General features: G+C 48.6%; 2 protein-coding genes and 1 long non-coding RNA gene across 4 annotated transcripts; 2 read left to right on the plus strand and 1 right to left on the minus strand.

Moving 5' to 3' along the window:
- The first annotated feature begins 872 nt into the window (after positions 1 to 872).
- Positions 873 to 3,128, plus strand: LOC116970302 (G-protein coupled receptor family C group 5 member C-like). Of its 2 annotated transcripts, XM_033016974.1 has the most exons (4): positions 873 to 1,802; positions 2,081 to 2,169; positions 2,390 to 2,437; positions 3,094 to 3,128. In XM_033016974.1, exons 1-3 carry the CDS (start codon positions 881 to 883, stop codon positions 2,429 to 2,431), a joined length of 1,053 nt encoding a protein of 350 aa, XP_032872865.1. In that variant the 5' UTR covers positions 873 to 880; the 3' UTR covers positions 2,432 to 2,437; positions 3,094 to 3,128. The 2 variants fall into 2 exon arrangements, with proteins under 2 accessions (XP_032872865.1, XP_032872864.1); XM_033016973.1 differs by lacking the exon at positions 3,094 to 3,128 and having other exon boundaries at positions 2,390 to 2,711.
- A 915-nt stretch (positions 3,129 to 4,043) lies between these two features.
- Positions 4,044 to 25,609, minus strand: ercc1 (ERCC excision repair 1, endonuclease non-catalytic subunit; the record flags this gene model as incomplete). The annotated part of the gene is made up of 4 exons (XM_033016975.1): positions 4,044 to 4,189; positions 4,517 to 4,593; positions 4,919 to 5,020; positions 25,310 to 25,609. Coding segments are annotated over 4 exons (600 nt in total), but the record flags the coding sequence as incomplete, so codon positions are not given.
- A 10,618-nt stretch (positions 25,610 to 36,227) lies between these two features.
- LOC116970301 lies at positions 36,228 to 37,238 on the plus strand. Its single transcript, XR_004411097.1, has 2 exons — positions 36,228 to 36,411; positions 36,984 to 37,238. It is a non-coding gene; the product is annotated as an uncharacterized LOC116970301 (long non-coding RNA).
- The last annotated feature ends 29,001 nt before the right edge of the window (positions 37,239 to 66,239 follow it).

A 66,239-nucleotide genomic window follows, 5' to 3' on the forward strand; every position in this document is an offset into this window, starting at 1 on the left:
TCTCTCTCTCTATCTCTCTCTCTCTCTCTTTAAACTAAACTAAACGTTATCCTGTTTCTGTACACTGTGCGACGTTCTGTACGACGGCTCGGTTGTAAACATGTATAGTCTTTCCGCTGACTGATAGCATGCAACAAAAAAGCTTTTCACTGTACCTCGGTACACGTGAAAATAAACTAAACTCTCTTTCCCTCCCCCTCTCTCTCTCTCCCTCCCTCTCTCCCTCACTCCAATCCTAGTAGCATGAGGGAGGGTATCGGAGAGGCAGGTGGGGATGAAGGGAATGGAGGGATGTGGATCAAGTGCAGAGGAGATCAGTTTAACTTGGCATCGTGTACAGCACGATGGTGGGCCGAAGGGCCTTTTCCAGTGCAGTACTGTTCTCTGTTAAAGGAGAGGGATGGGGGGAGGGAGACAATTTAGCTTTGCAAAGGTTTATAAACCTGCCCCACCTTCTCCCTTCCTGATTAACCCTCCACTCTCTTCCCCTTCCTTATTTAATCCTTTACTCCCATTTATTTCCTTCCTCCCTCTTTCCCCTCTCTCCTCCTCCCTCATTTACACCCTATAATCCATTCCTTCCCTATCTCCCTCCTCCTTCTCTTCCCCCTCACCCTCTCTTTTTCCACCCTCTCTTTCCCCTCCCTCATTTATGCTTTTTAATCACTTCTTTCCTCCTCTCTCTCCCTCTCCCCTTCCTCGTTTACACACTTTGATCCTCTATCTTTCCCTCCTCCCCTCTCTCTCCCTCCCTTGCTCATGCCATTTAATCTATAATCCCTTCTTTTCCCTCTCCCCCCCTATCTCTCCCCCTTCCTCGTTTACGCCCTCTAATCCCCTCTCTCTTTCTATCCCTCCTCTCCACCAGACTCCATCCAAGATGGCCACCGCTCCAGTTGGTTGTCGGAGAGACCTGAACTGGATTTACTTCGGCCTGTGTGGCCTAAAGGAGGCCTGGGGCATTCTTGTGGAGTCCCTGGCCTCCTTCGGCCTACTATTTGGGGCCTGCCTGCTGCTTGCCCTGCTCATAATTGAAGTACGGGCCCGAAAAACAGACGGGAAGGGCCGGTTCGCTCTCCGGGCCTCGCTAGGCCTTGGAGCCTGGGGCCTAGTAGGCCTGAGCCTGGCTTTCGTGGTCAGGCCTCACCCCGACAACTGCTCGGCCCGCCGCATCCTCTTCGGGTGCCTCTGCGGCCTGTGTTTCAGCTGTCTTTCGGCCCTGGCTGGTAGTTTGGCCTGGAAATCTCGCTACGGCCGCCCGCCGAGAGATGGGGCTTGCCTGGCGGCGGCCCTGGGCCTGTTCTCAGTGGAGTGCGTCATAAAGGCCTCCTGGCTCCTAACATCCACCGTCAGGGCCAGACCTTTGGAACGGGAGGCTGGACAGAGCCCTTGCTCGATCGCCAAGGCTGATTTCACCGGAGCCTCGGCATATGTTATGGGCCTGCTGCTCCTTGGCCTAGTTCTGGCAGGCCTGGGCCTACGTTGCCCTGGGAAACGGGACCGCAGGCTTGCAGCCTACCTCCTCTCTTCGGCCTGTGCTTCCGTGGTGGTCTGGGCGGCCTGCTTTGGGGCCTATCTCGGCGGAGAGAGAAGGCCACGCCTGGGAGCAAGACCTGATGCTTGGGATGACCCCCCCCTCGCCTCCCTCCTCCTCGCCCAGGGATGGGTCTTCCTCTGCCTCTGTCTCGCCCCCTGGGTCATCGAGGGAGCCAGGGGGCAGAGGCGGAGGGAGAGGGAGAGGGAGGTAGGTCCGAACGAGGTCTACACCGTCAACAAGGCCTTCCGCACGGAGGTGGGAGATGGTGAGTGAGGGAGGGAGGGAGAGGGGGAGGAAGAGGGAGAAAGAGAAAGGGAGGCAGTGAGGCAGGGAGGCAGGGAGGGAGAGAGGGCGAGAGAGGGAGAGGGAGAGAGGGAGGAAGAGAGGGAGAGGGAGAAAGGGAGGAAGAGAGGGAGAAAGAGAAATGGAGGGAGAGGCAGGGTGGGAGGTGTTAGAGAGGGATAGATGGAGGGAGGGAAGGAGGGAGAGGGAGGCAGATGTGATACGCATTAAATATTCTCTCTCCCCTCTCTCTCCTACCAGAGAATCCGATAAACTCTACCCTCGACGATGTCTCTCTCAACTTAGAACCAAAATCGATCGATTCAGAGCAGAAATCTCTCGAACACTCTGTGAGTGTCCCCTCCCACCCCGTCTCCCTCCTCTCCTTCCTCCCTGCCCTCCTTTCTCCATCTGTCCTCTCCCTCTCTTCTTTCCTGCTCTCTCCCTCCCTCTATCCCCATCCTACCATCCCTCTCTCCTTCTCTCCTTCTCTCCCTCCCCCCTCTCCCTCCCTCCCTCTCTCCCCATCCCTCTCTCACACTAACTCTTTCTCCTCTCTTCCCCCAACAGATTCGAAAACAAGATCCACTTTATCGAACCCACTTTATCTGAGTCTCGGTAATGCTGTAGATTTTACCTCAGGACCCTGTTTCCTCCCTCCCTCCCCCTCTCCTCTCTTTCAGACTCTCAAACTTACTCATACACTCATTCCCTCTCTCCCTCCCTCTCTCACCGTCCCCCGTCCCATCACACACTCCTCCTGGGGGTCAGACACACACACGTCTTTCAATAGTCACAGTGTCAGAGTGATACAGCGTAGAAACAAGCCCTTTGGCCCAACTTGCACACACCGGCCAACATGTCCCATCTACACTAGTCCCACGTGCCTACGTTTGACCCATATCTTTACAAATCTGTCCTATCCATGTACCTGTCCAAGTGTCGTGATCGTCCCTCAACTGCCTCCTCTGGCAGCTCGTTCCATATTCTCACCACCCTATGTGTGGAAAAGTTACCCGTCAGGTTCCTATTAAATCTTTTCCCCTTCACCTTAAAACTAAGTCCTCTGATCTTCGATTCCCCTACTCTGGGCAAGAGACCCTGTGCGTCTACCCAATCTATTCCTCTCATAACTTTGTACATCTCGAAAAGATCACCCCTCATCCTCCTGCAGTCCAAGAATGGGATTCCTAGCCTGCTCCAACGTCTCCTTGTCGCAAAGACCCCTTGAGTCCTGGCAACAACCTCGTAAATCTTCTCCGCATCCTTTCCAGCTTGCCAACATCTTTCCAACCACACGGTGCCCAGAACTGAACACAATACTCTAAAGGTAGACAAAAATGCTGGAGAAACTCAGCGCGTGAGGCAGCATCTATGGAGCGAAGGAAATAGGCGACTTTTCGGGTCGAGACCCTTCAATACTCTAAATGCAGCCTCACCAACGTCTTGTACAACTGCAACATGACCTCCCAACTTCTGTCCTCAATACTCTGACTGAAGAAGGCCAATGTGCCAAAAGACCTTATCTATCTGTGACGTCACTTTCAGGCAACTGTGTACCTGCGCCTCGAGATCTTTGTTTTAAGAGCTTCAAAAGTAAAATTTATTCAAATCCACGCTGAATATAATCTTGTCGTTATTGTGGGAACTGAGATTATCAAACAGTATTGAACAGCCCTTCGGCCCACTGAGTCTGTGCTAAACACCACCAAGTTAAACTCATCTCCTGAGAGAAGGGGAGGGAGAGGGGGGAGAGTGAGGGGGGGGGGAGTAGTTTAGTTTAGAGATAGAGGGGGAGAGAGATAGGAGAGAGGGGCAGAGAGTGGGGGGAGAGGTGGGGGAGAAAGATAAGTTTTGTTTTGTTTATTGTATTAGTTTAGAAAGAGATGGGGAGAGAGAGAGAGGAGAGGGAGAGAGGTTTAGTTTTGGTTAGTTTAGAGAGCGGGGAGAGAAAGAGAGAGAGAGGGGGGAAGGAGAGGGGTTTAGTTTAGTTTTGGTTAGTTTAGAGAGCGGGGAGAGAGAGGGGTTTAGTTTAGTTAATTGTCACGTGTGTAACAAAAGTTCACTGTACCTTGGTACACATGACAATGAACTAAATTAAATTGAGAAAGAGAGGGGAGGGAGTGAGAGAAGGAGAGGGAGAGATGGAGCAAGGGAGGGAGTGGGGGAGAGAATGTATCTTCTTTTCGTTGACTGCATCGCACGCAACAAGAAAGCTTTTCACTGTAACTCTGTACACGTGACAATAATTAACCGAAACTATTAATTACCTTTGATATGTAATCCTGTTCCACTTTCTCCTTCAATATATCAGCTGGCTTATTCTCGTACATCTTGTAGGTTTCCAGGTACCGCGCTGTTTCTTCAACGCTGCAATGGGTAGAGCGAGAGTGTGTGATGAACCGGTGCAGAACGAGGGAGCGAGAGAATGAGTGTGAGAAAGTTTGAGAACGATTTGGTAAATTCAAGAAAGTTTGAGGGAGGGGGAGGGAAGGAGGGATAGAGGGAGGGTGGGAAGGAATGAATGTGAGAACGTTTTGGAACGTTTTTTGAGAGATGAGAGGGAAAGGGAGAGAGAGAGATGGAGATAGAGAGGGAGGGAGGGGGATAGAGAGGGGAGGGAGGGTGAGAGAGAGTGAGAGAGGGAGGGAGGGAGATACAGAGGGAGAGAGGGACGGAGGGAGAGAGGGAATGTACCTCCAAACTAGAATCAATGTGCAATCTGCTAGGATACAAATTCGAGCCAAATCGTTGAGGACGTCGTGAGGGTGTTTCTGGGGAAATAAACGTTGGGATTGGGTGTCATTTAAATCAAATCAGTTACACGCTCTCTCCCCTCACCTTTCTCCCCTAGTCTCTCCCCATCTCTCTCTCTCCCCTAACACTCTACCTCTCTCCCCCACTCTCTACTCTATCTCCTCATTCCCCCTCTCTCGCCTGTCGCTCTCTCCCCCTCCCTCCCTATTTTCTCAAACTTTCTAAAACTTACCACACTAATTCCCTCCCACCCTCCATCCCTCAAGCTTTCGAAAACTTTATCAACATTTCTCCTACTCACTCACTCCCTCCCCCCCCCCTCCATCCCCTTCCCCTCCTCACCGTATCCACTTGAACCAGAAGTATTCTTAGAGCAAAATCCTTTCCTCGATTTCCAAGGCTTCGATGAACGTAATCAGGGTGTAGACAATGATATCGGAGACTGTAGGAAGAGAGAGAGGGGGAGAGAGGAGGGAGAGAGGGGTAGAGGGGAGAGAGAGGGGGGGGGGTGACAGAGGGGGGGAGAGAGAGGGTGTTCAGTTTATTGTTACGTGTATCGAGGTACAGTGAAAAGATTTTTTGTTGCATGCTATCCAGTCAGCGGAAAGAATATCTATCTATACATAACTAAAGCTCTGATCTTGTTATCTTCCAGTTTGCGCGGTCTTTCTATTTGCGCGCACACGGTACACGATAACGCTAAGATTTTTCGTCAGCTTACTCACTATTCTCCTGTGCTGTGAGTGCTCCACATTTTGTTCCGATCGGTGGTCTAATGTGAAAGTTAGAGAGGTTTAAAAATCTTAAAAATCGCGTGTGCGCAGATCGGTCTCCTCTCCTGCCAGTCAGCGCCGTGTGGATTGGTGTTTTCTCCTGTCACTCTGCAGGACGGTCTGCTCCTTCCTGTGCCATCGCGTCTCTACTGGAGCTGAGGATGGCCAGCAGTGGTTTCCAACCGGACACAATTTTCGGAGGGGCCAGAAGATGTCGGCGTGGGAGAGTGGAGATTCTGATCCCGGCGGAGGAGAACGTCCAGTGACCAGCGCCCGCTGGGAGTCCTCATTGCACCGTCCACTCCAGCCCCTTCCCCTCTGGACCACCTCGCTGGCTCCTGCCTCCTTCCCCCGTGATACCCCCCCCAGGTGCGTGCTGTGAGTAATTACTTAGGGTAGGCACTAGGCAGTCAGTCCACTTTTAAATCATCTTAAAAATCGTTCATGCGCAGATTGGTGTCCTTTCCTATGGGCATGCGCAGCACCTTGCACCCAGGCCATGGTGCCAAGGCAGAATTTGAGCTACCTTTATTGCCCGTTGCTAGTGAAGGCTTGAAGCAGCGTCCACGGCAAGTGAGTTGAACATTGTACATTTTTTTTGTCTTGTTTGAATGTAGTTTTTATTTATTTTTTAAACTGGGTATGTGTGTGGGGGACGGGGGGTGGATAAACTTTAAAAATCTTTCCCCTGCATGGGGAACCCGACCTTTTCTCTGTCGGGTCTCCGTTGTCGTTGGGGCCGAGCACCGTGGAGCGGCATCCAACCGGAACGACCTGGGGCTCCAGTCGCATAGCCTGCGGACTTACTTACCATCGCGGAGCTGGCCGAGTTTGGAGCGGGAGGAGCTGTGGTGGCGAGCTGCTACAGCCCAACCCCAGAGATTCGGAGGCTCCAACGCAGGTCTGGTGGACAGTAACACCTGGAGCCCACGGGTCCTTGCTGGGAGACCGCTTTTTGGGGCTTCCGCAATGGCGCCTTCTCCCGCCCGAGTTGCGGGGTTGAGGATCACCTGCAGCGGGGCCTTATATCGCCCGGCGTGGCTTTAAATGACCGCGGGACTTGTTAGCGCCTGCCAGGGGCTCCAACACCAAGACCCGGAGCGCAGCCTTGCATCGCCCGGCACGGCTTTAAATGGCCGCGGGATTTATTAGTGCACGCCGGGGGCTTTGACTCTGACATCGGGAGGAGAATGAGGAGTGCAGGGGAGAGATAAGACTTTGCCTTCCATCACAGTGAGGAGGAGCCATCTTGGGGAACGGCTGCTAACCAGCAGCCGTCCGTTTAATTCACTTTTTTTTTGTAGTTCTAGTGAGTCATGTGTTTTGTTTGTGGGAGAAATAGACTTTTTAATGTGGGGGGAAGGGGGTAACTATATTTCTAGGTCCCTACCTGGTCGGTGAGGCAGCTTTTTCTCCGGGCTGCCCCGTCGACCCGTCCTCGTGGCCTACCAGCGGGCGTGGAGCGCCGTTTGCTGGCAGGGACCGCCCAGCACCTTGGCTTCGGTGGCAGCACAGCGCTGGAGCGCTATCGCGGAGCGGAGCGGGCGATGCCTTGCCTGGGTCGCCGCGCTGGATCGACGCGCTGGAGCTCCGGTGAGCTGTGACCGCCGAGTTCAACACCTCCGGGCTGCGGGTCTACGGAGCGGAGCGGGCGGCGCCGACTTCAACATCGGGAGCCTGGGAGCTCCAAACCGACGCGGCCTTGTCGGCTTCGGAAGCCGCGGTCTCCGGTAAGGAAGCGGCCGTTCCAGGAGGCCCAGCCGCTGAGAGGACTCTCCCGACGCCGGGACAACAGCACCCGGCGAGAACGGCCAGGAACATCGGGCCTCCGTAGAGGCTATAGCGGAGGCCTCAATAGGCCTGACTTTGGGAGAACTGGGGATGGGGACTGGACATTGTGCCTTCCCCCACAGTGGTAACCATTGAGGGGGGATGATTTTTGTGTGTAAGTGATTATTTTAGTTTGTGTCCAAGATGGCGGTCGGAAGGGAGAGTGTACGCTGGCGCGGTTTAGCTGCCGCTGCTCTCTCTCTTCACATTGTGTTTTTGATTTTTTTTGTCTTTGGATCGAATTCTGTCTTTAATTTGTGTATTGGTGATGTCTTTATTATTTATATTACTCCGATTATATGTTTTTTACTCTTGTTAAATTCTGTAAGGTGTCCTTGAGACTTTTGAAAGGCGCCCATAAATAAAATGTATTATTATTATTATTATTATTATTATTATTCACTGTGATGGATGTTTGTGTAAATTGTGTTGTGTCTTGGTACTTCTTCTTTTTTGTATGACTGCAGAAACCAAATTTTGTTTGAACCTCTTGGTTCAAATGACAACAAATAAATTGTATTATATTGTATTGAAAGGCACGGGAGAATTATGCCTACCTAAGATCGATTGTTAAAATAATAACCATTTAATAATAATGACTGAATTTAGGAAATGAATTGGGAATCTTTTCTATTTATATTTTAATAATTACCTTTTTATAATAGTAGTCAGGTAGGGAGGGAGAGGTGGGGGGGGAGAGAGGGGGGTTGTGAGAGGGGGCGTGAGAGGGGGGGGAGAGAGGGAGGGGGGAGGGGAGAGAGGGTGAGAGGGGAGAGAGATGGGGGGAGAGAGAGGGAGAGGGGGGGGTTGTGAGAGGGGGCGTGAGGAGAGGGGGGGGGGGAGAGAGGGAGAGGGGGGAGGGGAGAGGGGGGAGAGGGGGGGAGAGAGGGGGAGAGAGGGGGGGCTGAGAGGGGGGAGAGAGAGGGGGGGAGAGAGAGGGAGGGGGGGTTGTGAGAGGGGGCGTGAGAGGGGGGGGAGAGGGAGGGGGAGAGAGTGGGGGGAGGGGGGGAGAGAGAGATGGGGAGGGAGGGGGGGAGAGGGGTGAGAGAGGGGGGGGGGTAAGAGAGGGGTGGGTGTGAGAGGGAGGGGGAGATATTAGTCACAGCATACCCTGAAGGCACGTGCCTGTACCCCCTCTCCCCAACCGTCTTTTCTCTGAGCTCTCATACCCCTCCTCCCCCCATTCACATCCCACCCACGCATCCCCTCCCCCACAACCCACCCCGTCCACACCCACACCCCCCCCCCGGCCACACACCCTCTATCCGGCTCCACAAAGCTCGCTGCCCTCCCCCCCCACACCCCGCCAACACACACACTCTCCCCCACACACCCCCTCCCCCACACACACCCCGCCAACACACACCCCCTCCCCCACACACACTCTCCCCCACACACACCCCGCCAACACACACCCCCTCCCCCACACACACACTCTCCCCCACACACACCCTGCCAACACACACCCCCTCCCCCACACACACCCCCCTCCCCCACACACACCCCGCCCACACACACCCCCTGAGAGAGGAGAGGGAGAGGGTGTGGGTTGGGAGAGGAAGAGAGGGAGGGAAGGATTGAAGGAATGAGTGAGAGCATTTGAGAAAGCTTTGGAAAGTTTGAGAGGGAGGGGGAAATGGAGGGGAAGAGGGAGGGATCGAATGCGTGAGAAAGTTTCAAGAGGGAGGGAGGGATAGAGAGGGAGAGAGTGCAGAAACAGGCCCTTTGGCCCACCAAGTTCCTCTCTCCCTCCCTCTCTCCCTCTCTAGCCCTCACCCCCTCCCTCTTCAACGCGAGGGCTCTCGCTTAACTTTTTTTCCCTGTTGCCAGCCGGGCAACCTTGGCAGCTTTTTAGGTTGCCAAATGACAGTTTAGGTGGTCATTTAAGATGGCTTGCATGACGTGTGCGATAATGTGCTCGGACGAAGTGCGTAGTTACCAGTCGGAATTATACTCAATGAAGCATTCACATATTATTTCTGCTTCAAATAAAGTCACAAACTAAACATTCACCAATCAAGACATGATATATCCCACAATGACATGCAGCAAAATTATAAGACAGTATCTCAACTCTTTTTACACATTGCAATTAATGCATTAATTGCAATTAATGCAATTTCTATTAGTTCTTTCCACTTCCAAACAAAAATGTGGTTGAATTATTCAGCGTATGATCAACCTGTGTCAATAAATCCTGGACCATGGTAACATATATGCGTACGTATAGTTGTGAATGTTGCTCATTAAATAACCACAGTACTGATATTCCATATTAAGAGCATTGATTTGCCGTTAAAATGAATTCTGTAATAACGTGTCAACGGTAGCAGTGACAATCGAACACTGCGGTTTTAATGTTTCACGTGTTCACAATATAATTAATCCATCTTTATGGATTAAATCAAATAATAATATTGGGAATTAAAACATATTTGATTGCATTCCGTTATCAAACATAGTCAATGTTCGCTCTAAAGAAATTTCCAGGACAATAGGGTCAGGGAGGGGGGTGTGTGTGAATCAGTGCGGGGTGGATAGATGGCGGGGGGGTGGGGGGGATGGGGGGCGGTGGTTAGAAGGCAGTCGGTGCAGAATGGATGGATTGAGGCAGGTGAATTAGTACGTGTTGGTTGGAGTAGGTAAAATTGTGAGGGGAGAGCACGGGGGATGTCAGTGATGTTGAATGGGGGGGGGAGAGATCAGCGCAGGATGAATGGGGGAGGGTCAGTACAGTGTGGATCGGAGGGTCTGTGCAGGATGAATGGGAGATCACTACAGGATGAATGAGGGGAAGGTGCAGGGTAAATGGAGGGTGGGTCAGTACGGGATGGATGGAGAAGTGCAGGATGGATGGGAAAGGGGTAAGTACAGGGTGAATTGGGGGGGGGGTGGCAGGAGTCAATGCGAGGTGGATAGGGTGATCAGCGCAGGATGAATAGATTAGGGGGGGGGAGATGGGGAGGGGAGCACAGGGGATGTCAGTGAGGACTGAATAGAGGCGGGAATGGGGATCAGTGCGGGATGGAGATAAGGGGTACCAGGATAAGGGGGGAGGGGGGGTGGAGGGGGCGTACAAGAGAGAGAGAGAGAGAGAAAGGTGGGCGAGGTGGGGAGTAAGGAAGGTCAGCGCTCCTCGGACAACATTCCCCCGCTGCCTTGGCCGTTGGGAACTCGACGCCACCGCCTCCCTCCTCCGCCAGCCAACAGCAAGGTGCGGGGCCAAGCGGTGCAGCTCAAAGATCTATGGTGCAGCTGCTTCAGAAGTGTTGGAGCGAATGACGGGTCTCGCACAGGGACCGCGACCGCGGCTCCATCTCCTCCTCCTCCCTGATCGCGGCCGCTGCTTGCAAACCCGCTAACGGCGATAACCGCTTTCAAAACAAACCCTCCTGCACGCCGAGGTCTCCCCCTCCCTCCCTCCTCCCGGTCTCGGCGTGCGGGAGGGTTTGTTTTGAAAGTGGGCCGTTAGCGGATTTGCAAGCAGCGGCCCTTATCAGGGCGGGCGGGAGGCGGGAGGAGGAGGTAATGGAGCCGCTGTCGCTGTTCGGGGGCCGTCATTCGCTTCGACCCTTCGTCACCCCGCATCTAGTATCTTTCCCACACAATACAGCCGTCACCGCCAACACAAAATGGTGCGTTCCTTTTCTCCTGAGATGCTGCCTGACCCATGGAGTTACTCCAGTTTTTTTGTGTCTATCTTCGGTACAAACCAGTATCTGGTTGCCAAGCCGGGCAAAATGACTCGGTGTTTAGGCTGCCCGGCGGCGCTTTGAGTGGTCAATGGCACCCGGGCAACCGTTAATTTCGAGCCCTGCAACGCCCCATCCTCTCCTCCTCCCCCTCCCTGCCTCTGGGAGAGAGAGAGGGGGGGAGAAAGGGAGGGGGAGAGGGAGAAAAGGGGATGGAGAAAGGGAGAGGGGGGGAGAGAGAGAAAGGGAGGGGGAGGGGAGAGGGAAAGTGAGGGGGGGGGGCGAGCAGGAGGGAGAGGAAGGGAGAGAGATGGCGAGAGGTAGTGAGGGAGAGGCTTCATAAGATCATGGAATCATCAGTTTAACCATCATTGTGTGTTTCATCTCAGTGCAACAGAGTAACTATGAAGTAAACAAGGAGTGATTTATATCAGTTTAACCATCATTATCTGTGGGTGATCATTGATGATTCACCTCCCCTCACCATTATCTCGGTGTACCTGTGTGTAACTCTGTGAGTGTTTTATACTTGTTTATGCAACATTATCACAGTGTGACCATTGATGATTTCACCTCCCCTCACCATTATCTCAGTGTACCTGTGCAGCGTAGGTTCACCAGGTTAATTCCCGGGATGGCGGCACCGTCATACACTGAGAGAATGGAGCAGCTGGGTATGTATACCCCTGAGTTTAGAAGGATGAGAGGGTATCTTATTGAAACATAAAAGATTATTAAGGGTTTGGACATGCTAGAGGCAATAAACATGTTCCTGATGTTGGGGGAGTCTAGAACCAGGGGCCACAGTTTAAGAATAAGGGGTAAGCCATTTAGAACGGAGATGAGGAAATACTTTTTCACCCAGAGAGTTGTGAGTCTGTGGAATTCTCTGCCTCAGAAGGCAGTGGAGTCCGGTTCCCTGGATAATTTCAAAAGAGAGCAAGATAGGGCTTAAACATAGCGGAGTCAGGGGATATGGGTAGAAGGCAGGAACAGGGTACTGAATGGGGATGATCAGCTATGATCACATTGAATGGTGATGTTGCTCGAAGGGCCGAATGGCCTACTCCTGCACCTATTGTCTATTGTAACTCTGTGTGTTTTATATCAGTTTATCCATCATTAACACAGTGTGAACATTGATGAAATCATCTCCCCTCACAATGAGCTTGTCTAATCTTCTGGAATTGCTTGACTAATCTTCTGGAATATTTTGAGGATGTGACTGGTAAAATGGATGAAGGGGTGCCAGTGGATGTAGTGTATCTAGACTTTCAGAAAGCCTTTGATAAGGTCCCGCATGGGAGACTGGTGACTAAAATTAGAGCACACGTTATTGGGGGTAGGGTGTTGACAAGGATAGAAAATTGGTTGGCAGACCGGAAGCAAACAGTAGGAGTGAACGGGTCCTTTTCAGAATGGCAGGCAGTGGCGAGTGGAGTGCCGCAAGGCTCGGTGTTGGGGCCCCAACTGTTCACCATATATATTAATGATTTGGAAGAGGGAATTAGGAGCAACACTAGCAAGTTTGCGGATGACACAAAGCTGGGTGGCAGTGTGAACCGTGAAGAGGATGTTAGCAGGTTGCAGTGTGACCTGGACAGGTTGAGTGAGTGGGCAGATGCGTGGCAGATGCAGTATAACATAGATAAATGTGAGGTTATCCACTTTGGCAGCAAAAACAAGGGGGCAGATTATTATCTCAATGGGGTTATGTTAGGTAAGGGGGAGGTGCAGCGAGACCTGGGCGTCACTTAAAGTTGGCATGCAGGTGCAGCAGGCAGTGAAGAAAGCAAATGGAATGTTGGCCTTCATAACAAGAGGATTTCAGTATAGGAGTAAGGTTCTTCTGCAGTTGTATAGGGCTGGAGTATTGTGTTCAGTTTTGGTCTCCTAATTTGAGGAAGGACATCCTTGTGATTGAGTTCAAGTTCAAATTAGTTTATTGTCATGTGTCCCTGATAGGACAATGAAATTCTTGCTTTGCTTCGGCACACAGAACATAGTAGGCATTTACTACAAAACAGATCAATGTGTCCATATACTATAATATAAATATATTGTAGGTTTACGAGATTGATCCCTGGGATTGAAAAAGCTACTTTTCTTAACAACTAAACAGGTTCGCTTCTTAATAAACAGACACCACACAAACTGTTTGGTAGACCAGTTCAAAACTTTCCTTATTATCGGCCGATGGAAGGGAGGGAGAACTCCAGTCAAGTGACCAATACAGACACTTGACCGTCCTCCGTCCACTTCTCTGAACAACAGAATTACATTGCATTAAATAGGGTTTTTTTGTCCCCTTAGCACATTCCACAGACATTAGTCATGGTCAGAGGCCAATTTAATATCTTCTTATATTTTTAATTAAAATTCGGCTTCATCATTCCATCCTTTTATCAAAATTTTGATAACAACTACAGTCCTTGCTGAGTACATATGAAAGACCATAAGCATCTCATCAGACAAATTAATAGTACACTAGTAACACAATCAATTCATAGTGGACAATCGTTCCACAAGTCCCTCCAAACATTTTAAATGGCCACCAACCTCCCCCGGACGTGACACTAAGATACTACCATAGGACAGGAAAAGGATCATAAAAATTGCTCAGCCTTTATTCGGCTTCGCTTGGAATTCCCCGTGTGCTGGTGTAACTGGTTCATGCTTCTCTTGTGTGGCACTGCATTTGCAACATTTCAATGCCCTGTCACAAATATACTGTTTCCTAAAAATACACCAGTGCCTTGGTTGTGGCAAAAACAGGTAGATTTAACTGGCCTTTGCAGACCTCTTACTGTCTGTAGTCAGGTTATCTTTGCTGCGCTTGTCATGTTTGACTTCAATCTTGTTTAAAAGGAGGTGTGTACCATCCTTTAAATGTGGGTTAGTCCGCAAGTTTGCCATTCTGAAGAAAGTTCAGTCCATGTGGGCTGGGCCACCCCAGAATAAAGGGAGCGTCAAAGCCCATCGTCCTTGTTTCAACAAACTGTTCACAGTCAATCAAATGTATCCAACGACGATGATCTTCAATCTTTACAGCAGTTCATGTTGTTAGCAATACTTGGTTGTTCTTTTCAATACAGTCTCAATTTCTTCTTGTCCCAGCACCATTATCATATAGCTTTTATGGCCTTGGTCACTAGTTTCCAGCAAAAACTCCTCCAACCTGGGAATGTAGATCTGGCAAGACATGGGTTAATTGCCGTCCATACATAATTAGTTAATTGCCTAGGGCCTGTAAGTGGCTTCCCCCCACTCTCCAGGGGGTGGAAACAGCAGCTTTTCCTGTATCAATAAAAAGTTGTAAATCTTGTCCACCAGCTGAGTTTCTCCAGCACTTTTGTCTACCTTTGATCCTCCAGTATCTCCAGTTCCTTCTTAACACTTCCCTGTGAATTTATTATTTAATCCGATTATATCCGAAGAGGCTCTCCCCACCTAAATATTCAATTCTCCAAATATGTTCTCTTCCCCAATCTACTTTATCTTCTCACCTTTCATCCCTCATTGTGAGTTCCCACAAACCCCCTTTTGTAAGCCATAAGACAATTTTTCATCTACCTTCATTTCCCTCACACAGCCCATGCTACAGCAACATCTTTTTGTTTGCTTGCAAACAGTAATCTTGCTTCATTTGCATTTTAAAAGACAACCTCTGTTATCATATCAAAACAATCTTTCCCAAAAGAACTCACTCAGAATCAGTAATCAATAATACATTTTCTTTTTCTCTGTGGTTTTGACATTTCCAATCTCATTTAACACTTTAATCGGATGAGCCTCTTTTTTAACTTGGTTCAAAAGATTTATAATCAACCAACATTTTACCATTCGAGTATAGCCCCCCCCCCCCCCCCATTCATGACTGTTTCTTAACAGACCATAACCTGTCTGACCATTTGCATTTTAAAGGACAAACTGTTCTTAAAGCGACGCACAACTTTGCTCATTGTTTCTAATTTTACACATTCCATCTACAAAAAACATTGTTTTACCAGCAGTACATATACAAAAACATTGTTTTACCAGCAGTATATAATATTTCATCTTCAAATACGTCTCTTTGTAATTTACTTTCCCTTTTTCTGACAAGACTTCTGTTTACCAAAATCCTGGTTACCTAACCCTAATTGGACATTGATCCAGATCATGATTAGTCAGACTCCCCTTGACTTTTCAGTCTCCCTACCCTATCCTCATTTCTCCATTGAATTTTCCTTCATCCCCAATTTTTTATAACATAGTTGCTTGTCAGAAAAAGGATTTACCTCCGGGGTAATTCTGTTTTGCAATCCCCATTGGCTCTTTCCACCATCCCAGATGCCTGTGGGTGGTGTGTACAGTGAATTGCTGTCGGATATTAAAATGTGCACATTTTTCCTTATTAATAGTGGTTGGTAGAGCTTCACTCCACCTACTAAATAAATCTAAAATCACTAAGCAATATTTATAACACTGGGCCCTTGGCATTTCAATAAAATCAATCTGTATGCATTCAAACGATCGTGATGGCATTGGCGTCACCCCTGAGGGTATCTTAATTGATTTGCCTGGATTACTTCGTAAAAATGTATTGTATACACCAACTTGTCCAAGCGGGGTGTGCTGAATCAATGGCACAGCCCTCTTGTTTCCATAGTTATTTTTATATATAAGAGGCGTCCCTCTGTAATGTACATACCTCCTTCATGTTTGGCAGGACCGTTCTATTTGCTAGCATCTGTTCAGCTGCTGAAACTACGCATTTGGATGTACAGGCTGCCTGTTTGGATACACTATCAGCAACCTATTGCCTTTTGCTATAGGGTCCCCAGCACCAGTGTGTGCAGTACATTTAACAATGGCCAGCTGTTCTGGTAGCATCAATGCCTTAAACAAATTACGCACAGAAAGGCATTCTCGTGCTCCCAATCCTGGGGAGCTTTGTAAGGTCAGAGCTTCGAGGTATATGGATATTACTGACGGAGCTGCCAAAGGTAAGGATGCCATTGCTACTGGTAGGACGTAGGGAGGTGGACGTCTCCTAGGATTATCTAACTCCTCATCTTCACTACCAAACAGGGACGTCGTGCCAGACATGAAGTCTCCTCCAGAGGATTTACCAGTACTGGGTTTATTTTTACTAACCATCACCTGTTTCTCACCTCCTGTCTGTCTTTTAATTCTATTCTCTTGTTCCTCTGCCCACTGGCATTCTAGTTGCAATAATTTCCATCCTTTCCTAGTGCTATCCTTGTGTCTTAACTCTATCCCCTTCTTACATGCAGTATCCATCCAACTTCGAACTCTATACTCTCCTCATGCTTCTTTTCTCTGCTTCTGCTTTCCCTGTTTTAATTCCTTTCTTCCATTCCTTTCCTGCCTTCCTTTCCCATATAATTGTCTCTACATTCCATGCGCCCCCTACTGGCCAGGCTTCATCCTCCAACCGTTTGGTCAACTTGTAACTTAACATTCTAAATTTCTTATACTTAGTATTCAAATAACACATATGTTGGAAGGGACCGGGGTTCCCCCCTCACTGTTATCCAGAGCATTCCCCATAGATAGATAGAGAGAAAGAGAGAGAGAGAGAGAGAGAAAGCAGACTTCTTAATTCCAAATCGTTCAAAATATATCAACCAGGCCGACCCGCTAAATGAGACCCCAGTTTCTCAATTTGGCTGACTTTTTAATTCCGAATTGTTCCAAATATATCAACCAGGCCGACTCGCTACTCGAGACCCCAGTTTCTCAATTTGGCTGACTTTTGAACTCTTTAATATACAACCCAAGTGTCTCAACGAGGCCGACTCGCTAACCGTATACACCAACTTGTCCAAGCGGGGTGTGCTGAATCAATGGCACAGCCCTCTTGTTTCCATAGTTATTTTTATATATAAGAGGCGTCCCTCTGTAATGTACATACCTCCTTCATGTTTGGCAGGACCGTTCTATTTGCTAGCATCTGTTCAGCTGCTGAAACTACGCATTTGGATGTACAGGCTGCCTGTTTGGATACACTATCAGCAACCTATTGCCTTCTGCTATAGGGTCTCAACTTGGCAGACGTTTTAAACTTAATATACAACGCCACTTATTTCTCAACCCGACAACTCTTCGGATGTCTCAATAAGCCAGACGCACACCTCAACCCCCGTATCTCAACCCGACAAATCACGGATGTCTCAACGAGGCCGATGAGCCCTTAGTAGAGAGAGAAAAAAGAGAAAACAAAGAGAGATAGACAGAGAGAGAGAGGAACCGCTCAAGTCTTTCTGAAATATTTACACAAGCCCTGCTTAAAAATACATACACAATTCCTTCTTTAAAATACATAAAAAGCCCAACTGGTCTTACCCGTGTCTGTTTCTAAGAACCTCGGCGGGGAACCTGGATCAACCTCTGATGAAGGATCACAGACGTTCCCGGGAGTTTCTAGGGAGTCGGTCTTACAAGGGGGCCGATAGAGCTCAGTTATCTCCCTTCCAATCCCAGCAACCTCTTGCACAGTCAGCCGTTGATGTGGTCCCAGCGAGGCCTGCTAAAAAAAACGCCAATGAAAAAGCTACTTTTCTTAACAACTAAACAGGTTCGCTTCTTAATAAACAGACACCACACAAACTGTTTGGTAGACCAGTTCAAAACTTTACTTATTATCGGCCGATGGAAGGGAGGGAGAACTCCAGTCAAGTGACCAATACAGACACTTGACCGTCCTCCGTCCACTTCTCTGAACAACAGAATTACATGGCATTAAATAGGGTTTTTCTGTCCCCTTAGCACATTCCACAGACATTAGTCATGGTCAGAGGTACAGGAAAAGGTTTCCACAGAATGCATCACATCAAAGGCATTTTGTTTACATGGTACAAGATATACTAAAAACATTGGCCATTTGGTTTACGACATTTTATCTTTCTACTTCCCTGGTTCCTCTCTCATCACTTCGTCCCTCATAAACATTGGCCATTTGGTTTATGACATCTTACATCAAAGAGATCTCTCTAGCTTCTCCTCTCTGCTTGTCACTTGGGAGACAATGTTATAGGATTTATTATCTCACACACCGCATCCTGAGGCAAGCCTAATTTGAGACTAAATATAAGCTGTAAGCTAGCCCAGAAGCCAATTTAATATCTTCTTATATTTTTAACTAAAATTCGGCTTCATCAGGATGGCGGGACTGTCATATGAGGAAAGATTGAAAAGACAAGGCTTGTATTCACTGGCGTTTAGAAGGATGAGGGGATATCTTATAGAAACATATAAAATTATAAAAGGACTGGACAAGCTAGATGCAGGAAAAATGTTCCCAATGTTGGGCGAGTCCAGAACCAGGGCCACAGTCTTAGAATAAAGGGGAGATCATTTAAGACTGAGGTGAGAAAAATACGTTTTCACCCAGAGAGTAGTGAATTTATGGAATTCCCTGCCACAGAGGGCAGTGGAGGCCAAATCACTGGATGGATTTAAGAGAGAGTTAGATAGAGCTCTTGGGGCTAGTGGAGTCAAAGGATATGGGGAGAAGGCAGGCACGGGTTATTGATAGGGGACGATCAGCCATGATCACAATGAAGGGCCGAAGGGCCGAATGGCCTCCTCCTGCACCTATTTTCTATGTTTCTATCTCAGTGTATGTGTAAGCGATCTCTGTGTGATCTGTGAGTGTTTTATACACATCACAATGTATGATCATTGATGATGCTCACCCCCTCCTCACCATTATCTAAGTATAACTGTGTGTTTAACTAGTAAACTATGAGTGTTTTATACACATTGTAAGTGTGTTATCATTGATGATAAACTCACCTCCTCATTAACCATCTTTAAGTGTTTTATAGTGATTATCTAATAAATTGTGAGTGTTTTATACACAGTGTAAGCGTATGGTCAGTGATGATGATCTCATCACCTCCCCAGTTATCTCAGTGTATCTGTGTGTAGATTATAGAACACAGTGGAACTCTCTCTGTGATCACCATTGATGATGGGAGTGTAATAATCTTGGTGTGATCTACGAGTAATTATCCAGCACAGTGTAACTCAGTGATGAATTCACCTCCTCCCCTCTATTATCTCAGTGTGATCTGTGTGAGTAGGAGTGAACGGGTCCTTTTCAGAATGGCAGGCAGTGGCGAGTGGAGTGCCGCAAGTCTCGGTGTTGGGGCCGCAACTGTTTATCATATATATTAATGATTTGGAAGAGGGAATTAGGAGCAACACTAGCAAGTTTGCGGATGACACGAAGCTGGGTGGCAGTGTGAACTGTGAAGAGGATGTTAGGAGGTTGCAGGGTGACCTGGACAGGTTGAGTGAGTGGGCAGATGCGTGGCAGATACAGTATAATATAGATGATATATGATGTGAGGTTATCCACTTTGGTGGCAAAAACATGGGGGCAGATTATTATCTCAATGGGGTTAGGTTAGGTAAGGGGGAGGTACAGCGAGACCTGGGTGTCCTTGTACACCGGTCACTGAAGGTTGGCCTACAGGTACAGCAGGCAGTGAAGAAAGCTGATGGAATGCTGGCCTTCATAACAAGGATTTCAGTAAAGAAACATAGAAAATAGGTGCAGGAGGAGGCCATTCGGCCCTTCGAGCCAGCACCGCCATTCATTGTAATCATGGCTGATCGTCCCCTATTCCTATAGGAGTAGAGAAGTTCTTCTGCAGTTGTATAGGGCTCTGGTGAGACCACATCTGGAGTATTGTGTACAGTTTTGGTCTCCTAATTTGAGGAAGGACATCCTTGTGATTGAGGCTGTGCAGCGTAGGTTCACGAGATTGATCCCTGGGATGGTGGGACTGTCATAGAAAATAGAAACATAGAAAATAGGTGCAGGAGTAGGCCATTCGGCCCTTCGAGCCTGCACCGCCATTCAAAATGGTCATGGCTGATCATCCAACTCAGTATTCCGTACCTGCCTTCTCTCCATACCCACTAATCCCTTTAGCCACAAGGGCCACATCTAACTCCCTCTTAAATATAACCAATGAACTGGCCTCAACTACCTTCTGTGGCAGAGAGTTCCAGAGATTCACCACTCTCTGTGTGAAAAATGTTTTTCTCATCTCGGTCCTAAAGGATTTCCCCTCTATCCTTAAGCTGTGACCCCTTGACTTGGACTTCCCCAACATCGGGAACAATCTTCCTGCATCTAGCGTGTCCAACCCCTTAAGAATTTTGTAAGTTTCTATAAGATCCCCCCTCAATCTCCTAAATTCTAGCGAGTACAAGCCAAGTCTATCCAGTCTTTCTTCATATGAAAGTCCTGACATCCCAGGAATCAGTCTGGTGAACCTTCTCTGCACTCCCTCTATGGCAATAATGTCCTTCCTCAGATTTGGAGACCAAAACTGTACGCAAAAAAGGTGTGGTCTCACCAAGACCCCGTACAACTGCAGTAGAACCTCCCTGCTCCTATACTCAAATCCTTTTGTCATATGAGGAAAGATTGAAAAGACTAGGCTTGTATTCACTGGAGTTTAGAAGGATGAAGGGGTATCTTATAGAAACATATAAAATTAGAAAAGGACTGGACAGGCTAGATGCAGGTAAATGTTCCCAATGTTGGGCGAGTCCAGAACCGGGGGCCAGTCTTAGAATAAAGGGGAGGCCATTTAGGACTGAGGTGAGAGAAAAAAAAGTTTTCACCCAGAGAGTTGTGAATTTGTAGAATTCCCTGCCACATAGGGCAGTGGAGGCCAAATCACTGGATGGATTTAAGAGAGAGTTAGATAGAGCTCTAGGGGCTGGTGGAATCAAAGGATATGGGGAGAAGGAAGGCAAGGGTTATTGATTGGGGACGATCAGCCATGATCATAGCCATGATCAATAACCCCACTCTCACCATCGACGGTACCACTGTCTCCCCATCTCCCCAGGCCCGCAACCTTGGCGTGATCTTTGATTCCACCCTCTCCCTTGAGCCTCACATCCGCCATGTCATTAAAACCTCCTTCTTTCATCTCCGCAACATCGCCAAACTCAGACCCTCTCACACCTCCCGCTGGTGAAAGACTCATCCATGCCTTCATCTCCTGGACTATTGCAACTCACTTCTCCTTGGCATCAGCTCCACCTACATCAACCGACTCCAACTGGTCCAGAACGCAGCCGCCCGACTCATCACCCACACCAAATCCTGGCATCACATCACGCCAGTCCTCAAACAACTTCACTGGCTTCCCATCTCCCACCGGATCACCTACAAAATCCTGGTCCTCACCTACAAAGCCCTCCACCATCTGCCCCCCCCCCCCATATCTCACTGACCACATATCAATAACCCTTGCCTGCCTTCTCCCCATATCCTTTGATTCCACCAGCCCCTAGAGCTCTATCTAACTCTCTCTTAAATCCATCCAGTGATTTGGCCTCCACTGCCCTATGTGGCAGGGAATTCTACAAATTCACAACTCTCTGGGTGAAAACTTTTTTTGTCTCACCTCAGTCCTAAATGGCCTCCCCTTTATTCTAAGACTGGCCCCCGGTTCTGGACTCGCCCAACATTGGGAACATTTACCTGCATCTAGCCTGTCCAGTCCTCTCCCCCTACCAACCCTCACGGTCCCTCAGATCCACATCAGCCGGTCTCCTCTCCATCCACAAGTCCAACCTCTGCAGTTTTGGGGACAGAGCCTTCTCCAGGGCAGCTCCCAGGCTCTGGAACTCCCTCCCCCAACTGATCCGCAATTCCGTGTCCCTCACCATCTTCCAGTCCCGCCTCAAGACCCATTTCTTCACCTCTGCCTATCCTTAGCCCCACGTCCCCCTCCCTTTTCATCTGTGCATTAATTGCCTCATATTGTGTTTTGAATTGAATTCTGTCTTTACTTTGTGTACTAGTCATGTCTCTACTATTTATTTCATTCCCCTTACATGTTTTTCCTCTACCTGCTAATTTTTTGTAAGGTGTCCTTGAGACTCTTGAAAGGCGCCCATAAATACAATTTATTATTATTATTATTATAATGAATGGCGGTGCTGGGTCGAAGGGCCAAATGGACTCCTCCTGCACCTATTTTCTATGTTTCTATGATCATTGATGTCGTACAGTATCTCTGTGTATCTGTGATTGTTTTATCCACCATTATCAGTGATGCTGAACTCCCCTCCTCCCCGTCATGGTATCACCATGTGTAACTGTGATGATCTGTGTGTGTCTGACAGTGATTTATACACATTTTTACAGTAGTGTGGTAGAGTATATAACACAGTTTATATAACACAGTGATGATGAACTCCTCTCCTCCCCATTATCCCAGTGTGTGTATGTGAGTGATTATTGATGCTGTAATCAGTGTTTTATACACAGTTTATCCATCATTAACACATTATTGATGAACTCACCTCCTCCCCTCCCCTCCCCATTATCTCAGTGTAATGTGTGTGATCATTGACGCCGTACAGTATCTCTGTGTGTATCTGTGAGTGTTTTATACAGTGTAACCATCTTTAACCAGTATAACTGTGATTTGTGTGTGTCTGTGTGATTATATAACACCATGTAACGCTCTCTCTCTCACTCAGTGTAACCGTGTGTGTGTATCTGTGAGTGATTTACGCAGTGTAGCTGTGTGTGTGTGTGTGTTTATCTGTGAGTGATTTACGCAGTGTAGCTGTGTGTGTGTGTGTGTGTATCTGTGAGTGATTTACGCAGTGTACCTGCGTGTGTATCTGTGAGTGATTATATAACACAGAGTAACTCTCTCTCTCTCTCAGTGTAACTGGGTGTGTCTGTCTGTGAGTGATTTACACAGCGTAACTGTTTGTGATCCATGATTGATTTATCCACCATTATCTTTCTGTGTGATTATATAACACGGCTACATAGACACATAAATAATTGGTGCAGGAGCAGGCCATTCCCCCCATCAAGCCAGTACCACCATTCACTGCGATCATGACTGATCATCCACAATCAGTAACCCGTCCCTGCCTTCTCCCCATATCCCTTGATTCCCCTCGCCCTAAGAGCTCGATCTAACTTTCATATAATTGTATCCAGTGAATCGGCCTCCATTGCCTTCTGAGGCAGAGAATTGCACAGACTCACAACTCTCTGTGTGAAGTTTATCCTCATCTCAGTCCTAAATGGTCTATCCCTTATTCTTAAACTGTGGCCCCTGGTTCTGGACTCCCCGAACATCGGGAACATTCTTTCAGCATCTAGCATATCCAATCCCTTAATAATTTTATATGTTTCTTTCAGATATCCTCTCATCCTTCCAAATTCCAGTGAATACTAGCCCAGTTGCTCCATTTGTTCATCATATGACAGCCCTGCCATCCTGGGAATTAACCTTATGAACCTACGCTGCACTCCCCCAATAGCAAGAATGCCCTTCCTCAAAATAGAAGACCAAAGCTGCACACAATATTCCAGGTGTGGTCTATCCAGGGCCCCGTACAACTGCAGAAGGACCTCTTTGAACCTATACTCAACTCCTCTCGTTAAGAAGGCCAACATACCATTAGCTTTCTTCACTGCCTGCTGTACCTGCATGCGTACCTTCAGTGACTGATGTACAAGGACACCCAGGTCTCGTTGTACTGTCCCTTTTCTTAACCTGACACCATTCAGATAATAGGTACACAAAAATGCTGGAGAAACTCAGCGGGTGCAGCAGCATATATGGAGCGAAGGAAATAGGCAACGTTTCGGGCCGAAACCCTTTTTCAGACTGAAAAAGGGTTTCGGCCCGAAACGTTGCCTATTTCCTTCGCTCCATAGATGCTGCTGCACCCGCTGAGTTTCTCCAGCATTTTTGTGTACCTTCGATTTTCCAGCATCTGCAGTTCCTTCTTAAACACCATTCAGAGAATAAGCTGCCTTCCTGTTCTTGCCACCAAAGTGGATAACCTCACATTATTGATGAACTCCACCCGTCATGGTACCACCGTGTGTAACTGTGATAATCTGTGTGTATCTGTCAGTGATTGATATCAGTGTCACTGTGATTATATAACACAGTGATAATTGAATCACCTCCTCATTATCTCTGTGTGATATCATTGATATAGCAGAGTATTGGTGAGTGGTGAATCTCTGGAACTCTCTGCCACAGAAGGTAGTTGAGGCCAGTTCATTGGCTATAGGGGGGTTGCACGGAAGGTCACTGGGTCATAGGGCTCGACGCACGGAGCCGCTAAATCCAACTGGAAGACATCCGTCACTTGCGGTATATGTTATTAATGCTAGAAACGCGTACTTTCCTACCTGTTAAAAACCGCCAAAATGTTGAATTTTTGCGCTGAAAACAAGTGTGGGAGTCGGGGTAAGTGTGAGAGAAATGTACCTAACCAGAATTCCAAAAGTGATGCGAAATGAAGGTATAGAGAAGCGAGAACTGAAGGGACTACAGCAGCTAAAGTGCTTGGTAAACATTGAAAATATTGGGAATTATCGCGTTTGCTCACTGCATTTCATCAGGCATTATTTGTGTTTTTTCTTGATTCCTTTGGTATCTAAAAATTCTCAGAAGTGATAAATCTGGCTGTAAATTTTCTTCAGATGCGTTTTCATTTTGTATGTGAAAACCCATGAGAACCATGGGCGATTAAAAAAAATTACAGCCAGATTTATCACTTCTGAAACTTTTTAGATGCCAAAGGAATCAAGAAAAAAACACAAATAATGCCTTAGTTGATTAAATGCAGTGAGCAAACGGCCAATGTTCGCCAAGCACTCTGGCTGTTGTTGTCCCCTTCAGCTCTCATTTCTATCTACCGTCATTTCTCCTCACTTTTGGAATTCTGAAGTATGCTAAATGTCTCTCACGCTTATCCCGAATTCCATAATTATTTACAGCGCAAAAATTGACAATTTCAGCGGGTTTTAACGGGCCTGCTACGCTGGAAACAATGATAAGTGCCTACCTGCAGTACATCGCGTGTAATCCATTTGGAGTAGCGTAGCAACAGTACGGGTCATGGGTCGTGACCCGACTGCCGTGAAACCTCCCTATATTTAAGAGGGAGTTAGATGTGGCCCTTGTGGCTAAAGGGATCAGGGGGTATGGAGAGAAGGCAGGTACGGGATACTGAGTTGGACGATCAGCCATGATCATATTGAATGGCGGTGCAGGCTCGAAGGGCCGAATGGCCTACTCCTGCACCTATTTTCTATGTATCTGAGTATTTTATCCAGTTTAGTTGTAATTATTGATGAACTCAACTCCTCCCCTCTCCCAACATGATACCACCGTGTGTAACTGTGTGATGATCTCAGTCGTGTAACAAAGTAACTGTGAGTGATTATTGATGTAGTAATGTGTGAGTGTCTATATAACAGTTTATCACGTTATTGATGAAACCTCCTCCCCTCCCAATTATCTCATTGATGATACAACACTGTGTGATTATATCTGTGATGATATTACACTGTGTGTGATTATTTATACACCGTTTATCACATTATTGTTCAACTCACCTCCTTCCCTCCCCCCGTCATGGCGGCGCCGCCGTCTCACTGACGTCAGCGTCCGGGGTGGAGGGGGGTCACAAACGTCACCCCAGGGCGGGGACAAAGACGTCAACCCATGGAGGTGGAGGGTCACGGCCAAAGTTCCGCTCTTTAGGTTGAGGTGAGCGGCGATGGTCCTCCGGGCCGGTCCTCCAGACGGGGTGAGGCGAGCGCCGATGGTTCTCCGGGCCGGTCCTCCAGACGGGATGAGGCGAGCGCCGATGGTCCTCCAGCCTGGGCCTAAGCGCGAGAGCGGGCGGAGCGGCCGCGAGCGACAAGTCGAGGATCAACCGCCAGCGGGGACGTGGCCTGGGCCGAGGTGAAGGGGACCCGCACTGGCCGGCGGCCCGGGTGGGCGAGGCGGGGGGAGGCGGGGGGAGGCGGGGCCCGGGTGGGCGAGGCGGGGCCCGGGTGGGCGAGGGGAGGAGGGGGAGTGCAAGCGGGAGTGGGTTTGGTGCCGAGGGGGATGAATGGGAGCAGGGAACTGAGGCCTCAAGTGAGCCAAGGAATGGGGTTGGAAGTCAGGTGGGGGTAAGGAGGAGGGAGCAAAGGGGGGTAAGGAGCAGGAGGCGGCGACGGGTACGGGGCAGGGAGCCACAGGGAGGAAGCCCCTGTTTGGGGGTGGGGAGGATTTAGTTTACGAAGTGAAACCAGGGCAGAGTCTTCACTGTGAATGGCAGGGGACTGGGGGAATGTGTAGAGCCGAGATATCTAGAAGCACAGGTACGAATTGGGCTGAAGGGCATTTTTCCACGCTGTAGCACTCTATGACAAAGTGTTGGAGCAACTCAGCAGGTCAGGCAGCATCTGTGGAGAAGACAGACACGAAAAGTGCTGGAGTAATTCAGTGGGACTGACAGCATCTGTGGAGAGAAGAAATGGGTGATGTTTTGGGTCGAGACCCTTCTTTGGTTTAGTTTAGTTAGGAGATTCAGCGCGGAAACAGGTCTTTCGACCCACTGAGTCCGCGCCAACCACCGATCACCCCGTACACTAGCACTATCCTATGCACATTAGGGACAATTTAACAATTTTGCAGAGGCCGATTAATCTACAACCCTGAACGTCTTTGAAATGTTGGAGGAAACTGGAGCACCCACGCAGGACAAGTAAAAACCCACGCAGGACAAGGGGAGAACGCACAAACTACACACAGACAGCACCCGTGGTCAGGATCGAGCCCGGGTCTCTGGCTGTAAGGTAGCAGCTGTACCGCTACGCCACTGTGCTGCCATAAACGTGCCCAATATGTGCTTGTAATGTCCTGTTTGCCAGCTTGTTGACACTCTGTGTTCCCCTCCTGCAGGGTTTAGGAGCCGTTGCTGTGGACGGAGAGACGGGGACGTGAGCGACCATGGAGGGCGGGGAGGGCGCCCAGGGTGTCGGTGAGCCCTACATCTGCTCGGTGTGTGGGCTGAGCTTTGATGGGCTGGCGGCAGTGGAGGACCACATGATGGTGCACAACAAGGGGAAGCGTTATGCGTGCGATGTGTGTGGCAAGGCCTGGCAGCACCCGAGCCAGCTGGAGACCCACCGGCAGGTGCACACGCAAGAACGCCACTTCGACTGTTCCAAATGCGACAAGAGCTTCAAGACGGCACAGGAACTGAAGGACCATCGACGGGTGCATTGGGGCGAGTTGCTCTATGACTGCTCCACCTGTGGCATGAGCTTTGTCCAGTTGTCGGTGCTACAGCGGCACCAGCGGGTGCACAGCAGTGAACGACCCTTCACCTGCTCCGACTGCGGGAAAGGCTTCAAGTCATCGCCAGACCTGAAGGTGCACAGGCTCCTGCACACCGGGGAGCGGCCCTACACCTGCAGCGAGTGCGGCAAGGGTTTCACCCGCTCCAACAGCCTGCTGAGGCACGAGCGCACCCACACCGGCGAGCGCCCCTACACCTGCGCGCAGTGCGGCAAGAGCTACACACGCTCCAGCAACCTGCTGGAGCACCAGCACACCCACGCCGGCAAGCGCCCCTACACCTGCGCCCAGTGCGGCAAGAGCTACATCCACTCCACCAGCCTGCTGGAGCACCAGCGCACCCACACTGGGGAGCACCCCTACACCTGCGCCCAGTGCGGCAAGGGCTTCAGCCGCCCCTCCAGCCTGTTGCAGCACCAGCGGGTGCACGCCGCTGACCGTCCCGTCCCCAGCCCGGTGTGTGGAGAGCGCTTTGCCACTGCATCCCACGCCCCGTCTCACTAGCGTGTGCATACCAGTGGCCATCCCTACGACTGCCCGTACTGTGGTAAGGCATTTGTCAGCTCGCAGGGGGTTGCAGCAGCACCAGCGGGCCCACGCTGGCGAGCGGCAAGTGTTTCAAGAGCACAAGGGGGCTGCGGGCGCACCAGCCGGTACACACCAGAGAGAGAACCTTTGTGTGCGCTGAGTGCCAAGAGTTTCACACGCATGTCCAGCCTGTGGCAGCACCGGCGTACCCACAGTGGTGAGTCACCCTTCCCCTGTGTTAAGGGCTTCACCAGTCTTGACCACCTGCTGGAGCACCGGCGAGTCCACACCGGCCAGCGCCCCTTCACCTGCCCGCTCTGTGGCAAGGCCTTTGCCTGCTCCTCCAGCCTGCTGGCACACCGCAACAAGGATAGGTGCTGTTTAGGTAGACACAAAATGCTGGAAGGAATGGGTAACGTTTCGGGTCGATAGCCTTCTTCAGTCTCGACCCAAAACCTCACCCATTCCTTCTCTCATGAGATGCTGCCTGTCCCGCTGAGTTATTCCAGCATTTGGTGTCCTTTTGTGTAAACCAGCATTTGCAGTTCCTTGTTTTTAAACCATTCTGGTTAATCATCTCTGCTCCTTCCCCAAAGCCTGCTCATCAGTCCTGTAATGGAGTGACTAGCAATACTCCAAATGCTACCTGACCAATGTACCTTAAAGCTGCACATATACATTCCTCTCTCCTTATCTCACACCCTTTTATCATATTTTCTCTCGCCTCAGTCACTCACTTCACTCATCTGCCGATCACCCCCTCATCTGTCAACATAGCGTCAGTCTGAAGAAGGGTCCCGACCCGAAATGTTATCTATCCATGTTCTCCACAGATGCTGCCTGAACCGCTGAGTTACTCCTGCACACTGTGAAATGCCACCTATCCATGTTCTCCACAAATGCTGCCAGACCCGCTGAGTTACTGTCGCACTTTGTGTTAGAATCATACAGTGTGGAAACAGGCCCTTCGACCCAATTTGCCCACACCTACCAACATGTCCCAGCTACACTAGTCCCACCTGCCTGTTTTTGGTCCATATACCTCTAAACTTGTCCTATCCCATGTATCTATCTAACTGTTTCTTAAACGTAGGGATAGTCCCAGCCTCAACTACCTACTCTGGCAGTTTGTTCCCTACACCCACCACCCTTTGTGTGAAAAGGATCCCCCTCAGATTCCTATTAAATCTTTTCCCCTTCACCTTGAACCCATGTCCTCTGGTCATCGATTCCCCCACTCCGGGCAAGAGATTCTGTGCATCTAACTAAATTGTGTTCTATGCAAGATTCCAGCATCTGCAGTTTCTTGAGTCTCCCTCACCTCTACCCACCTATCACTTCTGAAGAAGGTTCTCAATCTGAAACGTCACCCATTTCTTCTTTCTGGAGATGCTGCCTGTCCTGCTGAGTTACCGCAGCATTTTGTGTCCACCTATCACTTGCCAGGCTTTGTCCAGCCCCCATCTCTCTTTTCCAGCTTCCTGCCCCACCCTCTCCAATCAGTCTGAGGAAGCGTCCTGACTCAAAATGTCGTCTGTCCATTCCCTCTAAAGCGGTGGAGGAACTTGTTGTACTTCGTGGTCCGGTATCTGTTATACCATTGTTATGACTCTGGAATGATGGCAAGTTCATGTATTTAGGGGTTTGAAGCTGAGCATAAATCAAGGCTTTGTTTATTTCACGGCCATCTGGAACCAGAGTGCCCCACCCATATTAAGTCATTCCCACATATACATGTTGCTACGTGGGCAAACCAAGTAGTCCTTGTGATATAACAAAATAGTCCTTGCAATATCACAACACTTGTCTTGCATCAAATAAAAAATATGGTTAATAAACAAAACTCTACACACAATCAGTCTGAAGAAGGGTTTCGGCCCGAAACGTCGCCTGTTTCCTTCGCTCCATAGATGCTGCTGCACCCGCTGAGTTTCTCCAGCATTTTTGTGTACCTTCTACACACAATTGCTTTTTATAAAAACTAAAATTCTTCATTAATGATTATCAACAGTAACGTGCAGGTTTCTTACTAACACGTCCTGAACGTGTCATGTATTCTCCATCAGCAGTATGTGCCGGTTGTTCCTCCTCTTTATATTTGGTCTTGCAATGGGGTCCACAACCTGGTTGCTCCAGTGGAGGAACATCTCTCAACTGCACTCGATTCCGTCTTAATCTATTTCCATTTGGAGTTTCAATTATGTAAGATCTTGATTGGGGTTTGTCACAGATCGTTCTCACTTCTGCTGGTATCCAGTCATGAGTTGCTTGATCCAGAACCCGGACCTTCTGTCCAATGTGTAATGGTTTCAAGTTTTGTCTCTTGACCGAAGTATCAAAATGCGCCTTCATTCGCTGCCTGCGCTCTTCAAGTCACTCAAAGTTCCTCTGCCCTTGGTATGTCTTGTCCGTGTCGAGGTTAGTGGCTAGAGGTGTCCGTATCTGTCTTCCAAACATCATCTCTGCTGGTGACGGTAACTTGGAATCAATCGGTGTAGCACGCAAGTTGAGTAAAGCTGCTGCTGTACTCTGTTCCGTTGTCAAGGACTTCTTGATGACGGATTTCACCGTTCGTACCATTCTCTCAACAAGTCCATTCGACTGAGGGTACCTAGGTGAGGACGTCGTCTGGGTGATTCCCCATTGCTTGCACTTGAACAAGTTCTCCAACAAACGTCGGAGATTTCCGTCGGTGCTCCTAGGAGGCCAAATGTTGCAGTCACCATATTAGCAGCCATGGCACGCGTGGTGCTTGTCAACTTATGCACCACCGGAAACTTGGAATGGTAATCTACCATAACAAGATATTGTATCTTGTCAAGTTCAAACTTATCCATTGTTATTTTGGTCCAAGGTGTGACTGGTATCTCGTGTGGTATGAGTGTTTCCCTCGTTTGGTCTGGCATGTGCTTCTGGCACTGACTACACCTTTGTACACGGTCATCAATGTGACGGTTCATGTTGAGCCAATAGATCATTTGTCTTGCTAGAAGTCTAGTCTTTTCGATGCCCTGCATGAAGTTGATGCCAGGATATCCTGCCTCATTGACTCGGGAATGATTATTTGCCTTCCTTTGAACATGGCCCCATTCGTCTCGTAAAGGCCAGTAGGGCCATAGGTCAGCAGGTATCTCCTGTCGCTGGCCATCCGGAATGAATGTACTGCATGACCATATGCAGTATAGCGTCACAACGACTTTCTGTCTGCAGCTCCTCTTTTGAGTTTGCCGAAGTTCATCAAGTCGATGTCTAGTGTGTCTTTGACATTGTCGAAGAAGATGCTCTCAACACATACATCGAGATCTATGCTCTCTATCTTCTGCGGGTTGGGCAGTCTGCTGAGAGTGTCAGCAACGATCATCTCTGCCCTAGGTCTGTGCTCTATGGTGAAGTTGTATCCTTGCACCTTGATGAGCATCCGCTGCAGTCAGAGTGGGGCACTTGTGAGTGGTTTGCCGCAGATAGTGAACCTTGATGACATCCGCTGCAGTCGGGGTGGGGGACTTGTGAGTGGTTTGCCACAGATAGTGACAAGAGGCACTTTAAAATCTCGCCCAAATAGATACGTATGAAACATTGTGATTCCAAAGACTAAGGCAAGTTCAATATTGCAGTAGCTGGACTGGCATGAAGACAGAGCTTTCGAAGCGTATGCAACAGGCCGTCCTTCCTGCGAAAGGCATGCTCCTACTTTCAATAACGCATCTACCTCGACGGTGACGGTAGCATCTGGGCGATAGTACTGGAGTACAGATTCCTCTTGTATGCTGCCCTTCAGGTCGCAGAACACCATCTGGTAGTCTTCTTGCCACAAGAATGGGACATCTTTCATCAGTAAATCCCTCAAGATAGCGGCCTGGTCAGCATAGTTTGGGATGTAGGGTGACAAAAAATTAATCATCCCCAGGAACCATTGCAGATCTTCTTTGTCCTGCGGTGTTGGCATCATGTGAATGTTCTTCATGTTACAAGGAGCTGGTCTGATGCCTGTGTCTGAATAGACTGACCCGAAGAAGTTGATGAACTTGACCTTCACTACGCACTTTGAACTGTTGAAAAATAGTCCTTCCTGGGACGCTGTCTCCAACAGCTTCTTCAGATTACCGGCATGTTCTTGTTCCGTGGATCCCACTACGACAATATCATCTGCAATGCAGATGCATCCAGAACCCTGCTCTATGATTGTGTCCATACGTCGCTGGAATATATCCTGGCTCATGGACAAGCCGAAAGGTAACCTTCTGTTGCAATACCTGCCAAAAGGTGTCCGGAACGTGGTAAGTTCCTGGCTTGCCTCATCAAGTCGGACGGACCAATAGCCCGCTTTTGCATCAAGTTTGGTGAAGGATTTCCCATTGGCAAAAGCTGGATTGATTTTTTCAAGGGTTTGGATCTTGTGTGGGCAACGTTTGAGACTTGCATTGAAACGTTTTGGGTCTAGGCATACCCTGCTTGATCCGTCTTTCTTAACGGAGGTTGTTATTAAACTGCACCAGTCCGTATGGTGAGTTATTTTTCTGATGATTCCATCATCCTCCATTTTATCCAATTCAGCCAGCAACTCGTCTCTGATATGGACACTGCATTTCCTTGGTGCATATATGTGTGGTGTGGCCTTCTCCTTGAGATGAAGGGTTGCTGGCTCCTTGAAGTTGCCAATCTTGTCGAACTAATTAGGCCATCTCTTCACTAGGTCTCCCACTGAGTTGAAACTGTCTTGCTCCTTCCGAGCGTTTGATGGGTGCTCTTCTGTTCCCATGGCATATATCGTGAAGACCTGAAGCTGCTTGATACCCGGGAGGCCAATGAAAGCGGGTCCTGCCACGTCCACCACGAATAATTCTTGAGTACACCACCCTGGTATCTGCATGAAATGGATATAGTTCCAAGACAAAGGATTTCTGTCCCGTTATATGCCATCAGTTGGACTTTGCATGGTCGTAGGTACTGCTTATATTTGTCACGTGGATACATGTCTCGTATGACCCGAAGGGGAAGGGTATTTCCTCCAGCTCTGGTGTCTATCTTCACCTTCAGTCGACATTGCCCCTTCATCGATGGGCATATGATGTTCAACACTGCAAATGCCTCGTTGCCTATTGGAGGCATCCTGTCCAGACTTGAAATGGTGATGGTATTGAAAAACTTATTAGATCCTTCATTTTGACTGTCGCAGTACAATGCATAACCTCCTTGGGACTGTTGCCGTACCTCGTCAACCTGTTTGTATTTGCCACTTGACAATTTAGATGGGCATATATTATTCTTCTTAGACCTACAACAACTTGCCCAATGCCCTCTCTTGCCACACTTCTTACATGTGTCGCGATACGCTGGGCATTGCTTGTGCTTGTGAAACAAAGCACATTGGCCACACGGGTTTTGTCTCCTTATCTTGCGGCTTTTGCTTCGTTGTCCCTCTTGTCTTGACTGCATCTATATTGCAAGACCTGGGCTCTAAATCTGCAATGCATTGTCTGCCTGCCGCAATGGCCTCATACTGCCTGCCTAATGTAAACGCCTCTGGAATGGTGTATCCCACATGCTTCTGTAGAAGCTCTCACTGTAAACCTTCATAGGGCGTTGACGCGATTATCAACAATGATTCTTTCATTGAGCTCGGGATCAGTGAAGTTACATTGGAAACCCTTTTTTTCGGCACCGGGTCACTAATTGATCGAGCAATTCATCCAGTTTCTGGCGATACCGCATCAACTCCAACCTGTAGACTCTGAAATTTACCTTTGTCCTCAGGTGGCCCTCAAAGAATGTCCATATCTCCTCTCGCTTGTTTTGATTCTCTTTGCTCAGACCTACCTAACGCATTCAAATGACGGAGTCCTTCTACTCCTAAAGCAAGTTTTATCTTTGTTGCCTGCTTAGAATGTGATTTCCAAGTCTTGCAGTCACAATTTCATCCTCTGCTTGATCAAGGAGAACTCATTGGCAATGTCCAGCACTTGCCAGTTCATTTCAGGTAACCGAGTCATGTTACTTGCCATATACGGCGTAAAGACGGTAACCTGAAATATTAAATTTGGATTCAAAACAAACGTATTACAGAGAGCAATGGTGGATGGCTGTTTGTCAGGTTGGAGGCCGGTGACTAGTGGGGTACCTCAGGGATCTGTGTTGGGTCCACTGTTGTTTGTCATATACATCAATGATCTGCATGATGGTATGGTAAATTGGATTAGTAAGTATGCAGATGATACTAAAATAGGTGTTGTGGATGATGAAGTAGATTTTCAAAGTCTACAGAGAGATTTAGGCCATTTGGAAGAGTGGGCTGAAAGATGGCAGATGGAGTTTAATGCTAACAAGTGTGAGGTGCTACATCTTGGTAGTACAAATCAAAATAGGATGTACATGGTAAATGGTAGCGAATTGAGGAATGCAATTGAACAGTGGGATCTAGGAATAACTGTGCATAATTCCCTGAAGGTGGAATCTCATGTAGATAGGGTGGTAAAGAAAGCTTTTGGTGTGCTGGCCTTTATAAATCAGAGCATTGAGTATAGAAGTTGGGATGTAATGTTAAAATTGTACAAGGCATTGGTGAGGCAATTCTGGAGTATGGTGTACAATTTTGGTCGCCAAATTATAGGAAATATGTCAACAAAATAGAGAGAGTACAGAGGAGATTTACTAGAATGTTGCCTGGGTTTCAGCACCTGAGTTACAGAGAAAGGTTGAACAAGTTAGGTCTTTATTCTTTGGAGCGCAGAAGGTTAAGGGGGGACTTGATAGAGGTCTTTAAAATTATGAGAGGGATAGACAGAGTTGACGTGGATAAGCTTTTCCCACTGAGAGTAGGAAAGATTCAAACAAGGGGACATGACTTGAGAATTAAGGGACAGAAGTTTAGGGGTAACATGCGGGGGAACCTCTACTCAGAGAGTGGTAGCTGTGTGGAATGAGCTTCCAGTGGAAGTGGTGGAGGCAGGTTCGATTTTATCATTTAAAAATAAATTGGATAAGTATATGGACGGGAAAGGAATGGAGGGTTATGGTCTGAGTGCAGGTAGATGGGACTAGGTGAAAGTAAGTGTTCATCACGGACTAGAAGGGCCGAGATGGCCTGTTTCCGTGCTGTAATTGTTATATGGTTATATGGTTACACACCTCTTGCTATCGTTATTACTATATATGAGCTTATATATGAGCTTCAAATTCAAACACTAATTGTATTTTGTTACTAGTTGCCAGTATTTGCCAAATCTTACTAAATCATGTACAATTATCCACTTTTAATATCATATGTAAGCTTGCACACAAATGATTAAGCTTTAAGCCTTACGCACAAATTACCATTTTTTTCTGTTTCACACACGGCTTGCGCAATCTTAAGGGGGTCCTTCAAGTTTCATACTTCAGTACATTTTATCAAGTTAGAATTCAAAACATCATTAAATCTGAGATTTCTAAGGTCCCTTGTTTATGTCTTCCTTGGTAACAGTCGTTTTCAGTACGGCTTATCTCGAATAGCCTTCTGCTTATCTCAAGACCGTTTTCCTTACACAGCTTTTTCAATACTGCCTCTGCAGCTTTTGCTATTTTCAATACTGCTTCTGCAGCTTTTAACTTTAAAGCTCTTAGGTTTTAAAGAAAAAACATCCTTTCGGCTTGCTTCGTCTCCGTGAGCGTTCGGTCTCACCGGTCGCCGCGCCCCTGTGTGTGCCCGGTCTCTCCGGTCGCTGCGCCTTCGTGTGCGTCTGGTCGCTCCGCCTTCCGAACGCGGGCCTGCCCAGGGCTGGAGACCGAACGCTCACGGAGACGAAGCAAGCCGAAAGGAAGTGGGCCTTCACTCACCACCCTCAGCTGCTTGAAGTGTCCCGTCAATAGCTCCAACCAGGTATTTATATGTGTAGTGGCCCTGTCGAGATGCATTCCTGGCATTCTTTACTGAGCTGGAAAGCGTCCATTTTTCTAGGGCTTTCTTTTTTCTGTTTCTTTCTTGGGCTAAATCACACAAACCACTGCCACCATGTTGTACGTTATCTGTTATACCATTGTAATGACTCTGGAATGACCACAAGTACACATATTTAGGGGTTTGAAGCTGAGCATAAATCAAGGCTCTGTTTATTTACGCGGGCAAACAAAGTAGTCCGTGTGATATAACAAAGTAGTCCTTGCAATATCAGAACAGAACTCAGTGGCTTCGGCCGCATCTACAGAGGGAAGGGAATCTAAGGCGACCACTCCCACCTCTCCTTTCCACCCCCCACACCAAGCAGTCTGACGAAGGGTCCTGACCTAGAATGTTGCCTGTCCATGCTCGCCAGGTGCAAGTTACTCCAGGAGATTGTGTCTCTTTTTGTAAACCAGCACCTGCTGTTCCTTGTATCTAGACTGGGTGTGCAGTTCACCCTACACTTGCGCTCGGTCTGCCAAGGCCTGCTGGATCTCCCAGTTGCCAACCATTTTAACTCTCCTTCCCACGCCCACACTGATCTTTCTGTCCTAGGCCTCCTGCATTGCCAGAGTGAGGTAACACGGAAACTGGAGGAACAGCACCTCATAGCTTACAGCCCAATGACATGAACATTGAATTCTCCAAATTAAGGAGACGTTCCCCCCCCCCCCCCCACTCCTAATCAAGTCCTGGAGTCTGTACAGACCCATCTCTTTTATCCAGCTTTCTCCCCCAACTCCATCAGTTCAAAGAAGGGTCCAGACCCGACACGTCACCTGTCCATTTCCCTCCAAAGTGCCGATATAACACAGCCGTGGTGGGAAACGGATGGAGAAGTGTTCCCAATATAAGCCCTCCTTGCCCTGTCGAGAATGCTGTGTCCATTCTTGGGATGGGATGCAAGGTCCGAGCTGACCACTCATGAGTGAGTAGGTGGGTGAGTGAGCGGGTGGGTGGGTGAGTGAGCGGGTGGGTGAGTGAGTGAGTGAGCGGGTGGGTGGGTGAGTGAGCGGGTGGGTGGGTGAGTGAGCGGGAATGTGGGTGAGTGAGTGAGTGTGGGTGAGTGAGTGAGTGTGGGTGAGTGAGTGAGTGTGGGTGAGTGAGTGTGGGTGAGTGATTGGGGGTGTGTGTGTGTGTGTGAGTGAGTGTGTGAAGCCCCAGAGCTGCGCGAGTGTCAGGGTGAGTTGGTGCCGGTCCAGCACCTCTGTAAAAATACATGATTACCCTCTTTTTCTTTACTTGCTTGATAATTATATTTACTGATAATTAGTGTGTGCAACATATTATTAAATTAAGTATTATATGTACTGGCTCTACACTGGGATGTTGTGATAGGCTATAATCTTGTTTGACCCACTTGGGAGACTAGCTTGCCCCCCCCCCCCCCCCCCCAATCAGAACCTGAAATGAAGCCCCTGTTTGACAGCACCGGCACCTAAAAAATTTGCGCTCGCCGTGTCCATTCTTGGGATGGGATGCAAGGTTCAAGCTGACCAGTCATCAATAGCCCCCCACTCGTGGGCCATCTCTTCGTCATTCCTCTGCCTTCGCACTGGCAAAAGGCGTCAGGATTAATCCCGAGTCACCGCTTCCCGTTCCCCGGTCGTTACCCCTCAGCTACGAACGGTGGGATCTCGTTCTCCGCTCTTGGACGTCCGCAAGACTCTGGCTGTGATCAACAAGGACTTTTGCTCGTAACCTGCTGGAGCCAAGTTGTATTCCAATGAAATAAATGTGTTTTTTTTAAGCCCCCAAATAATCAGTGTCTTCCCATGATACTCTTTCCTCTATATATGTATTTAAAAAAAAAACAATAATGCTAACTGATCGTGCACAATTGTGATGGATTGCCTTCAAGGGCAGGGCAGGGGCATTCCCTGAGGGATTCAGGGGGGAGGTTTGAAGATGCTTCTTCTGTGTTTTTTTTCTTCTCCTCAGTTGTCTGGGGAGGAATGCTTTGGGTGCTTTGGCTTGAAGTTGAAAGGCACTACTTGGTGCAAATGGTGGTTTGGGTGCTTAGGCTTGAAGTTGAAAGGCACTACTTGCTGCAAATTGTGGTTTGGGTGCTTTGGCTTGAAGTTGAAAGGCACTACTTACTGCAAATGGTGGTTTGAGTGCCTTGGCTTGAAGTTAAAAGGCACTACTTACTGCAAATATAACCGTATAACCATATAACAATTACAGCACGGAAACAGGCCATCTCGACCCTTCTAATCCGTGCCGAACACGTATTCTCCCCTAGTCCCATACACCTGCGTTCAGACCATAACCCTCCATTCCTTTCCCGTCCATATAACTATCCAATTTATTTTTAAATGATAAAAACGAACCTGCCTCCACCACCTTCACTGGAAGCTCATTCCACACAGCCACCACTCTCTGAGTAAAGAAGTTCCCCCTCATGTTACCCCTAAAGTTCTGTCCCTTAATTCTCAAGTCATGTCCCCTTGTTTGAATCTTTCCTACTCTCAGTGGGAAAAGCTTATCCACGTCAACTCTGTCTATCCCTCTCATCATTTTAAAGACCTCTATCAAGTCCCACCTTAACCTTCTGCGCTCCAAAGAATAAAGCCCTAACTTGTTCAACCTTTCTCTGTAACTTAGTTGCTGAAACCCAGGCAACATTCTAGTAAATCTCCTCTGTACTCTCTATTTTGTTGACATCCTTCCTATAATTAGGCGACCAAAATTGTACACCATACTCCAAAATTGGCCTCACCAATGCCTTGTACAATTTTAACATTACACCCCAACTTCTATACTCAATGCTCTGATTTATAAAGGCCAGCACACCAAAAGCTTTCTTTACCACCCTACAGGGAACTGTGATTCCACCTTCAGGGAACTGTGCACAGTTATTCCTAGATCCCTCTGTTCAACTGCATTCCTCAATTCACTACCATTTAACATGCACGTCCTATTTTGATTTGTCCTGCCAAGATGTGGCACCTCACACTTATCAGCAATAAACTGCATCTGCCATCTTTCAGTCCACTCTTCCAAATGGCCTTAATCTCTCTGTAGACTTTGAAAATCTACTTCATTATCCACAACACCACCTATCTTAGTATCATCTGCATACTTACTAATCCAATTTACCACACCATCATTCAGATCATTGATGTACATGACAAACAACAGTGGACCCAACACAGATCCCTGTGGCACCCCACTAGTCACTGGCCTCCAACCTGACAAACAACCATCCACCATTACTCTGGCATCTCCCATTCAGCCACTGTTGAATCCATCTTGCTACTCTACCATTAATACCCAACCATTGAACCTTCTTAACCAACCTTCCGTGAGGAACCTTGCCAAAGGCCTTACTGAAGTCCATATATACAACATCCACTGCTTTACCCTCATCAATTTCCCGAGTAACCTCTTCAAAAAATTCAAGAAGATTAGTCAAACATGACCTTCCAGGCACAAATCCATGTTGACTGTTCCTAATCAGACCCTGTTTATCCAGATGCTTATATATATTATCTCTAAGTATCCTTTCTGTAGATGTCTTTAGACGTGGTCCTTAATCCTTCACTAAGTCTTTATTACGACACTACATCCACACGTCCCAGCACTGACCACAACTGGTCTACCACGTACTGGAACCAAGAGAGGGAGGGTGCATGCAGATACTACAGTTATACTACCTAAGGTGGGAGTGTCAAATGGTAATGAGGCAGCTACATATTTGGTTGCATGCATAACCACCTACATCCTTTCCCGTAGAATAAACAGCAGCAGGGTAATTATACAAGCCTGCAACATAGTAACAGCATCATTTAATCAAACAGCACAATATTAAGCAAAGTCGCCATACCGATCAGGGGGCCGGACAACTCTACCTGAGCGGGTCCGTACAGCACCCTCACCCTCACTCCCCTCCCCCAAAGAGAAAGGCAGAGGCGGAGAACAACGTGGGGACTGCGGATCAGACAGAAAAACAGGAGACTGGCCAGAAACCGGTGGACTGCTAGATGGCGACTGCCGAGGCGGATAAGAAGAAGAAGAAGAAGCATCAGTAGGAGAAAGACGTGGAGGAGACGTGCCAGCCGGGGAGGCGAAACTCGGAGGCACCGTTAGAGGCACGGTAGGGGCACCAACAACAACAGGACTAGGTGGCACAATCCGAGGAGGAGAGTCGAGCCACAGAGAGGGAGGCTCCGGGAATGGAAGCGGGGGCGCAGGCTCCCGGACAGCTAACAGATGTTGGCGACTGCGATGGTACACAGTGCCCTCGTAGTCTACTAAATAGGAACGGGGTGAGTCCGCCACTCCTACTACAGTGGCAAGCTTGGAAAACCCGGTAGGTGACTGCAAACTGACAACCTGACCCGTCGTGAGGGGGGGGAGGGGGCGGCAAGACTTGTCGTGGGACCGGCGCTGGATTTCGTGGCATTGAGAAATACGGCGGTGGACCGTATCAGGGTGGCGTACCACCGGCACAAGCGACTGTTGAGCGATCGGCATTGGCGGCCGGAGGACACGGGACATGAGCCGCTGAGCAGGTGAACCCAAAACACCGTCTCTAGACACATTTCGCAAATTTAACAGTCCCTGATAAAAATCGCAGTTTGACAAGCGAGACTGCTCTAGCAACGTCTTCGCGCTGCGCACAGCACGTTCAGCCAGTCCGTTACTCAGGGAATTCAGGGCTGCTAGTAAAGTGAGTAAAGTTCCATTTCGTAGCGAAGGCAGCAAATTCGGCGCTAGTAAATTGACGGCCGTTGTCAGTCTGGAGCTTGACTGGGGAACCAAAGACAGCAAAATGACGTCGCAGCTTGCCGATGACCATCTCCGATGTGATGGTGGGAAGAAGGTCCACTTCAAACCAGGATGAATACGAGTCCACCAACACCAGGTAGTGCTTCCCACGCCACTCAAAAATATCTGCAGCCAGTGAAGACCAGGGCATGTCGGGGGCCGGCTGCTGCAACAGGGGCAGCCGCTGCTGGTGAGGGGCCATGGAGTTGCACTCGGAGCACACCGCCACTCGAGCCTTGATATACTTGGCCATGGCAGGCCAATAGTACTGCCCTTGAGCATGAGCAACGGTAGCGTCAGCGCCCGGATGCCCCAAATGAGCAGCAGAGTAGTAAGCATCATAGAGTGAGGCAGGGATCACCACCTTGTGACCTTTCACGACGATACCCTCCCGAACCACAAGCTCATCCCGAACCAGGAAGAAGGGGCGCACGGCAGCAGGCAGAGAGGCAAGCTTGCAGGGCCACCCGCGCAGAATGACAGCAGCCAGCTGTTGCAAGTCAGGGTCGGCAGCAGTGTGCTCGAGCAGGCACCGCAGCTGCTTTGAAGGAACAAAATTCACATTCAGCACGTGCAGGTCCTCCTGCTCGTATGGATGCTGGGCACAGGAGGACTGAGGTGCCCTCGACAGAGCATCGGCAACATGCATCTCGGTACCCCTCCTATACACAATGTTGAAATCGAACCGCTGTAGCTGTAGCATCATCCGCTGCAGACGGGCCGGGGCAGCATGAATAGGTTTGTTTAATATCGTAACCAGCGGCTGGTGGTCTGTTTCCACCGTGAACCGAACCCCAAAGAGAAAGTCCCGGAACTTAGAGCACGCAAACACCACAGCAAGGAGCTCCTTCTCAATTTGGGCATACCTTTGCTCAGTGTCCGTCATGGTACGAGAGGCAAACGAGACAGGCTGCAGAGAATCTCCATCACATAGTTGCATGCAGGCTGCACCGAGACCAAAACTAGAGGCACCGCAGGTCACTACAATTGGTAGTTGGAGATCGAAAAACCGGAGAACCGGAGTGCTGACCAGCATTTTTTTCAAAGTGTCAAACGACTGTTGGTGCTGCGGACTCCACGACCAGGCAACATCCTTCTTTGTCAGGAGGCGCAGCGGCGCACTGAGCTCACTTAGACACGGAACAAATTTACCCAGATAATTTACCATACCGAGAAACCGCTGCAGGCCAGCGACATCAACAGGTGCAGGGAACTCGGAGATGGCAGCAGTTTTTGTTGGGTCAGGCTTCAGGCCACGAGAGGTAAAGATGTGGCCGATATACGACACTTCAGACAACCGGAACCTACAATTGGACGGGTTCAGCTTGAGGTTTATCTGGCGAGCCCGGTCGAGGACCCGTCGGAGATTTCGGTCGTGTTACGTGACATCCCGACCATACACGAGGATATCATCGACAATGATGGAACATGGCAGCCCGGCAAACAATTGCTCCATGGAGCGCTGGAAGACTTCGCTCGCCGAGCTTATCCCAAAAGGCATTCTTAAAAACTTGTACATCCCAAATGGCGTTGCAAAAGCTGTCAAGTCAGTTGACTCCCTGTGCAGTGGAACCTGCCAAAAGGAACTCCTAGCATCGAGAACTGAGAATACGGTGGCTTGACCAATCCGTATGTCATTCTTCCCTTTTTTTATAGTGGCAACCATCGTAGACACCCAGCTAGTGGGCTTACTGATAGCTTCTAGCACCCCCAAGTTTACCATGTTGTCCAGCATTGCTTTAACTTTGTCTTTCATCGCGAAAGAGACCCTATGAGGCGGACGGCACACAGGAGTTATGGAGGAGTCAGTAGTAATTTTATATACAAGCGGCAGCTTACCGAGCTGATCATCGAAGTGGTCGGTATTCAGAGACAGGGTCCAGCACCACCCTCACCTCATGGACTGTGCTGTCGAAAGCAACCAGACCCAGATCCTGGCATGCTTGATTGCTCAGCAGAGGCACACAATCACAATCCAACACAAAAAAAGACAGGTCACGAGATGTTTTCTGTAGCTTGCAGTGGAAAGTTACCCTCCCCACAGGTGTCGGCTCCTCCCCTCCGTACGCTCGGAGCACAGAGCGGTCTGCAGTCAAACTTTCATTAGACCTTATCTGGTGGAAGAGTGATGTTGATATTACGCTGACCTTGGCACCAGTGTCCAATTTCGCAGTGAAGGTCTTGTCATTAACAGTAACAAGCACCGATGGGTCGGGGAGTCGAGTCTGGTTGTGCAGCAGAGCGTAAACACTGGCATCCCCCATAGAGATGCTGGAGTCTGACTCGGGGGCTGACTCCTCAATGTACTGAGAATCAAGGACACTTTCAATCCTCTGGAGATTGTGTAACACCTGGCGAGGAGGCTGAGCGACGTTCCCATGGGAACGACAGACCGCTGCAAAGTGGTTCTGTTTTCTGCAATAGTTGCAGGCTTTTCCATAAGCAGGGCACAGAGACTGTGGCAAATGTCCATACCCACAATTGGGGCACTTCCTGGCACTCTGAGGGTGAGGGGCAGGAGCTGGGCGAGGCTGTGGTTTAAAACTGTTCGGTGGCCGCCGCCGCACAGACAGAGCAGCCATGCTAACGGCACGGTTCCCAGATCCTCTCTCCCCACGAAACGGAGTAACAACCTCAGCAATGCGACAAGCATGCACAGCTTCGTTCAACGTGAGGTCAGGCCTCCATAATAAATTAGCCCGCAACTTCTGGTCTAACATGCCAGTAACTAACATGTCCCGCGTGAGCTGGTCACACAACTCACCAAAACGACAGCGCTGAGCTAGATAGCAGAGGTCGGCAATGAAACATTCCACAGGTTCCTCAGGCTGTTGCTTGCGAGAAAAAAACCGAGCCCGCTCCAAAATGCGGTTCGAGGGAAGGTCACAAATTTCAGTAAACTTCCTCAACAGACACACCGGGTCGTCAGGAGACTCGGCTGGCTCAGCAATCTGGTCATCTTCGCCCAGGACTGCTGGACTGTACACAAACGACTTAGCCCGCCTCATGGCATCAGGCCCAGCAAGGTTCAATAGCAGTGATGCTTTGACAGCAGCAGGGTCATTACGGTGTGCAATATTCACATAATGGGTGTAGTCCATGACGAACATGTCCCATCGCTCCGCGATGTCGGCGTCAAAGACTAACGGGGAAGGCTTGCAACAAGACGAAGCCATCACTCCACACACACTCAAAAGGCAAAATAAAACCCGATATACGAGAGGTGCAGATTATCCCGCTTCCGACACCATGTAGATGTCTTTAGACGTGGTCCTTAATCCTTCACTAAGTCTTTATTAAGACACTACATCCACACGTCCCAGCACTGAACACAACTGGTCTACCACGTACTGGAACCAAGAGAGGGAGGGTGCATGCAGATACTACAGTTATACTACCTAAGGTGGGAGTGTCAAATGGTAATGAGGCAGCTACATATTTGGTTGCATGCATAACCACCTACACTTTCCATTAATTTGCCCACCACTGACGTCAAACTAACAGGTCTATAATTGCTAGGTTTACTCTTAGACCCCTTTTTAAACAATGGAACAACATGCGCAGTACGCCAATCCTCCGGCACTATTCCCGTTTCTAATGACATTTGAAATATTTCTGTCATAGACCCTGCTATTTCTACACTAACTTCCCTCAATGTCCTAGGGAATATCCTGTCCAGACCTGGAGACTTATCCACTTTTATATTTCTCAAAAGTGTCAGTACATCCTCTTCTTTGATCCTCATAGTTTCCATAGCTACTCTACTTGTTTCCCTTACCTCACATAATTCAATATCCTTCTCCTTGGTGAATACCGAAGAAAAGAAATTGTTCAATATCTCCCCCATCTCTTTTGGCTCTGCAGATAGCTGTCCACTCTGACTCTCTAATGGGCCAACTTTATCCCTCGTTATCCTTTTGCTATTAATATAGCTGTAGAAACCCTTTGGATTTACTTTCACCTTACTTGCCAGAGCAACCTCATATCTTCTTTTAGTTTTTCTAATTTATTTCTTAAGATTCTTTTTACATTCTTTATATTCCTCAAGCACCTCATTTACTCCATGCTGCCTATAATTATTGTAGACCTCTCTCTTTTTCCGAACCAAGTGTCCAATTTCCCTTGAAAACCATGGCTCTTTCCAATTTTTACTATTTCCTTTCAACCGAACAGGGACATAAAGATTCTGTACTCTTAAAATGTCACCTTTAAATGTCTTCCATTTCTCTTCCACATCTTTCCCATAAAACAAACTGTCCCAATTTACTCCTTTTAAATCCATTCGCATCTCCTCAAAGTTAGCCTTTCTCCAATCAAAAATCTCAACCTTAGGTCCAGTTCTGACCCTCTCCATAATTATATTGAAACTAATGGTATTGTGATCACTGGTCCCGAACTGTTCCCCAACGCATACCTCTGCCACCTGACCCGTCTCATTTCCTAACAGGAGGTCCAGCACCGCCCCTTCTCTAGTAGGTACTTCTATGTATTGCTGCAAAAAACTATCCTGCACACATTTTACAAACTCCAACCCATCCAGCCCATTTACAGAATGTGTTTCCCAGTCTATGTGTGGAAAATTGAAATCTCCCACAATCACTACCTTGTGCTTATTACTAATATCTGCAATCTCCTTACATATTTGCTCTTCCAATTCTCGCTCCCCATTGGCAGTCTATAATAAGTGTTGCTACCCCTTTCCCATTCCTCAGTTCCACCCAAATAGCCTCCCTAGACGAGCCCTCTAATCCTGCTAAAGCACTGCTGTAATATCTTCCCTGATAAGCAATGCAACACCTCCACCTCTTGCCCCTCCAATTCTATCACACCTGAAGCAACGAAATCCTGGAATATTTAGTTTCCAATCACAGCCCTCCTGCAACCATGTTTCACTGATCACCACAACATCGTACTTCCAGGTGTCAGTCCCGGCTCTAAGTTCATCCACCTTTCTTACAATGCTCCTAGCATTAAAATATACACATTTAAGAAACCCACCATCTCTTATTCTCTGTTTATTTTCTTTTTCTTCTCTCTCCCCTACATTTTGGGTCAGAGTGCTACCATTCTCTGCCTCCTGCCTTACACACTGACTGCTAGCTTTCCCAATTCGAGTCCCTCCCCCCAACCATACTAGTTTAAAGTCTCCCCAGTAGCCTTTGCAAATCTCCCCGCCAGGATATTGGTCCCCCTCGAGTTCAAGTGCAACCCGTCCTTTCTGTACAGGTCGCACCTTCCCCAAAAGAGGTCCCAATGATCCAGAAACTTGAATCCATACCCACTGCACCAGTTCCTCATCCACGCATTTATTCTCCACCTCGCTCCATTCCTACTCTCACTGTCGCGTGGCACAGGCAGTAATCCTGAGATTGTTACCTTTGTAGTCCTTCTCCTTAACTCTCTACCTATCTCCCTAAATTCTTCTTTCAGGACCTCTTCTCTTTTTTTACCTATGTCGTTGGCACCTATATGTACCACAACCTCAGGCTCCTCTCCCTCCCATTTCAGGATTTCTTGGACATGTTCAGACACATCCCTGACCCTGGCACCAGGGAGGCAAACTACCATCCGGGTCTCCTGTCTACGTCCACAGAATCACCTATCCGACCCCCTGACTATAGAGTCCCCTATTACAATTGCCCTCCTCTTCTTTTCTTTTTCCTTACCCTTCTGAGCAACAGGACCGGTCTTTGTGCCAGAGGCCCGGCCGCTGTCGCTGCTCCCAGGTAGGCTGACTCCCCCACCCTTACTCAAACAAGAGTATTTATTTTCAAGGTGTACAGTCATCGGGGTAATCACCAGTCCCTGCCTCTGCCCATTGCCCTTCCTAACTGTGACCCAGTTTTCTGTCTCCCGTGGTCTTGGAGTGACCACCTCCCTGTAACTCCTTTCTATGACCTCCTCGCTCTCCCTGAGCAGACAGAGGTCATCGAGTTGCTGCTCCAGGTTCCTAACACGGTCCCTTTGGAGCCCCATCTCGACGCACCTGGCGCAAATGGTGGTTTGGGTGCTTTGGCTTGAAGTTAAGAGGCACTACTTACTGCAAATGGTGGTTTGGGTGCTTTGGCTTGAAGTTAAAAGGCATTACTGCAAATCGTGATGGCGAGAGCAGGAACAGGGAGATACGGGACCTGAATGTGTGGCTAAGGAATTGGTGCACGGGGCTGGGATTTAGATTCTTAGATCACTGGGATCTGTTTTGGAGTAAGGGGGAACTGTACAAAAGGGACGGATTGCATCTTAACAGGTGGAGGACCAGCATTCTGGCAGGCAGGTTAGCCACTGCTACACGGGTAGTTTTAAACTGAATAAGGGGGATGGGGTGTCAAATGGAATAGTCGAGGATGGAGTTAAAGGGAAAGGGTTTCTTAAATGTGTGAGCGGAGAGACAGAGGGGTGTAAAATGAGGGTAGAAGCAATAGGTAGCAAGGTGAAAAGTAAAAGTGGCAGGCAGCCAAATCCAGGAAAAAAATCAAATAGGGCTACTTTTCAACGTAATTGTATAAGGGGTAAGAGTGTCGTAAAAACAAGCCTGAAGGCTTTGTGTCTCAATGCAAGGAGCATTCGTAATAAGGTGGATGAGTTGAATGTGCAGATAGCTATTAATGACTATGATATAGTTGGGATCACGGAGACAGGGCCCCAGGGTGACCAAGGCTGGGAGCTGAACATCCAGGGATATTCAATATTCAGGAGGGATAGACAGAAAGGAAAAGGAGGTGGTGTAGCGTTGCTGGTTAGAGAGGAGATAAACACAATAGAAAGGAAGGACATTAGCTTGGAGGATGTGAAATCGATATGGGTAGAGGTGCGAAACACTAAAGGGCAGAAAACGCTAGTGGGAGTTGTGTACAGGCCACCTAACAGTAGTAGTAGTAGTAGTAGTGGAGTTGGGGATGGCATCAAACAGTAAATTAGAAATGCATGCAACAAAGGTAAAACAGTTATAATGGGTGACATCAATCTACATATAGATTGGGGGAATCAAATTGGCAGGGGTGCTGAGGAAAAGGATTTCTTGGAATGTATGCGGGATAGTTTTCTAAACCTACATGTAGAGGAACCAACCAGAGAGCAGGCTATTCTCTACTGGGTATTGAGTAATGAGGAAGGGTTAGTTAGCAGTCTTGTTTTGCGTGGCCCCTTGGGCAACAGTGACCATAATATGGTTGAGTTCTTCATTAGGATGGAGAGTGACATAGTTAATTCAGAAACAAGGGTTCTGAACTTAAGGTAACTTTGAGGGTATGAGACGTGAATTGGCCAAGATAGACTGGCAATTGATTCTTACAGGGTTGACGGTGGATATGCAATGGAAGGCATTTAAAGACTGCATGGATGAACTACAACAAATGTTCATCCCAGTTTGGCAAAAGAATAAATCAGGGAAGGTAGTGCATCCTTGGATAACAAGGGAAATCAGGGATAGTATCAAAACAAAAGATGAAGCATACAAAAGATGAAGCTAGAAAAAGCAGCCTACCAGAGGACTGGGAGAAATTCTGAGTCCAGCAGAGGAGGATAAAGGTCATAATTAGGAAAGAGAAAATAGATTATGAAAGAAAACTGGCAGGGAACATAAAAACTGACTGCAAAAGTTTTTATAGATATGTGAAGAGAAAAAGATTAGTTAAAACAAATGTTGGTCCCTTGCAGTCAGAAACAGGTGAATTGATCATTGGAAGCAAGGACATGGCAGACCAATTGAATAACTACTTTGGTTCTGTCTTCACTAAGGAAGACATACATTATCTGCCGGAAAATGCAGGGGACCCGGGGTCAAATGAGATGGAGGAACTGAGTGAAACCCAGGTTAGCCGGGAAGTGGTGTTAGGTAAATTGAATGGATTAAAGGCCGATAAATCCCCAGGGCCAGATAGGCTGCATCCCAGAGTACTTAAGGAAATAGCCCCAGAAATAGTGGATGCATACGACACTTCTCCATCCGTTTTTCTCACCACGGATGGCTCACCTGCTGAGTTCTACCGGCACTTTGGAGGGGAATGGACAGGTGATGTGTCGGGTCTGGACCCTTCTTTGGACTGATGGAGTCGGGGGAGAAAGCTGGAAGAAAGGCAATGAGTTGGGACAGACTCCAGGACTTGATTAGGAGGGGGGAGTTTCCTTAATCTGGAGAATTCAATGTTCATGTCATTGGGCTGTAAGCTATGACGTGCTGTTACTCCAGTTTGCATGTCACCTCACTCTGGCAATGGAGGAGGCCCAGGACAGAAACATCATTGTGGAAGTAGGAAGAGGAGTTAAATTGGTTGGCAACCGGGAGATCCAGCTGGCCTTGGAGGACCGAGAGCACGTGTAGGGTGAAATACACGCCTAGTCCTGATACATAGACATTAGACAAGAGACAATAGGTGCAGGAGTAGGCCAATCGGCCCTTCAAACCAGCACCACCATTCAATGTGATCATGGCTGATTATGCACAATCAGTACCCCGTTCCTGCCTTCTCACCATATCCCCTGACTCCGCTATCTTTAAGACCCCAATCTAGCTCTCGCTTGAAAGTATCCTGAGAACCGGCCTCCATCGCCCTCTGAGGCAGAGAATTCCACAGACTCACAACTCACTGTGTTAAAAAGTTTTTCCTCATCTCCGTTCTAAATGGCTTATCCCTTATTCTTACACTGTGGCCCCTCGTTCTGGACTCCCCCAACATCGGGAACATGTCCTAGTGGCGGCGCGGCTTTGGCTGCAGCGGCTCTCCGGCAGTCCTGTTTGTTTTGTGTTTTTTGGGTTGTTTATTTTCGTTTTGGTTAGTCTAGTTTTGGTTTTTAGTTTCTGTTTGGGGGGGGGGGGGGTTGAAACGGGGCTTGCTGTCTCTCCCTGCGGGGGAATGCGACTTTTATGTCGTATTCCCCTTCTCTGCCTCCGTCTGCGCTGAGGCCTAATGGCGGAGCTGGCGACCTCGAGGCTCAGGAGGCAGAGCCCGCCAGGACTCGCACTGAGCTCGCTCCCGTGAGGACGGCCCGGCTCGGGGCTGGAACAGGGCTTCCGTGAGGGGCTGTGACGCTACCGTGAGGACGGCCGGCCCGAGGAAGGAACGGTGCTCCCGTCGGATTGGCCGAGCTCGGGGAGGTACGGCGTTCCCAGCCTGAGGGAGGAGCGGCGCCCGGTCGGGGCGGCCCAGCCCGAGGGAGGAGCGGCGCCCAGTCGGGGCGGCCCAGCCCGAGGCTGAGACGGTAACGGCACTCATGTGAGGGCGATCCGGCTCGGGGCTGGAACGATGCTCCGGTGGCTTGCACGGTGTTCTGGCGGCGGTGGCCTGAGTCCGGGGTTCGGCCGCGGGCCAGCGGCTGCGTCAGCAGGACTGGTGAGCGGCAGCTTCGACCACCCCGGGCCGCGGTGTTTGAGCCGCGGGACAGTTGTAACATCGCCCGGGGGGTATCGCCTCAGCGCAGAAGGAGAAGAGGAGGGAAGAGACTGGAGACCTAAGACTTTTGCCTCCATCACAGTGAGGAGATGTTGGGTGGACTCACTGTGGTGGATGTTAATATGTGTTTATTGTTGTTTTTTATTGTATTGTATTGTATGTATGACTGCTTCAATTTCGTTCAGACTTCGGTCTGAATGACAATAAAGGCTATCTAATCTAATGTTTCCTGCCTCTAGCATGTCCAAACCCTTAATAATCCTATATGTTTCAAAAAGATGCCCTCTCATCCTTCTAAACTCCAGAGTGTACAAGCCCAGCCATTCCATTCTCTCAGCATATGACAGTCCGGCTATCCCGGGAATTAACCTGGTGAACCTTTGGAGACCAAAACTGCATACAACACTCCAGGTGTGGTCTCACCAGGGCCCTGTAGAACTGCAGAAGGACCTCTTTACTCTTGTTATGAAGACCAACATGCCTTTCGCTTTCTTCACTGCCTGCTTACTTTTAGTCACTGATAAACAAGGACCCCCACATCCCGTTGTACTTCCGCTTTTCACAACTTGACATAATTTAGATAATAATCTGCCTTCCTGTTTCTGCTACCAAAGTGGATAACCTCACATTTATCCACATTAAACTGCCCACGCACCCAACCTGTCACCCTGCATTCACCCTGCATTCTCATAGCATCCTCCTCACAGTTCACATTGCCCCCCCAGCTTTGAGTCATCTGCAAATTTGCTAATATTACTTTTAAATCTCTTCATTGATGTATATGGTAAATAGGTGCGGTCCCAGCACCGAGCCTTGCGGCACCTCACTAGTCACTGCCTGCCATACTGAAAGTGACCCGTTAATCCCTATTCTTTGTTTGCTGTCTGCCAACCAATTTTCTATCCATGTCAGCACTCTACCCCCAATACCCTATGCCCTAAATTAGCCCACTAATCTCCTATGTGAACCTTATCATAGAATCATAGAATCATAGAAAGTAGGTGCGAGAGTAGACCACCAGGTCCGTCGAGCCCGCACCGCCATTCACTCATGGCTGAACACCAAACAGACACACTTACCCACAAACAGTAGACACAAGACACAGAACACAAGACACTACCCTCCCCTTTATACCGCTATCACCCCTCTCCACCCCAAGAACCGCGTGATCTCCTGGGGGAGGCAAAAAACCGGATAAAAACCCAGGTCCAATTCGGGAAAAAAATCTGGGAAATTCCTCTCCGACCCCAATCCAGGCGATCGACATTTGTCCAGGAGATCACTCAGGTCTACTATACTAACCATACCTAGGTCCATATCCCTGCCCTCTCCCCGTAGCCCCTTATCCCCTTGGCAGCTAAAAAACCATCTATTTTCGACTTAAATATATTTAACGTTTCTGCTTCCACTGCTCCCTGGGGCAGTGAATTCCACAAACTAACCACTCTCTGGGTGAAGAAGTTCTTCCTCATCTCAGTTTTAAAAGAGCCCCCCCTCACTCTGCAACTATGTCCCCTAGTTCTAGCCTCCCCGATCATTGGGAACATCCTCGGTGCATCCACCCGATCAAGGCCCCTCACGATCTTATACGTTTCAATGAGATCGCCTCTCATTCTTCTAAACTCCAAAGAGTAGAGTCCCAGCTTACTTAACCTTTCCTCATATGTCAATCCCCTCATTGCAGGAATTAATCTTGTAAACCTTCGCTGCACTGCCTCCAGGGCTAGTACATCCTTTCTTAAGTATGGACCCCAGAACTGTACACAGTATTCCAAATGTGGTCTCACTAATACCGTGTACAGCTGCAGCAAGACCTCCGTGTTTTTATACTCAATCCCCCTAGCAATAAAGGCCAAAACTCCATTGGCCTTCCTGATTGCTTGCTGCACCTGCATACTGACTTTTAGTGATTCATGTACTAATACCCCTAGATCCCTTTGCGTTGTAATGCAACGCAGCTCCTCCTCATTTAGAAAATAACTTGCCCTATCATTTTTTTCCCCAAAGTGAATGACTTCACATTTATTAGTATTAAATTTCATCTGCCAAGTTGTTGCCCACTCACCTAGCTTATCTATATCCTTTTGCAGACTCTTCCTATCCTCCTCATCCCCTACTTTCCCTCCCATTTTCGTATCGTCCGCAAATTTTGATATATTACACTTGGTTCCCTCCTCCAAATCATTTATATAAATCGTGAACAACTGGGGTCCCAGCACCGACCCTTGCGGAACCCCGCTAGTTACCGGTTGCCATCCCGAGTATGAACCATTTATCCCCACTCTCTGCTTCCTATTCGTTAGCCAATCCTCTACCCATGCTAATATATTACCCCCAATCCCATAATTTTTCATTTTTAGCAATAGTCTCTTATGTGGCACCTTGTCAAAAGCCTTTTGGAAGTCCAAGTATACCACATCCACCGGTTCCCCTTTATCCACCCGAGTTGTTACTTCCTCAAAGAATTCGAGCAGATTCGTTAAACACGATTTCCCCTTCACAAAACCATGCTGGTTCTGTCTGATGAAGTCATGTTTATCCAAGTGGCCCGTTAGCGTTTCTTTAATAATTGTCTCCAACATTTTACCCACCACCGATGTTAGACTAACCGGTCTATAGTTACCCGCCTTCTGTTTACTTCCTTTTTTAAATATAGGTGTTACATTGGCCATTTTCCAATCCACTGGGACCGTTCCTGCCTCCAGGGAGTTTTGGAAAATTATCACCATTGCATCCACAATCCCCACTGCTATCTCCCTCAAGACCCTTGGATGTAATCCATCAGGCCCAGGGGATTTATCCTCCTTCAGTCTCATTAATTTCCCTAATACCACCTCCTTGGTGATCTTAATAGTATTTAGCTCCTCCATTCCTACCGCCTCCTGTTTATCCAGCGTTGGAATATTTTTTGTGTCTTCTATGGTGAAGACTGATACAAAATACTCGTTTAATGCCTTTGCCATTTCCATGTTCCCCACCAACAACTCTCCAGTCTCACCCTCCAATGGACCAACGTTCACCTTAGCCACCCTTTTTCTTCTTATATAGCTATAAAAACTCTTACTATTAGTTTTTATGTTGTTCGCTAAATTCCTTTCATAGCCTATTTTCCCCGTCTTAATTAATCTCTTAGTTACTTTTTGCTGACCTTTAAATGCTTCCCAATCCTCTACCCTCCCACTACCTCTGCTATCAAATGCTTTCTGAAAGTCCTGGTACACTACATTCACTGGCTCTCCCTTGTCCATTTTCCTAGTTACATCCTCAAAAAATTCCAGAAGATTAGTCAAGCATGATTTCCCCTTTGTAAATCCATGCTGACTCGGACCGATCCTGTTACTGCTATCCAAATATGCGGCTATTTCATCTTTTATAATTGACTCCAGCGTCTTCCCCACCACCGATGTCACGCTACCTTGTATATAATTCCCTGTTTTCTCTCTCCCGCCTTTCTTAAAAAGTGTGATAACATTAGCTACCCTCCAATCCACAGGAACTGATCCTGAATCTATGGAAGATTGGAAAATGATCACCAATACTTCCACAATTTCTAGAGCCACTTCCTTAAGTACCCAGGGATGCAGACCATCAGGACCTGGGGATTTATCAGCCTTCAGTCCCATCAGACTACCCAACATTATTTCCTGCCTAAAGTGGATTTCCATCAGTTCCTCCATTACCCCAGATCCTCTGGCCACTACTATATGAGGAAGTTTGTTTGTGTCCTCCTTAGTGAAGACGGATCCAAAGTACCTGTGCAACTCATCTGCCATTTCCATGTTCCCCATAATAAATTCACCCTTTTCAGTCTTCAACAGTCCAACTTTGGTCTGAACTAATGTTTTCCTCTTCACATACGTAAAGAAGGAACAGCAGATGCCGGTTTACAAAGAGAGATGCAATCTCCTGGAGTAACTTGCACGTCTGGAGAGCATGGACAGGCAACATTCTAGGTCAGGACCCTTCTTCAGACTGCTTGGTGTGGGGGGTGGAGAAAGTTGGAAAGGAGAGGTGGGAGTGGTCTCCTTTGATTCCCTTCCCTCTACAGATGTGGCCTGACCCACTGAGTTCCTCCACTGCTTTAGAGGGAAATGGGCAGATGACGTTTTGAGTCAGGACCCTTCTTCAGACTGAGTGGAGAGGGTGGGGGGAAGAAGCTGAAAAAGAGAGATGGGGGCCGGACAAAGCCTGGCAAGTGATAGGGTGGACACATAAAGCTGGAGTAACTCAGTGGGACAGGCAGCATCTCTAGAGAGAAGGAATGGATGACATTTCAGTTTGAGACCCTTCTTCAGAAGTGATAGATGGATATAGGTGAGGGAGACACAAGATACTGCAGATGCTGGAATCTTGCATAGAACACAATTTAGTTAGATGCACAGAATCTCTTGCCCAGAGTGGGGGAATCGAGGACCAGATGACATGGGTTCAAGGTGAAGGGGAAAAGATGTAAAATGAAACAGAGGGGTAACTTTTTCACATTTTTTTGCGGCACAGGAGGGGATGAGAAAGAGTGGAAGGGCTATAGTAATAGGGGATTCAATTGTAAGGGGAATAGATAGGTATTTCTGTGGCCGCAGACGAGACTCCATGATGGTACGTTTCCTCCCTGGTGCAAGGGTCAGGGATGTCTCTGAGCGGCCGCAGAACATTCTGGAGGTGGATGGTGAACAGCCAGTTGTCGTGGTGCACATTGGCACCAACGATATCGGTAAAATACGGGATGAGGTCCTACAAGGTGAATTTAGGAAGCTAGGGGATAAACTTAAAAGTAGGACCTCAAAGGTAATAATCTCTGGATTACTACCACTGCCACGTGCTAGTCAGAGTAGAAATAGTAAGGATATTTCAGATGAATACGTGGCTTGAAAAATGGTGCAAGGGGGAGGATTTCAAATTTCTAGGGCATTGGAACCAGTTCTGGGGGAGGTGGGACCAATACAAACAGGACGTTCTGCACCTGGGCTGGAATGGAACCGATGTCCTTGGGGGAGTGTTTGCTAGTGCTGTCGGGGAGGATTTAAACTAATGTGGCAGGGGGATGGGAGCATGAGCATCGAGACAGAGGGGTGTAAAATGAGTGTAGAAGCAGTAGGTAGCAAGGTGAAAAGTAAAAGTGGCAGGCAGACAAATCCAGGGCAAAAATCAAAAGGGGCCACTTTTCAGCATAATTGTATAAGGGGTAAGAGTTTTGTAAAAACAAGCCTGAAGGCTTTGTGTCTCAATGCAAAGAGCATTCGTAATAAGGTGGATGAGTTGAATGTGCAGATAGTTATTAATGAATATGATATAGTTGGGATCACGGAGACATGGCTCCAGGGTGATCAAGGCTGGGAGCTGAACATCAAGGGATATTCAATATTCAGGAGGGATAGACAGAAAGGAAAAGGAGGTGGGGTAGCGTTGCTGGTTAGAGGAGATTAACGCAATAGAAAGGAAGGACATTAGCTTGGAGGATGTGGAATCGATATGTGTAGAGATACGAAACACTAAGGGGCAGAAAACGCTAGTGGGAGTTGTATCCAGGCCACCTACCAGTAGTAGTGGAGTTGAGGATGGCATCAAACAGGAAATTAGAAATACGTGCAACAAAGGTAAAACAGTTATAATGGTGACTTCAATCTACATATAGATTGGGTGAATCAATTTGGCAGGCGTGCTGAGGAAGAGGATTTCTTGGAATGTATGCGGGATAGTTTTCTAAACCAACATGTAGAGGAACCAACGAGAGAGCAGGCTATTCTAGACTGGGTATTGAGTAATGGGGAAGGGTTAGTTAGCAGCCTTGTTGTGCATGGCCCCTTGGGTAAGAGTGACCATGATATGGTTGAGTTCTTCATTAGCATGGAGAGTGACTTGGTTAATTCAGAAACAAGGGTCCTGAACTTAAAGAAAGGTAACTTTGAGTGTATGAGACATGAATTGACCAAGATAGACTGGCAATTGATTCTTAACGGGTTGACGGTGGATATGCAATGGAAGGCATTTAAAGGCCGCATGGATGAACTACAACAATTGTTCATCCCAGATTGGGAAAAGAATAAATCAGGGAAAGTAGTGCATCCGTGGATAACAAGGGAAATAGGGATAGTATCAAAACAAAAGATGAAGCATACAAATTAGCCAGCAAAAGCAGCCTACCAGAGGACTGGGAGAAATTCAGAGTCCAGCAGAGGAAGACAAACGGCTTCATTAGGAAAGGACAAAACAAATTATGAAAGTAAACTGGCAGGGAACATAAAAAATGATTGCAAAAGCTTTTATAGATATGTGAAGAGAAAAAGATTAGTTAAATCAAATGTAGGTCCCTTACAGTCAGAAACAGGTGAATTGATCATGGGATACAAGGACATGGCAGACCCATTGAATAACTACTTTGGTTCTATCTTCACTGAGGAAGGCATAAATAATCTGCTGGAAATAGCAGGGGACTGGGGGTCAAATGAGATGGAGGAACTGAGTGAAATCCAGGTTAGTTGGGAAGTGGTGTTAGGTAAATTGAATGGATTAAAGGCCAACACATCCCCAGGGGCAGATAGGCTGCATCCCAGAGTACTTAAGGAAGTAGGCCCAGAAATAGTGGCTGCATTAGTGATAATTTTTCAAAACTCTTTAGATTCTGGAGTAGTTCCTGAGGATTGGAGGGTAGTTAATGTAACCCCACTTATTTAAAATGGGAGGGAGAGAGAAAATGGGGAATTACAGGCCAGTTAGTCTAACATCGGTAGCGGGGAAAATTCTTGTGTCATTTATTAAAGATGGGATAGCAGCACATTTGGAAAGTGGTGAAATCATTGGACAAAGTCCACATGGATTTATGAAAGAAAAATCATGTCTGACGAATCTTATAGAATTTTTCGAGGATGTAACTAGTAGAGTGGATAAGGGAAAACTAGTGGATATGTTATATCTGGACTTTCATAAGGCTTACGACAAGGTCCCACATAAGAGATTAGTATGCAAACTTAAAGCGCACGGTATTGGGGGTTCAGTATTGATGTGGATAGAGAACTGGCTGACAGACAGGAAGCAAAGAGTAGGAGTAAACGTGTCCTTTTCAGAACGGCAGGCAGTGACTAGTGGGGTACCGCAAGGCTCAGTGCTGGGACCCCAGCTATTTACAATATATATTAATGATTTGGACGAGGGAATTGAATGCAACATCTCCAAGTTTGCGGATGACACGAAGCTGCGGGGGGGGGGGGGGGTGGCAGCGTTAGCCGTGAGGAGGATGTTAGGGTGCTGCAATGTGACTTAGATAGGTTGTGTGAGGGGCAAATGCATGGCAGATGCAGTATAATGTGGATAAATGTGAGGTTATCCACTTTGTTGGCAAGAACAGGAAAGTAGACTATTATCTGAATGGCGACCGATTAGGAAAAGGGGCGATGCAACAAGACCTGGATGTCATGGTACACCAGGCATTGAAAGTAGGCATGCAGGTGCAGCAGGCAGTGAAAAAAGCGAATGGCATGTTTGCATTCATTGCAAAAGGATTTGAATATAGGAGCAGGGAGGTTCTGCAGTTGCACAGGGCCTTGGTGAGACCACACCTGGAGTATTGCGTACAGTTTTGGTCTCCTAAACTGAGGAAAGACATTCTAGCCATAGATGGAGTACAGAGAAGGTTCACCAGACTGATTGCTGGGATGGCAGGATTTTCATAAGAAAAAAGACTGGATAAACTCGGCCTGTACTCGCTAGAATTTAGAAGATTGAGGGGGGATCTCATAGAAACTTACAAAATTCTTAGGGGTTGGACAGGCTAGATGCAGGAAGATTGTTCCCGATGTTGGGGAAGTCCAGAACAAGGGGTCACATTTTAAGGATAAGGCAGAAGTCTTTTAGGACCGAGATGAGAAAAATAAATTCACACAGAGAGTGGTGAATCTGTGGAATTCTCTGCCACAGAAAGTAGTTTAGGTCAGTTAATTGGCTATGTGACCCGACTGCCATGAAACCTCCCTATATTTAAGAGGGAGTTAAATGTGGCGCTTGTGGCTAATGGGATCGGGGGTATGGAGAGAAGGTAGGTACAGGATACTGAGATGGTTGATCAGCCATGATCATATTGAATGGCGGTGCAGGCTCGAAGGGCCGAATGGCCTACTCCTGCACCTATTTTCTATGTTTCTATGTTTCTATCTCTGGATGATGTTTCGGGTCGACACTGAAGATGGGTCTCGACCCTGAAACGTTACCCATTCATTCCAGCATTTTGTGTGTACCTAAACAGCGCCTATCTATCCACAAAGCCGTGTGCCAGGAGGCTGGAGGAGCGGGCAAAGGCCTTCCTGCAGAGCGGGCAGGTGAAGGGGCACTGGCCAGTGTTGTTTCGTCGATGCTCCAGCAGGTGGTCAAGGCGAGTGAAACCCTTGCCACACTCAGCGCACACAAAGGGTCTCTCTCCGGTGTGTAACCGCGGGTGCTCCCGCAGCCCCCATGCTCTCTTGTCACACTTGGAGCAGCTGATCGCCAGCGTGGGCCCGCCGGTGCTGCCGCCACCCCCGCGAGCTGTCAAACTCCTCACCGCAGCACGGGCAGTCGTAGGGTTGGCCACTGGTGTGTACGCGTTGGTGAGACAGGGCGAGGGAGGCCATGACAAAGCTCTCTCCACACACTGGGCTAGGGACGGGACGGTCGCCGGTGTGTACCCGCTGGTGGAACAGCAGCTTGGTGGAGCATGTGAAACCCTTGCCACACTGGGTGCAGGTGAAGTGCCGCTCGACGGTGTGGGTGCGCTGGTGAGACAGCAGGTTGCTGGAGCAAGTGAAGCCCTTGTCGCACTGGGTGCAGGTGTAGGGCGCTCGCCGGTGTGGGTGCGCTGGTGCTCCAGCAGGGTGCCGGACTGGTGGAAGCCCTTGCAGCACTGGGTGCAGGTGTAGGGCCGCTCCCCTGTGTGGATGCGATGGTGCACCAGCAGGTTGCTGGAGCAAATGAAGCCCTTGCTGCACTGGGCGCAGGTGTAGGGCCGCTCGCCGGTGTGGGTGCGCTGGTGGGACAGCAGTTGGTGGAGCGGGTGAAGCCCTTGCCGTACTGGGCGCAGGTGTAGGGGCGCTCCCTGGTGTGCAGGCGCCTGTGCACCTTCAGGTCCGGCGATGACTTGAAGCCTTTGCCGCATCGGAGCAGGTGAAGGGCCGCTCACTGCTGTGCACCAGCCGGTGCAATAACTGGGTAAAGTTGTTGCCGCAGGTGGAGCAGCCATAGGGCTTCTCGTTCGTGTGCACCCACCGGTGTCTCTTCAGGTGATCTGCTGTCTTGAAGCTCGTGCCACAGTCGGAGCAGGTGAAGGGCCTCTCGCCGGAGTGCACGCGGTTGTGCTGCACCAGGTGTCCGTAGCGGGTGAAGCTCTTGCCGCACTCCGAGCAGTCGAAGGGGCGCTCTCCCGTGTGCACCCGCCGGTGGATCTCAAGCTCGCTCGGGCTCTGCCAGGCGTTGCCACACACATCGCACTCATAATGCTTCTGCTTGTTGTGCCCCGTCATGTGGTCCTCCATCGAAGCTCAGCCCCTCGAAGCTCAGCCCGCACACCGAGCAGATTGGGGGGGGGGAGGGGGGGGAGGGGCTCACCGGCAGCCTGGCCACCCTTAATAGCCGCTTGCGTCCCCGTCTCTCCGTCCACAGCAACGGCTCCTAAACCCTGCAGGAGGGGAAAACAGAGGGTCAACAAGAGGACATTACTAGCACATATTGCGTGCGTTTATGGCGGAGGAAACCATTATATAATTCTGTGCAGCACAGTGGTGCAGCGGTACAGTTGCTGCCTCGCCGCCAGCGACCCGGGTACGATCCTGACTATGGCTGCTGTCTGTACGTTCTCCCCTTGACCTGTGTGGGTTTTTACACCGGGTGCTCCAGTTTCCTCCAACATTTCAAAGACGTTCAGGGTTGTAGATTAATTGGCCTCTGCAAAATTGTTAAATTGTCCCTAATGTGCGTAGGATAATGCTAGTGTACGGGGTGATCGTTGGTTGGCACGGACTCCGCGGGCCGAAAGTCCTGTTTCCGCGCAGCATCTCTAAACTAAACTAAACCAAAGAAGGGTCTCGACCCAAAATGTCACCCATTCATTCTCCCTAAAGATGCTGTCTGGCCCGCTGAGTTACTCCAGCACTTTGTCATAGATTCATAGAGTGATACAGCCCTTCGGCCCAACTCGTACCTGCACTCCTAGATCCCTCGGTTCCACTCATTCACAGTGAAGATCCTGCCCTGGCTTGACTTCCTAAACTGCAACACCCTCCCCACCCCCGAACAATGTGACCTCCTCCCTGCGACTCCCTGCCCCTTACCTTTGCTGCCGCCTCCTGCTCCTTACACTCCTTTGCTCCCTCCCCCCCTCCTCCCCACCCCCAAACAATGTGAACCCACCCCCACCTGGCTCCCTACCCCTTTCCTTGGCTCACTTGACCTCTCTCTTCCCCTACCCCCCCCCCAATTCCCTGCCCCTCCATTCATCCCCCTTGGCAGCAAACCTCCCTTTGCTCCTTGTTCCCCCCCCCCCCCCCCCGCTACTCACTTCACCTCCTTACCACCTCCAGCCTCACAGCCCCCTTTCCTCCCTCCACACTCTCTCTGTATCTCTTTCTGACCCTCTCTCCTTATAGGGAGGTTTGACGGCAGTCGGTTCACGACCCATGACCCCCACTGTTGCTACGCTACTCCAAATGGAGTACACGCGATGAACTGCAGGTAGGCACTTACCATTGTTTCCAGCGTAGCGGGCCCGATAAAACCGGCTGAAATAGTCAATTTTGCGCTGTAAATAATTATGGAAATCGGGATAAGCGTGTGAGACATTTAGCCTACTTCAGAATTCCAAAAGTGAGGAGAAATTACGGTAGATAGAAGCGAGAGCTGAAGGGGCAACAACAGCCAGAGTGCTTGGAGAACATTGGCCGTTTGCTCACTGCATTTCATCAACTAAGGCATTATTTGTGTTTTTTCTTAATTCCTTTGGCATCTAAAAAGTTTCAGAAATGATAAATCTGGCTGTAATTTTTTTAAATCCCCCATGGTTCCCAAGTGGGGTTTTTACATACTGTAAAGGAGTTAAGTCTGACACACTGTAACTTTACTGAGTCTTTAATAAAGGCACATGTCAAACACGTCCCAGTACTGACTGCATCTAGTCTTGAGGCGTACTGGAACCAAGGGAGGAGCAAGGGGAAGATATCACAGTTATACTGAGATGTCTGGGCGTGGTTAGTGGTATTGAGGTAGCTACATTATAGGTTGCATGCAGAAACCATCTACACATACAAAATGAAAACGTATCTGAAGAAAAATTTACAGCCAGATTAATCACTTCTGAGAATTTTTAGATACCAAAGGAATCAAGAAAGCCACAAATAATGCCTTCCTGTTGATGACATGCAGTGAGCAAACGCGATAATTTCTAATATTTTCAATTCGGATATCTGCACGGCCAATGTTTACCAAGCACTTTAGCTGCTGTTGTCCCTTCAATTCTCGCTTCTCTATACCTTCATTTCGCTTCATTTTTGGAATTCAAAAGTTGGGTACATGTCTCTCACACTTACCCCGACTCTCACAATTTTTTTCAGCGCAAAAATTCAGGAGGACCATCGGCGCTCGGCTCATTCACCCCCCCCCCCGCCCGGAGGACCATCGGCGTGACGGATTCCCCTGTGCTGGGCGTCCCCATGTCGGTGCGGAGCCTCCTCACCCTCCCCCCGCGCCTAATGTTGCGGTCTTCTGATCGTGATCCTGGAATTGTTGTGGCGTTTCGGATCAGGGTGAGTGGGGAGAGGGGGAGAGGGATGGGGGGATGGGGGGGGGGAGGGGGGGGGGGGGGGGGGATGGGGGGGTGGGTGGGGGGACAGGTCTACAGGAACATTGTAGGCCTTTCGTAGCAACAGGAGCCTGATACCCGTAGATCTTCCGCCGCAACAGAAGCCGGTTGGCGCTCGGCTTTCCTTGACAACAGACTAAGCCTTCTCTAGCAACAGGAGCCTGACACCAGTAGGCCTTTACTTGACAGGCTCCGAGGCCCATAATGTAGGCCAAAGCCCGGAGTCTATAACACTGCCATGAAGTCTACATACCTTCATGCATGGCAGAAGAAGTTTAATGTGGATAAATGTGAGGTTATCCACTTTGGTATCAAAACAGGAAGGCAGATTACTATCCAAATGGCGTCACGTTGGGAAAAGGGGAAGTACAACGGGATCTGGGGTCCTTGTTCATCAGTCTATGAAAGTAAGCATGCAGGTACAGCAGGCAGTGAAGAAAGCGAATGGCATGTTGGCCTTTATAACAAGAGGAATCGAATAGAGGAGCAAAGAGTTGTACAGAGCCCTAGTGAGACCACACCTGGAGTATTGTGTACAGTTTTGGTCCCGTAATTTGAGGAAGGACATTCTTGTTATTGAGGTAGTGCAGCGTAGGTTTACAAGCTTAATTTCCGGGATGGCGGGGCTGTCGTATGCTGAGAGAATGGAGCAGCTGGGCTTGTACACTCTGGCGTCTAGGAGGAGAGGAAATCTTATTGAAACATAAAATTGTTAAGGGTTGGACACGCTAGAGGCAGGAAACATGTTCCCGATGTTGGGGGAGTCCAGAACCAGGGGCCACAGTTTAAGAATAAGGGGTAAGCCATTTAGAACAAAGACGAAGAAACACTTTTTCTCACAGTTGTGAGTCTGTGGAATTGTCTGCAGACCGGTTCTCTGGATACTTTCAAGAGAGAGCTAGATAGAGCTCTTAAAGATATACGGAGTCGGGGGATATGGGGAGAAGACAGGAATGGAGTACTGATTGGGGAAGATCAGCTATGATCACATTGAATGGCGATGCTGGCTCGAAGGGCTGAATGGCCTACTCCTGCACCTATTGTCTATAGCACAGTCTCTGAGACCCAGAACGATGGCCAAAGCACACAACATAGGTCCTGGGGCCTAAAATACAGGCCTGGAGTCTAACACTGGCCTGGGGCCCATAACGCAGGCTCGGAGGTCCAGAACTTAGGCCTTAACCTATTATACAGGCTCGGGGCCTACAACACAGCCCTGAGGCTTACAAAACACTGGCTTGGAGGCCCAGAACATAGGCCAAAGCCGACAATAAGGCCGGGAGCCTACAACACAGCCCTGATGCCTACAACACAGGCTCTGAGGCCCAGAAATTAGGCCAAAGCCCAGAACTTAGGTCAAAGCTGTAAACATAGGCCTGGAGCCTGCAATACAGCCCTGTGGCCTACAAAACACAGGCTTGAGGCCCCAGATCTAAGGCCAAAGCCCAGAACTTAGACCCGGAGACTATAACACAGGCCTAGAGCCTATAATACAACCCTGAGAGCCTATAGTACAGTTCTGTGGCCCAGAACGTAGTCCAAAGCCGAGAACATAGGCCTAGAGCCTACTACACATGCCCAGAGCCTATAACACAGGCCTGGAGCCTATGACACAACCCTGTGGCCTACGAAACACAGGCTCGGAAGTTCCAGAATTAAAACCAAAGCCCCCAACACAGGACTGGGACCTAAAATACAGGCCCAGAGCCTACAAAACAGCCCTGAGGCATACGAAACAGGCCCGGAAGCCCAGAACATCAGGCAAAGCCCGGAACACAGACCTTGAGCCTAAAACGCAGGCTGGACGCCAACGTACCAAATTTCTGAACCAAAGAGCATTATTGCAAGATAGTTTTGTGGATGCTTTGTGTCAGATATATATTTGTTTATTTCTGCTTGGAACTAAATGTTTAAGAGTGAAGCTTTTTGTGCAAAAAATCAGCAATTAGATGACGAAATACATTAATAAAAGCCAAATAAAGCATGATTGTGTTAAATGTCTCTCTCTCACCCCTCCCCTCATCCTCCCTCTCTCTCTCCCCTTTCTCTTCCCCCTCTCCTCTTCCTCTGCCACATGCTCTAAATCTAAACTCTACAAGAACGCTGCTCTCTCTCCTCCTCTCCGTTCATTTCTCTCATCCCTTTCTCCACTCCTTCCATCTCTCTTTATCTCTCCCCTCCTCTTTTCCTACTTCCCTCCTCTCCCTCTCCATCTCCCCCTCTATTAGTCCTCTCTCCCTCTCCCCCTCTATCAGTCCTCTCTCTCTCTCTTACCCTCGCTCTCTCTTGTTCCCCCTCACTCTCTCTCTTACCATCTCTCAGTCCCCCTCTCACTCTTCCTCCACTCTCTTACACTCTCTCAGCCCTCTCTCTCTCTTCCCCCTCTATCTGCCTCCCTCTCTCTGTCCTCTCTCTTGTGCCCCCCCTCTCTCAGTCCCCCTCTCCCTATCCCTCGCTTACATTATCTCTCAGTCCCCTCACTGTCGCTCTTCCCCTCTCTCTCCCCTCTCTCTGACTCTCTCTCCCCCTCTATATCTGTGTTGTGAGATAAATGAAACTTTCACTACTCGTAATTAACTTAACTTTATTTAAGCTTTAAGCAACTTATTTCTTTAATACATAAACTCAGAAACGTCTGGCAAACATGGCTGATTCCGCAGGCTTTTACCGCCCGAAATACTTCGCACATGCGCACACTCCGGAAATGTCCTGCGCATGCGCACTCTAGAAATGTCCTGCACATGCGCACACTCTAGAAGAGCACCGCACATGCGCACATGCGCCCACTTCATTCTCCCCTCCTATTTATAAGTTGAGATAGTCAGGACGTTTAATGCGTCTTGATGACCGTCGCAGCACTGGAGCCTCAGGAGATACCGGTGTTTCAATAGCTGGGGGTAGATATATTGCTTGGTCATCAACTTCACTCATATTGTTATTTAGATTTTCAATTTTAGAATTTCTTGTAGAAGTTTCCATAGAGGATGCTGGAAGTGTTGGAGGAAGTTCCCGATTAGTGCTTTCAAGAAGCGACGGAGCTGACGGAGGAAGTTCTCGATTAGTGTTATCAGGAAGTGACAGAGCTGATGGAGAAGATGGACATGGTGCAAGGTCACGAAGTGAGACAGTTGACTGACGTCCATCCCGATACTTGATAGTTGCATAAGAAGGGTTGACATCAGTCAGTTCAACTTCATCAACAAAAGGTTCATTCTTATTTAATCGGACATAACGACGAAGCAACACAAGCCCAGGGCTCGTCAACCATGATGGCAGAGAAATACCACTAGAAGAACGCCGTTTGAAGTTAAAGAACCGCTCGTGTGGAGTAGTATTGGTAGCAGTTGACAGTAGAGATCTGATGGAGTGTAATGCATCTGGTAGAACACATTCCCACTGCTGATCTGGTATATCATTTGACTTTAAAGCCAGTTTCACTGCTTTCCAAATGATTCCGTTATACCTCTCAACCTGACCATTTCCAATAGGATGATATGGTGTTGTTTTACTTGTTGCAATTCCTCTCTTAGAAAGGTAGTCCTTTAAATCTTTTGACATGAATGAGGTGCCCCTATGTAACTTGGAAATCTACAGAATGAAAACAGTTGATCTAAACATTTGATAACCATAGCAGCTGAAATATTTGGACAAGGAAAGGCAAATGGAAACCTCGAATATTCGTCAACTAAGGTAAGTATATAAAAATTTCGAGAGGAGGATGGTAAAGGCCCTTTGAAGTCAATACTCAAACGTTCCATAGGTTGAGTAGCTTTGATCAATCTTCCTTCTTCAGGACGGAAGAACCTTGGTTTTAATTCAGCACAGATTCTACATAAAGCACACATCAGATGGTGGGGGATGAGGAGAGAGGAGAGAGGGATGGGAGGATGGAGTGGAGGGAGGAGGGAGAGGGGGAAGAGTGTGCATGGAGGGGGAGAGCGTTAGGATGGAGAGAGGGGGAAGAGTGTGGAGGGAGGGGGAGAATGGAGAGAGGGGGAAGAGTGGGGAGGGAGGGGGAGAGAGAGGGGTGGGGGAGGGGGAGAGAGAGGGGTGGGGGAGGGAGATGGGGAGGTGTGGGGATGGGGGTTGGGGGGAGATAAGTGGAAGAATTGGGAGGGAGGTGGAGAGTGGAATGAGGAGTGGGCAGGAGGGTCAGAGAGGTAGGGAGAAGGGGTGGGGGGTAAGAGGGAAGGGTGTGGGAAGGGAGGGTGAGAGGGGTGGGGGAGGGAGAGGGGTGGGGTAAGGGGGAGAGAAATAGAAGAGTAGGGGGAGGGGGAGTGGTGGAAGAGGGATGGGGGTAGGGGGAAGGGGTCAGGGGAAATAGGGAAGGGGTGGGATTGAGAGGGGGTGGGGAAGAGAGGGATGGGGTGGAAGGGGGAGAGGGGTGAGGAGAGGGAGATAGGGAGGGGGGAAGAGAGAGGGGAGGGGAGGTGAGAGGGGAGGGGGAGGGGGAGGGGTGGAGGGAGATGGGATAGGGGAGTGAGGGGAAGAGTGTGGAGTGGATATAGTGGGGGTGGGAGAAGGGGATGGGGTAGAGAGGGATGGGGGTGGGAGGAGGAGGGGAGGAGAGGGGGATGGGTGAGGAGAGGGAGAAGGAGAGGAGAGAGGGGTGGGGAGGGGGAGAGAGGTGTGGGGGGAGGGGAGGCGGGAGATGGGTTAGGGGCAGGAGGGGGAAGAGTGTGGAGCGAGAGTGGGAGGGGGAGGGGGGGAGAGAAGTGGCAGTGTGGTGTGGAGGGGTAGGGAGAGTGGTGGAAGAGGGACCGAGGGGTAGGGGGAAGG

This window comes from Amblyraja radiata, unplaced genomic scaffold, assembly GCF_010909765.2.
Source record: "Amblyraja radiata isolate CabotCenter1 unplaced genomic scaffold, sAmbRad1.1.pri scaffold_709_ctg1, whole genome shotgun sequence".
Lineage (NCBI taxonomy): Eukaryota > Metazoa > Chordata > Chondrichthyes > Rajiformes > Rajidae > Amblyraja > Amblyraja radiata.

What these genes read in the sequence shown, in the direction of transcription:
- LOC116970302 (XM_033016974.1), top strand. Translation starts at nt 881, where the DNA reads ATGGCCACCGCTCCAGTTGGTTGTCGGAGAGACCTGAACTGGATTTAC. An exon ending in CCGCACGGAGGTGGGAGATG is followed by an intron (nt 1,803 to 2,080) that starts GTGAGTGAGGGA and finishes CTCTCCTACCAG; the next exon opens with AGAATCCGATAAACTCTACC. An exon ending in AGAAATCTCTCGAACACTCT is followed by an intron (nt 2,170 to 2,389) that starts GTGAGTGTCCCC and finishes TTCCCCCAACAG; the next exon opens with ATTCGAAAACAAGATCCACT.